At 40.9% G+C, this 72,089-nt stretch overlaps 1 protein-coding gene across 8 annotated transcripts; it reads left to right on the top strand.

Annotated features, from left to right (window-relative positions):
- Positions 1–22,304: 22,304 nt before the first annotated feature.
- LOC127688743 (zinc finger protein 717-like) lies at positions 22,305–64,418 on the top strand. 8 transcript variants are annotated; one of them, XR_007978744.1, is made up of 10 exons: positions 22,305–22,546; positions 27,377–27,543; positions 41,102–41,228; positions 41,420–41,512; positions 43,950–45,176; positions 59,524–59,609; positions 59,691–59,929; positions 60,517–60,612; positions 61,368–61,601; positions 63,493–64,418. XR_007978744.1 is itself a non-coding variant. In XM_052187681.1 (6 exons), exons 2-6 carry the CDS (start codon positions 27,529–27,531, stop codon positions 46,110–46,112), a joined length of 1,497 nt encoding a protein of 498 aa, XP_052043641.1. In that variant the 5' UTR covers positions 22,305–22,546; positions 27,377–27,528; the 3' UTR covers positions 46,113–48,022. The 8 variants fall into 8 exon arrangements, 5 of the variants coding, with proteins under 5 accessions (XP_052043641.1, XP_052043639.1, XP_052043638.1 ...); XR_007978743.1 differs by having other exon boundaries at positions 59,524–59,929; positions 63,539–64,418; XR_007978742.1 differs by having other exon boundaries at positions 59,524–59,929.
- The last annotated feature ends 7,671 nt before the right edge of the window (positions 64,419–72,089 follow it).

The raw sequence follows: 72,089 nt of genomic DNA, 5'->3' as shown, positions 1-72,089 counted from the left end.
TGAGACGGGAGGATCTCAGCCTGGTCTACATATGGTGTTCCAGGAGAGCCAGGACTACATAGAGACCCTGTCCCAAAACAAACCAAATGAAAGAGGATTACAAATTCAAGGTTAGCTAGCTACACATGATGAAGGTCTGTCAGGGTTTGAATATGGAACCTCTCTACACAGGCTCATGTGTTGAGGTACTGGCTTGCTATTGGTGCTACTGAGGTGAAAATCCTAACCTCAGTGATGAGTTATCCCATTTAAAGCTGAATGGACTTTCAGGAAGTGGAATCTAAGTAGGAAGGAAGTCACCAGCAGTGAACCTTTGCAGGCTAGATCCCGTGCCCGAAGTTTCTGTTTCTCTCTGTTTCCTAGCTGCCTTGAGGTGAGCAGTCTCTTTTACCACATGTTACACTATTTGGGTACTGTTCAGTTTAGGCCCAAGGCAATTAAGCCAGAGACCATGGATCAGAAACTCTGGACTCAGAAACTATGAGCCCAAATAAATCTTTCCTTCTCTTTAAGTTGACTTTCTCAGTTATAAAGCCACCAAAACTTTTACTCAAAGGAATTTGAATTAATAGCAAGAGAATCCTACATCACAATGTCTGTACATAATACATTAGTACATAAATGATCTGAGATTGCTACCAGATATACCATCTTTTGGTATACCAGATATACCAAAGAAAATCTGCCCACTATTGGGTGTTTTTGAAAACTAGAGCACCAAACCATTGTGACCTTAAAGATCTATATGACCTTAAATCCAATGCTGTCACTTAGCATATGGGACTCACTTATTGTATTAATAAAACAATCTTAGCAAATCTTCACTACTACATACAATTCTGCTTCCAAGATAAAGTCTGACTAGGGCCTAAGAAGTTAATCAATTTCATTAACAAATAGTTATCTTGATGAAGGGGGCTAACAACCTACCAGGGGCACTTCTTTCTTTATTTTGACTTCATGGAACTCACAATTCAAAGATATTTTAGCTGATGTTTTGGCTTGGTTTCTAGACACATCTTCAGACCTCAAGTGTAATGGAGTTTAAGGCTCTATCTTCCCTAAGTGAGCTGGCTAGTTTTATGGCAACTTGATAGAAGCTATCTGGGATGAGGGAACCTTGATTTAGAAGCATTATTCTCGAGACTAGGCTGTAGGCCAGATTGTTGGGGATTTTCTTAATTGATGATTGATGAGAGATGTCCCAGCCCATTGTGGGTGTAGCCACACCTGTGCTAATTATTCTGGGTTCTATAAGAAAGCAAGGTAAGCATTTTTCAGTAAGGAAGTAAGCAAGCAGCAATCTTCCGTGGCCTCTGGATCACCTTCTGCTTCAGGATCCTGCCGAGTTCCTTCCTTGACATTCATCAATGATAACAGTGATGTGGAAGCACAAGGCAGATAAACCCTTCCCTCTCCACATTGCGTTTGCTATCGTGTTCCATCACAGCAGCACCAGCCGTAACTGAAACACTAAGGATGGCCAACTTCTGATTGAAACCAGTCTTGTGCATTCTGCCCTATGGGCCAAAAGTTCTATAACAACGGTATGTGTATGGGCTAGTTTCAATAGCAACTGTCTGGTAAATATTTGTAGACACGGGTCTCACATATGAGCTAATCATGCAGCTGATGATTAAGACTAATAGACTATGAAACAAAACCTGTAGCAACAGCTTGGAAACTGAAAATGTTTCCATTTGTCCTTCACGTTGCAGCCCCAGGACAAAGGACCATACAAAAGGAAGCATAAAATAAACTTATACACTGAGCTAGCAAGGGCTCAGGATTGCTCAGTTCTATGTAATGTATGATGTAAAAATATACTCCATGTACAAAAACTGGACAAAATCATGAGGGCATAGAAAAATCCATACTAAGATGGGCGGCGGCGGCGGCGGTGGCGGTGGCGGTGGCGGTGGCGGTGGGGACCCACGCCTTTAATCCCAGCACTTGGGAGGCAGAGCAGGAGGATTTCTAAGTTGGAGGCCAGCCTGGTCTACAGAGTAAGTTCCAGGATAGCCAGGGTTACAGAGAGAAACCCTGTCTCGAAAAATACAAAAAACAAAACAAAACAAAACAATACAAAACAAAAAACAAAAACAAAAAAACAAAAAAGAAAGAAAGAAAAATCCTTACTGGGGGGTGGTGGTGGTGGTGGAGGGGGCTGGAAAGATGGCTCAGCAGTTAAGAGCACTGGCTGTTTTTCCAGAGGTCCTGAGTTCAATTCCCAGCAACCACACGGTGGCTCACAACCATCTGTGTAATAGGATCTGATGCGTTCCTCTGGTGTGTCCCAGGAGAATTACAATGTACTCACATACATAAAATAACTCTTGAGAAAACCGGGCGGTGGTGGCACACGCCTGTAATCCCAGCACTCTGGGAGGCAGAGGCAGGCGGATTTCTGAGTTCGAGGCCAGCCTGGTCTACAGAGTGAGTTCCAGGACAGCCAGGGCTACACAGAGAAACCTTGTCTCAAAAAAAAAAAAAAAAAAAAAAAAACAAAAAACAAAACAAAACAAAACAAAACAAAACTCTTGAGAGAGAGAGGCCAATCTGAGGGAAGCATTTTCTCAGTTGAGGTTTCTATTCCCAGATGATTTTAGCTTCTGTCAAGATGACTAAAAAACTAGGGTTAGTTAGACATCCTCTGAGAACCTGCCAAGCCCCAGGATCTGTGTGGAAGGCCTGGCTGGAAGAATGTTTGGTTGTTGGTTATCCCTGGAGTCGGGAGAGTAAACATCCTTAGGGGTCACTGACTGGTGTCCAGAAGGGAGTGGGTGAGACTTGACAGCATCCCTTGGCTACCCAAGATACATCTCTGTCGTCCTCTGTTAAGCAGCCACACCTTACTTTACAACCAGGTGTGGCTGATGAAACTGTACTTACTCTTCCTCAGTAGCCTAATGGTTCCTGACTGGGTCTTAAAGTCTGCAGTGGTCAGAGAGATCGTTGATGTTCTGGTGATGCCTCTAGTTCTGTTAAAATGCTTCACCCATGGTGGATTAAAGCCTGGTGGGTAGACCAGGCACCTACAAGGCTGCCATATAGAGTCTCACTCAGGTAGGACACTCTGGCTTTGGCCCCAGCTCCTGGGGCATGGGTGCTGAAGACAGAGGGTTCACATCCCATCAAATGCCAGAGCCTCTAGGTTTTCATGCTGTCAGAGGTCTGTGAGTGACAGTGGGGGTGTTTTGTTTACCAGGCCTGGTCTCCATGGCTCCTTCCTGCATAGAACTTTGCAGTCATGGTGTTATTTAATCCTTTCCACGGCCCTCTGACGTTGCTTGAGTAAACAATTTGTTGGTCACACATGTGAGATTTTGAAAAGTGAAATTACACACATAACTGACTCCTCCTCTCTGTGTCATGCCTCTTTCCCACAGGTCTGGACTTCTGACAGGGTCCCCAGGTGTATCCAGGATATAATCTGCATCCTGGGCCATGAGACTCCATCATCCTGCAGTGACCTTCCTTGTCAGGTCACAGGGCCCTAGCAACCTGAGCTGGCCATGGGCATCCATCTGATTGTTGAGATTTGGTCTATTGCTATGTATTATAATGCAAATTCTATACTTGAAGGTTTAGGCCTAGGAGTGACATCTTATGTTTATAGCTTTCCTTGTGCAAACTTTGTTTCTTGATTTAAAGCTATTCGTTAAATAAAATTGGCTGCAGCCAATTACTGGAGGGATTAGAGGTAGGTGAGTTTGGAGTGACTTGGTTGGAGCAGGGAGAGATGAGGGAAAAAGAGGAGGAACAAGGGAGGAGGAGGAAGCCCCCATGAGGGGAGAGGAACCATGAGCACATGGACAGGAGAAACAGCAAATAGTTGGGGTACACTTCTGGGGAGGCTAGCAGTTAGAAGAGTAGATTGACAGTGACCCCCTGCCCCCCAGTAATTGTCAAAGCCAAATAACCATAGTCTGAGTCTCATTTATTTGTAAGCTAGTCAGGGTTAAGCTTAAGTTGCTCATACTCCACCTATAAACAGCAACTCCAGCAGTGACTCTTTATTTTTCTCAGCTCTTTCAGAGTCTAGTAGATGTCCTGGACTACACTACTTTGCTAATGCTAAGTACTGAAAATAAGCTTTCTCCACCGTAATTTGTAGTGCTGAGGAACATCTTTAGTTAAAACAAAGTCAGAGCCTATTATCTTATTTGTAAGGAGTGGCAAAGCTTTCATTCAGAAATCCTAAAAGTCAATAACTACTTATGTGTGACCCTGCTTTCCTTCTACATGAAGCCAAGTGTCCATTATCTTCCCCTTGAAAACGAGTTGCTGCCGGATGGTGCACGTCTTTAAACCCAGGACTCAGATGGCAGAGGCAGGCTGACCTCTGTAAGTTCAAGTATCTGGGTCTACAGAGTGAGTTCTAGGACAGCCGTATCTTAAAGAAAAAAAACAACCAATGTGTGTGTGTGTGTTGGAAATCAAACCCAGGCCTTCATAACACACACCTTAGGATAAACAGCCTTCTTGAAGCAGCTCCCACTCCCCATATTCATGGGCTTCAGTTTTTTCTTCATTCTAGGTTGGTTTCTACTTTGTATTTTCATGGAAATTGTGTTTATCCAATTAACTTCTTGGTTGGATTCCTATTCCCTCTTACCTAACTCGACTTTCCTAGAACAGTTCTTAAGTCTGCTAAACTTTATAGAAAAATTGCCTAAGCATCTACAAAATTTCAGAAATGTTCTTTTCTTCTCAGAAGGGAGGTATCAATTACATAGAGTAATTCCATCCTGGATACGGCTTAGAAATATCGTATTTTGCAAAGGCAGCTGATTTCAAAAAGCAAGGAAAAATATGGGCCAAGACAAAAGAAATAATGAAAGACAAAACAGACATCTGGAAAGCAAGAGAGTGGCCTGGTGGGATGGAGTCTAGGAAGAAGAATGGACAAAGAGTGGGGGGACCACACTGAACTATGACTAAACACTTGCTGCCCCAGAGGAAGGGTAGAGACTTGGGTGTTTGTGAAAGTGGATGAAAGCAAACCTAAGTCGGAATAATGACCTTTTGACCTTCCTGTGTATTATTAGGGACTTATAACTGAAAGATTATTTCAAGTTTTATGTTTTTCAAACTGCTCTTTTTATTTTTTACTACCTTTTAAATTAAAATGTAATTAAATCACTTTCCCCTTCCCTTTCCTCCTTTAGCCCCACCCAGGTTCCCTCCTTATAACCTCTCACATGTTTGCCACCTCAATCTCAGATTGAGTGACTTTTTTCTTTATTATTGTTACACACACACACACACACACACACACACATAAATGTTCAACATGTAGATGGCAATCTGTTGTTTTTTGTTGTGTATATGTGGCTACAGGACTGACCACATTGTACTGGATAACCAATCAGGGCCTCAGTCCTGGGATGGACTAATCCTCTTTCTTGGCAGTCATTAGTTGTCTGTGACATATTTCCCTGCTTTGGTATGAGCATCTGTAGTGAAGAGTGGTAGCTGAAAGCTTTAAGTCCTGATCCACAGGCAGCAGGCTGAGAGGAAGCAGAGGGGAGGGGAAAGGAGAGGAAGGGAGGAGAGGGAGAATAGGGGAGAATAGGGGAGAAGAAGAGGGAGCAAGACTGGGCCGGGGCCTGGCTAGGCCTTTTGAGAGGTCAAAGCCCACCCCTAGTGACATGCCTCCTATAACAAGGCCATACCTCCTAATCCTTCCCTTATAGCTCATTAATTTGGGCACCAAACATGATCTTATAGGGGTCAGTCTCCTTTAAACCATCATAATGTCTACTGGTATTGCCATTGTACCAGTCTTGTTTACGCAGTCATTTCTAGGAGAGGCAGTCTTACAGCAGAATTCCTGGTATTTTGATTCCTAGAACCTGAAAGATGTTTGAGTGTCGAACATCAGCAATCTCAGCTCTAGGAAAGCTGAGGCAGGAGGGTTGAATTTAAGGCCACCTCAGCTGCACAGTGAAGCTCTACTTAAACCAATCAATAAATTACCTTAATCTCATTTCATTTTATCCATATTCATCTGAGGAAGAAGTTATAAACAGATTTGTACTTTTCCAACCTAGAAAAATTCTGAGGAATAACATTGCGATCTTGCTTGCACAATTCTGCAACCTACCAGGATCTGGATTCTGAAATCAAACTGTGGCCTAAAATCAAACTGTAGCAATGAATGATTTATAGTCCTGAAGCTACTTGTGAAGCTGAACCAAATGTGGCAAAGACTGAAGCTCTCTCTTTCAACAGAAAATGGTGAAATTTCCACTATTTCAAAATTTTGTTTTAGTTATAGCCCTAGTGTAACTAATTTTATCCCCTCCCCCCATTGTTCTGTGTTTTCTTGTTTGTACTTACCAGCTCAGCATTTCCCCATCTTTCTTCTCTCCTTTCTTTGAGCAGAGCAAATATAGATTTATTAAGTAAAAGCGAGGAATAGGAAGGTCTCCAATGGAAACCCACCTCATATTTATATCATAAGAGACATTTTTACAATGGTTGTTCCTGACAAACTTCCATCGTAGGCAGTCTTCAGAAAGTCAGCACAGACAGCAATGTGTGCTGGCTCCCACTTGTAATCTCAGTCCTGGGGTGAGGGTGGGGAGTGGAACAGGGCATTCAGAGAGCTCGTTCAAGGGCAGCTACGTGGTGAATTCCAGATTCCAGATCAACCCCAAATGCTTAGCAAGATCACATCTCAAAAAAAAAAAAAGTTCAAAGTATTAATCAAAACAACAAAACCTGTGTAGTGATTTACTTCATGTGTAATCTTTAGTGTGTTCTTGGCCTCATTTAAGAAGAGAAGTGTTGGCAAGCTCAATAATAATGAATCATGAAGTGGTCTCACTTAGGAGCAGAGTGACAACACTTATGTGACCAGAGCTTTCCGTCTCTGTACTAGACAGCCTGGGGCACTGAACATAAAACAAACTTCTTTCATCTAATCTTAATTAGTTTGGGTAGTAGAGATAATTTTCAGGTTTAATTTTGGTTTTGGATACTCTTTTGCTATTATTTTAAATTGTGCTTTCTGTTGTCATACAAAGAAATGTCTTTCACTGTGATTTTGTTTTTTTGTTTTTGTTTTGTTTTGCATCCCCCATGCCCCCACTGTCCTTCCTCATGATGCCTTTCTTCTCTCATTGAACTTTCTTTCTCCCAAATAGTCTACCATTCTGGGGCTAGGGAAATGTCTTAGTAGGTCAAAGTGCTTGTCAGGTGGAGGTTTTGGATCTGTCTCTGAACTCTTGCAAAAAATTCATATATTAGTACCGTGCACCTATAATCCCCTGCACTCCTGCTGGGATCTGGGAAGTGGAGACAGGAGAGAGGCTAGCTAGCCTGGAGCTAGCCCGCATTAGAAACAAGACACCCTACCTTAACAAGGTGGAAGGCAAAAACAAAATCTGAAAATTGCCCTCTGGTCTCCATAGATGTGCCATGGGACATGTATATCTGTACATGCATGAGTGTGCACCCACCCGCCGCTCCCCCAAAAAAGACCCCCATTCAGCTTTCATGTCATATGTTCTCCATTCTCTTTAGATTCACTCCCTTCCCTTTGTTAAAACTTTTTCCCCTATCACAGTTGACTTTGTACTTTCATATTTTACAAATATATGAAAAATTGTAAAGTTATTTTTAAAGATTATTTCATTTTTATTTATATAAACAAGTGTTTTTCCTGTTTTTATGTCTATACAGCACACATATGCCAGTGTCTGTGGAGGTCAGAAGAGGGTGTTGGATCCCCCTTGAACTGGGATTACAAACTGTTATAAACCACCACATAGGTGATGGGAATTGAGGGTTCCTTTGGAAGAGGATTCAGCGTTCATAACTGCACCCATCTCTCTAACCCCAGAGACTTTTCCATGTGTCTTCAGGCAGCAGCATTGTGCATTCATGCAGGGCACCTCCATTCAAGAGATGCTTGATTTAAACGTGATGGGTTTGGGTGTGGGGCAGACAAGGGGTAGGCCTGTGATGGTTAATCTGTACTGTTATTTCAAATGGATTTTGAGTCTTCTGGTAGATACACTTCAGGACATGTCTGAAAGGGTTTTCACACTGAGGTGTGAAACTCTTTACAGTCGGAGGGTCCACACTGAGTAAGATGGCATAAAGAGAAAGCCAGAAAAGCATTGGCTTTTCTTTTTCTATACTTCCTGATCTGCGCAGATGTTAGCAAGAAGCCTTATACGCTGACTAGAATACTCAAAATTGCTCATTTCTATGTTTTCCACATTACAAATGGGCTGTGTTTTCAAATTATCAAAGCAAGCCTCCTTTCTCTTAAAAAATGGGGGCGGAGGGGAACCAGACACAGGTGACAAAAAGAAAAGGTGAATAGAAAAACACAAACAAACAAACAACATAATGAAAGCTTTAAAAAGCCAATAAAGTAAAAATATCACCAAAACTATAGTTTAAAAAAATGAGCAAAGGGAATGGACAAGAAGGGGGAGAAGCGACGGGCGGTGGTGGCACACGCCTTTAATCCCAGCACTTGGGAGATAGAGGCAGGCGGATTTCTGAGTTGGAAGCCAGCCTGGTCTACAGGTCCAGGACAGCCAGGGCTACACGGAGAAACCCTGTCTGTCTTGAAAAACCAAAGCAAAAAAAAAAAAAAAAAAAAAAAAAAAGGGGGGGGAGAAGAAAAGCAGAAAAATATTAAATGTGGAAGTGTTTTCTTTCTGGGAGCTGAATCTGTTGACTTTGGTCTTTCTGGGTCTAAAACTATACAGGGCACGGATATATGATGTCTAACAAAATGGCCTTCATTTCATAATTTCCTGTGTTTGAATACCAGGGTTCTCTGCTAACCACTCTTAGTTTTACAGTCTGTGAGTTGAACAGGTTCTCCTACCCTTTTGAGTGGGAGGGCAGCCACAGTTCCTGCCCTCAGGATGGCTAATGTCCTCCCTGGCAGGTATCTACTAAATGCCTTAGGAGAGAGGAAAGCAACTGCAGCACTGGGATCTGACCAAGTGTACTTGTCTTGGTACTTTCAGAAGTCGCTAATCTTTAATCGCCCTGTTGAAGCAGCGAATAGCTTTGGCTGTTAAGTATTCTGGAGCTTCAGAATTTCTGGACTCCATAAGCATGAATCTCAGACAGAATGCTGGCTCCAGTATTTGATCCATCCACTGACCTCATTGTTTGGAGTTATTCTGTTGATGAGGTCAGTTCCTGGCCACTGAGTGAGCGTAGGCCTGTCTTTCTTGCTATACTTCACTGACAGAGCTCAGCCTCCCGCTGTATGCAATTTGGCTTTGCCAATGTCTAGCTTCCCTGTTCTTTATAGTTGTTCCTCAGGCTGTCTCTTACCCAGGGGTCTGAGTAAATTACCCAGTTTAATTTAGGTGTCCTGCCTTGTGATTCTTCTGTTTTCAGGAGTTCAAGTAAGTTAGTTTTAAAGAATAAATTCCTTGTGAGGATGGCACCTGGTTAATGCCCTCTCAGTTACATTGAGTGAGTGAATGAGAATCCTCTTCTCTGGTAACTCATCCTGCTATGGGAATCACCAAAACTTCCAACTGGCTTTAAACTTGGGAGTGGGAGCATTTCTTGAAAGTAGTACTTGTGGTCTTTCACTTGGAGCATCTGGTCGACCTTCTGATGAGGTTTTGCTTCTTGCCATCCTGGGAGCTCATGGCTCAAACTGGGGGCTTGGTGCCTTGATCCTATGTCTCCAAACTTGTTAGCTGTTCAGTCACTACTTTTATGAATTTCTGAAACACTTCCTCCCTTTCTCTTTTGGGAGTAGAGTTATTTTTTTTAAGGCTAACACTTTTCACCAGGCCACAGAGAGGCAGCTTCTATTGCACCATCTGACCAGAAACCTTTTCTCTCTTTCAGAGATAAGATTTCACAGTGAACTCAGGCTGACCTTGAATTCCTGACTCTCCTATGCCTCAACCTGGGGTTAGCGGAGTGTTTCATCACATCAGCTGTTTTCTTTATTACCTTTGTTTTGTCTTATTTTTATAATTTGGCTCAAAGCTCCTCCTAAACCTATGCCATGGTAAGTAATAAGTAAATACCTAATGTTGATGATATGTGATGCTTTCTATAAAGGGGTCAAAACCTTAAAACACAATTATTGAATATTAATGCTGTGTAGTCAGTAAGGCTTATGATATTTTTGTTTTTAAAACATACATCCTTTCTGCTTGTTACACTTCTTACATTCTGTAGGTTGTATCCTAGATATTCTGAACTTTTTGGCTAATATCCACTTATCAATGAGTACATGCATGTGTGTCTTTTTGGGACTGGGTTATACCACTCAGGATGGTATTTTCTAATTCCATTTGCCTGCAAAACTCATGATGTCTTTATTTTTAATAGCTAGATAGTACTCCATTGTGCAAATGAACCACATTTTCTGTATCCATTCTTTAGTTGAGACACTCTGGGTTGTTTCCAGTTTCTGGCTATTACAAATAAGGCTGTTATGAATTTAGTGTAGCATGTGTCCTTGTGGTATGATGGAGCATCTTTTGGGCATATGCTTAGGAGCATGCTGGCCAGTGATGGCGCATGCCTTTAATCCCAGCACTTGGGAGGCAGTGCATTTCTAAGTTCGAGGCCAGTCTGGTCTACAGAGTGAGTTCCAGGACAGCCAGTACTATACAGAGAAACCCTGTCTTGAAAAAACAGCAAAACCCCCCTAAAAAACCCTCAACCTCCTCCCCCAAAGAGCAGTATAGCTGGGTCTTCAGGTAGAGCTAGTTACAATTTATTGAGGAACTGCCCGATTAATTTCCAGAGTGGTTGTACCCGTTTGCAATTCCACCATCAGTGGAGGAGTGTTCATCTTTCTCCACATCTTCACCCAACATATGCTGTCACCTGTTATGTAGGTATTGTCTTCAGCAATGGGGCAGTACCATCAGAATGGCCCGGGTTGTTCAGTGGTTTCCATGGGACCTCTTTAGGCAACAACTTGATTGGATGTAACCCATTCCCACTACTAGAAGCTTAATTTGGTGATAAGAGATATCTAGCTATTTGATAATTTCATTTAGATAGCCTTCATATGTGTATATATGTTATGAAGCTTCTACTGTATTAGGTTCCCATATGACAACTCAAATGGCCCTTCGTTTTAGCAGTCCTTCCCCATATTCTCTCCCTCACCCTTCCCATCTGATGTTCCCATTCCAGGACCTTTTTTTCCCCCAAGTCAGGATTTCTCTGTGTAGCCCTGGCTGTCCTGGAACTCACTCTGTAGACCAGCCTAGCCTTGAACTCAGAAATCCACCTGCCTTTGCCTCCCAAGTGCTGGGATTAAAGGTGTGCGCCACCACTGCCTGGCTCCCATTCCAGGACCTTTACTCCATCTATTTATAACTATTTTTTCTATTTACCCTTCCTATGGAGATCCCTCCCAACCTTCTAGTCCCTTACTCTCTATATAACCTCTCTGGTTATATGGATTGTAGCTTGTTTATCAAAGACTTAATGGCTGACATCTAAATTTTTTTTAAAAGATTTATTTATTATTATATGTAAGTGCACTGTAGCTGTCTTCAGACACATCAGAAGAGGGCATTGGATCTCATTACGGATGGTTGTGAGCCACCATGTGGTTTCTGGGACCTGAACTCAGGACCTTCGGAAGAGCAGTCAGTGCTCTTGACCGCTGAGCCATCTCACCAGACCAGGCTGACATCTACATATAAGTGAAAACGTACAATATTTGTCTTCTTGAGTCTGTGTTACCTCACTCAGGATTAACTTTTTCTAGCTCCATTTATTTATGCATTTCATAAGTATGACAGTAAATACATAATATGTATTGTAAATTTTATGATTTCATTTTAAGTGGCTAAATAATAGTCCATTGTATAAATGTACCACACTTTTCTTTACCCATTTCTATATTCAATGGTGAACACCGAGGCTATTTTTAATTTATAGATATTCTGAATAGAGTGGTTGAGCAAGTCTTCTTGTGGAAGGATGAAGCATCCTTTGGGTAAATGCCCGTGTGGTACAGCTGAATATCGAGGTAGGTCAAGTCCTAGCTTCCTGAGGAACCCCCACACTGATTTCCATAGTGGCTGTAGAAGTTTGTACTTCCACCATCAATGGAAGAGTGTTCCCTTTACTCAAAATCCTTGCATGCATGAGCTGCCACTTGTTTTATTGATCTTGGCTATTCTGATCTAAGATGAAATCTCAAAGTAATTTTGATTTTTGTTTCCTTGATGACAAAGGCTGTTGAGCCTATCTTTTAAGTGTTTTTCAGCCATTTGTGTTTCCTCTATTGAGAATCCCGTTTAGATCTTTACCTGATGTTTATAATTGGGTCATTTGTTTCTTGATTTTCAGTTTTTTGAATTCTTTGTATATTTTAGATATTAGTCCTCTGTTGGATGATAATTGGTAAAAAAAAAAAGTCTTTTTCCATTCTGTAACCTGCTGTTTTGTATGAATGGTGGTATCCTTTGCAATGTAGAAGCTTCTCAGTTTTATGAGGTTCCATTTATTAATTGTTGTTCTTATTGCTTATGCTATTGGTAATCTGTGCAGAAAATCTTTTTCTGGGCCAATGTGTTCAAGACTATTCTCCACTTTCTCTAAAGACTCATACAAATGTCCAAGCACTTATAGGCAGTTGATTTTTGATAAAGAAACCAGAAGTACACACTGGCAAAAAGACAGCATCTTCCAAAAATAGTGCTGGTTAAACTGGATGCAGAAGAATGCAAATAGACTTACACTTATCACCTGGCACAAAATCCAACTCCAAATGGATCAGAGACATCAGCATAAGACCAGATATGCTGAACCTGATAGAAGAGCCTTGGGCTTCATAAGAATGCCATGGGATACCACAGAATGCACATGGGAAGGGAATCAGAAGAATGCGTTTCGAATACAGTCCTGTCTGTTTTCCAATGTCACTTTCCTTATCTGTCGCCACCTACAGGATAGGTACTTATTCATGACATTACTAACAGACTTCGTCTGACAGACACAGTTCACTCCTTGAAGGTGTGTGATGCTCTTTGGATCTATTTCTGGCCACAGCAGGGACACAGCTGCAGTGATATTTAGGGTCAACAGGTTCAAAACCCCTAAGTCCAGATCCCCTTCATCCTGCTATTGGCATCTATGGGGGTGAAGCATAGTAACTGACAAGAGGAAAAGAGCCTTTACCAGAACTGAGCACTGCACATTAGCTCTACCTTAGCACGAAAGTTGTGTTCTATATAACCCAAGGCACGCTGCACACCGGTGCTCACATTGTAGCTTGATTGGGTCTTTTGCAACATTTTCATTTTAATTAAAACTTTGAAAGATTTATTTTATGAGTGTGAGTGTTTTTTCTGCATGCATCCATGTGGATCACGTGCATGCCTAGTGTTGAGGAGGTTAGAAGAAGGCACTGGATTCCCTAGAACTGGAGTTACACATGGTTGTGACCCACGATATGGATACTTGAAACTGAACCTGGGTCCTTGGAATGACAAGTGCTATTAACCACAGAGTCTGCTCTTTAGCCCTCCTTTTCAAACTTTATCCATTCATTGATCATTATGCTCTTATGTACACATGAGATAATAAATGTTAGGGCTGAGTGTTGTGGTGCATGGTAGATCTCTTAGTTTCAGGCTAGCTTGGTCTACAGAGAGAGAGATCCAGGACATCTAGGGCTACACAGAGAAACCCAGTTTCAAAAACAAAACAAAACTAAACAAAACAAGGAGACAGTGCCTGCCAAAGAGACATGAGACTTCTGAGTTCCATGGTGTGAGGATGTGACTTCTGGAGCCCTAGCTGGTTCAAAAGATCTTCACCACATCCAGGAGCAAAGGAAGGATGCTGCTGGAGAGACTGAGTAGGAGAAAGGACTGGAGTCGTTGGGTTTTTCTTTATCAACCATGCTGTACTTGTGTTAGGCTGATGGTTTCTCTTTATACTGTTTTTTTTTTTCAGCCTTCGCATCTGTAGAAAGATTTTTTTTTTCAAAAAAAAAAAAAAACAAAAAAACACCGATTCTCTGGTCAGATTCAGCATGAGAAAGTTGTATTTCATGTGTGTGTGTGTGTGTGTGTGTGTGTGTGTGTGGTGGGTGGGGTCTAGCAGTTTCTCCATAGGTTTAAACATTCTATCTCCAAGGGAAGCTCTTTAAGACAAATGTGTAAATAACTCAAAATAGTTTCAGGAAGTCCCTGAAACTGATCACATTCACGAGACCCCTTCCTCCCAAAGTAAACAATAAAAACTACTGAGAGTAAATCTCAGACAGGCCAAGCTGAAAGAAGATAGAAAGCAGACCAGCTGTCTGGAAGAAGCAGAAAATCTCAGAGCTGCCTGGAAGAGGTGTAGACCACATGAGTCATCTGGAAGGTGTTGAGCTGCCTGCAGGCTGCAGTCTACTCCGGGTTCCTAGTTCTTGGAAACTGTCATCCAGATGGGGTGGTTTTTGAGTCATTTCTTTTCCTGTAAGTAACCTCCCACTCATATTCCTGTATGCAACCCTCAATAAAACTCATTGATTCACCAAGTTGCACTTAGATGTTACCTGTACTTTAGTATGTCATGGGCTCCCTCTATGGGATAAATAGACATGTATTGTGTATCCTCAGGAAAAGTCTTGTCACATAACAGTAGACAGCCCACATTTGCCATTTTCTGATGACACCAAAGGTAGGATGTATGCTTTTTTGCTCAGAGGATGGAGTTAATAGTTGAAATAAATCAACCAGTTCAGACTGGCTAATGTTAGTCATAAGCAGGGAATGAATGTTCAGAGATTGGATATTCTGCTGTCGATAGCATGGATCATAATGCCTAGCCTGAGCTATTTGTTACCTGTGTAAACTGGACCTAAGTTTCTTCTTGGACCAATAATTTCTTCTCTCCTCTTTGACAGCTTCAGGCTCTAAAAAGTACCTAAGCAGTGTGAATGCGAGTCGAGTGACTCTGAGGAGTCACGTCTAGCCTGAGTCTGTTTGCAGCAGTCTGTAAAGGTGTCCATGATTCTCATCCTGAGGCTACACATTGTATCCAGGTTGCTCACAGGTCCTCTGGCTGTCTCACCAGGCCCAGGAGTGTAAGTACCAGAGAGATAACAGGGTGGGAAGGGCTGATTCTCTCAAAGGGAGGAGTATTACATTTCTCACTTAGGCTTGTTCTAGTTTGGCTTTTGTTGCTGGGATAAACATTATGCCTAAAAACAAGTCCGAAGAGGAAAAGTATTAATTTTCTTACAAGTTCCAGTCCAAGTAAAGGCAATGAGGGCAGGAACTTAAGGCAGACAGAAACCAGGAAGCTGGAACTGAAGCAGAGACTTCAGAGGAATGCTGCTTGCGGGCTTGTTTCCAGGTTACATTCATGTATTTTCCTCATATTGCCCAGGCCCACCTGACCAGGAATAGAGCTCCTCACAGCGGACTAAACCCTCTTACATCAATTAGCTCGGAGAAAATGCCCCACAGGCATGCACACAGGGCAGTCTGATTGAGGCCCTTCCTCAGTTCAGTAGCTCCCTTCCCAGGTGCATCAAAATGATAATCAATGTTAATTAAGCATGACACCTCTGTTTAGACTTTATGCCACAGGCTGCTTGATATATATGCTCCAAATTTGCCCATAAGTTAGTTGTTTTCATTCTGCTAGTGAGGCTGTTTTATTTATTTTTTTCATTTTCCCTTTTTATTGGAAACATCCTTTTCTCATACACCATATCCTGATTATATTTTCATCCCTCTACTCCTCCCTCCAGTTTCTGTCCACCTCTCCCCGCCCCTCCCCTCTACTCCCCTCCCGTTCTGTTCTGTATCTCATTAGAAAAAAACAGGTTTCTAAGAGATAACAGCCAAATATGACAAAATAAGATATAATAAGATAAAGCAAAAACTATCATATTGACTTTAGACACAGCAACCCAACAAGAGGAAGTCTCAAGAGCAGGTCCAAGAGTCAGAGACCCACTTGTTCCCACACTCAGGAGTTTCATAGAAATACTAGGCTGAAAGCTGTAATGTATGTGCAGAAGACCTGGTGCACACCTCTGTCGACCTTGTGCTTGCTGCTGCAATCTCGGTGAGCTCCTTGCTTAGTTTCAGAGAGCCTTGTTCTCCTGGTGACCTCCATTCTTTCTGACCCTAACACTTCTGCTTCCTCTTCTGTGGGTTCCCTGAGCTCTGGGGGGTGGGGGGAATTGATAGAGACCTCCCTTTTGGCCTCTCTCTCCTGGTAATGACTGGCTGTGGATCTCTGCATCTGTTCCCATCTGCTGCCAGAGGAAACTTCTCGGGTGATAACTGAATAAGGTACCTTTCTATGGGCATAGCAGAATATCATTGAGAGTCATTTTACTGATTTCTTTTTAGAGTAGTAGTGTTTGGTTTTACCCTATGTATCTGGCTATCTAGCTTCTAGTTCTTGGTTACCTAAGCAGTATCAGGTATGGGTTCCTTTGCTTGGAGTAGGCTTTAAGCCAAATCAGACATTGGCTGGCTACTCCCACCAGTTCTGTGCCACCATTGTCCCAGCATATTTTGCAGGCAGGACAGATTGTAGGTCATAGGTTTTGTTGCTGGGTTGATGTTTACATTCTCTTTTGGTAGCCTACAGAGTACCTACCATACCAAAGAAGCTAGAACAGAGGGTTGAAGGCTCCATGTAGGTCCCAGTTTGACTTCTCCATGTTCAGTGGTTGGGTGGGTGTTGTCTTAGCATCAACCTGGATTGTTTGGCGATTTCTATAGGACTCCCTTGGCCAACAACTCAAACGAATGCAACCTAGTCCCAGTACTGAGAGCCTTGTTAGATGATTAGAGATGGCTGCTAGGACACCATCTCCCTTATTATTAGGAGACCTCATTAGGATTACCTCCATATATTTTAGGAAGTTTTCGCTGTACCAGGTTTCCATGTCATTCCTAAAATACCCCTCCATTCTGTCTCTCCCAAATCCTTTCCCTCTACCCCTTCTCTGTTACCCCTCCCCACTGACCATCCTGTTCCTAGTTCATCCATAATATCTATTCTATTTCCCCCTCCCAGGGAGATCCACGTGTTCCCCCTTCCTCTAAGTGAAGCTAGTTTATGACTAGAATGTGTGACTGCCGTGTGTATTCCTGGTGTGGATTGCTGTTTCTTTCCCCATCCTCCTAGCTTATTTCACCTCCTTTATGTTCTGATCTAACCATTACCTCCTCAGTGTGCTGTTCTTTGACCACCTTACTTAAAACCGCAGTTCTAATCCAGTAGTCCCCACTCTCCTCTCTTATCATCTAAATGTTGAGTTTTTTTGTTTCCCCTAGTAGAATATAGGCCTTTTGAGGCCAGGAACTTATACTTGTTTTCTTCAAGGTTTGACTAGAGGGAGGAGATGCCTAATAATTTGATCAAATGATATCTGAATACATATATTTTGGTTAGTAATTTATAGTGTCTCATGGTGTCCAAAGGATATCTATCTATCTATCTATCTATCTATCTCACATTTTATATATATATATATATATATATATATATATATATATATATATGCATTATATACATACATATAATATATCTCACATTTATATACATATGTCACTTACATTATATATATGCGTGTGTATACACACACACACACACACACACACACACACACGCACACACACACACACACGCACACAGACACACACACACATATATCCATATCACTTACATTCCTTTGGGCTCATTATAGTCACAATTGGCTAGAAATAGTTAAAAAAAAACTGTTAAAAAACAGAGGTAGAAGCCTCCTTACTATGTTGACATGAAGATCAGTACTCAGTCTTACAGTGAAAGAGATTTAGATTTATCTAAAATGGTCATGGAGTGCCCTCTTTTGGTGAGGCTTCCAGGGAATAGACTGTAGGAATGTTTTATTGAGATCAGCAATACTGCAGCAGTGTGGCTGGGGGATGTGGCTCTATGGTAGAGTGCTTGACTAACAGGTATGAAATCCATTTCTCAGCAGTAGCAAAAAGAGAATAATATACTTTTAAGTGTCAAAGGTTCATACAGGACCCATGGCATGGTGGATAAGGGAACGAAAGCCTGGCGAACTTGAGACTGTACTAGTTGTAGTATAAACTTTGGGTGTGTGCCTTCCTCATAATAAATTTCAAATATTTCAAATATTTCCACATGTCAGTGCCAGATGCTACAGTATGACATTTAGTGAAAGTCAAACTTTAGGGTCACATGGACCCAAATGGGTTTTCGAATCTGGACATAGTCACATTCCATGCATATTTTAATCTAGATATATAAAATTAGGAATAGCTAAGCAAAACTACCTTTCAGTGTCAGTGAATCAAAAGTTGGTTAGAGAAGAAAATTAAGAGATAATATGTGTTTAAAGTGTAACCTATACATAAATTGATATTTTGTGGATCTTTTCACGTTGGTGAATGCTTTTATTAACATTCTAAGTCTGCCGATGATGTTGGCCTTTGAATTTAGAGTTCTTTTAGGGTTTTCTTCTCCTTTCTTCCCTCTCTACTTTCCTCCCTCCTTCCCTTCCCTTTCTTCTTTCTCTTGTTTTAGAGACCAGGCTGACTTCATGGCTACAGTCTCCCTTAACCTCTCAAGTACTGACACTGCAGGTATAGGTTCCTGCCCCTGGGACAGGGCCCCTGTGTGAGCCTTCATGAGTGTTGATAGCTGCTGTGAGCAGAAGGCTTGTTTGTGTCATAATGAACATATTTCACGTTCCTCCGAGGAATGTCCTCTCTGTAAATGTTAATGACTTCATGATAATCAGATACCACAAGTCCAGGACGTGAAGGTGTGGCTAATGTCTCAGCAAATTAGTAAACACTGGGACATTCAGGAAACGTCCTTAAGGCTGTGAAAAATAACTCTCTCTCTCTCTCTCTCTCTCTCTCTATATATATATATATATATATATATATATATATATATATATATATATATATATATGAATTAGAAGGGGCTTCACTAATCTAAAGGAACAAAGGCATCTGCATTCATGAGCCAGCTTGTCAGAAAGATACAAAGGCAGGCAGATACAAATGCAGCCAGATTCTGGAGTTCAAGGTCAGCCTAGGACAGAGCAAGGTTTGGCCCAGGTGTGATAGAAATAGTAATTTCCCAACTAGCCTATCACCAGTGCTTAACATAGGCAGACAGATCTCTGAATTCTTTTGCAATGTTAAGAAAAAAACGTAAGCTTGCTGTCTCCTAAGAATCAAAGGGCTGGGGTCAAGGGATGCTGATTTATAAAATAATCAAAGGGAACATGAAATAAATAACCAATTTGATATGTAAATAAAAAACTGGGCCTGTGGTCTGCAAGAGATGAGATAGCAAAAAGAGATAGCAGTTCTTCAGTATTTTTCTCTAGCGAGATCAAAGCTGTCTGGAAATCTTTGGAGAGCAACACAGTTCTTCAAGAATTTTTTCTTAACTGAATTTATGACTTGGTCAGAAGATCCAATAACTTTTTTTTTTGTTTTGTTTTCGAGACAGGGTTTCTCTGTGTAGCTCTGGTTGCCCTGGAACTCACTCTGTAAACCAGGCTGGCCTCAAACTCAGAAATCCACCTGCCTTTGCCTCCCAAGTGCTGGGATTAAAGGTTAACACCACCATTGCCCAGCTCCAATAATTTTTATAGCCGTTTTTCTGACCAAAGCCAGAAAAGTCATGAATTATCTACATAGCTTTTAGAATTCTTAGTATCTCAATCAGAGAGTTTTTAGAATAGCAAAAAAGCTTTCTGAGCCAGAGGGGGGGGGAGAAGAGAGAGAGAGAGAGAGAGGAGGAGAGAGAGAGAGAGAGAGAGCGAGAGAGGAGAGGGAGAGAGAGAGAGAGGAAGAGAGGGGAGAGGGGGAGAGAGAGAGAGAGGGAGAGAGAGAGAGAGAGAGAGAGAGAGAGAGAGAGAGAGAGAGAGAGAAGAGAGAGGGAGAGGGAGAGGGAGAGGGAGAGGGAAAGGGAAAGGGAGGGGGGGGGTCCTGGAAAGCCATCTCAACAGAACCTAGGAAGTCAGCTTGGATCCACGATTTGACTTGGAGTTGTTCTTTTTGATGCTCCCAGACACACCCCTTCCCTGAGAACCCTTTCCCATGCAGAGGCTGGTCCCTGGCATGCCACAACTGGACATTTCTGTTTTTCATATATTCCTTGTCCATGTTCAGTTTCAAAAAAGTTTTTTCTTCCAGATATTTTTTCTGAAGTCATTTCAATATATCCAACCTATTCTTTTACCTAAATCTAATTTCTTTATCTTTTATTAATTAATTTTTTTTGAGACTGGGTTTGTCTTTGTAGCCCAGGTATCCTGGAACTTGTTCTATAGACCAGGTTGACATTAAATTCAGAGATCAGACTATCCCTGTTTTCCGAGTGCTGGGATTAAAGGCATGTATTACTACCTCATGGCTTTATTTTAAAACTTTAGACAACTTCATCTCATTAGTTTAATGTGCGTAATTGTTTTGCGTGTATGCATATTTGTGTACAATATGAGTGTTGTGTCTGCAGACGTCAGAAGATGACCTTGGGTCCCATGGGACTGGAGTTGAGGATGGTTGGTTGTGCCAAGTGGATTATGGCAACTGAGCCCCAGGTATTTGGTGAGGGAAGCCAGTGTTCTTAACCACTAAGCCCGCTCTCTTGCCTCAGTTACTAATTGTTTAACATATGTGTAATTGACATAATACTTCAGAGTGTAACCCACTGACCTTTGAAATGCAAACACCTCCTCCAGTGAGACCTTCAGGGTAGAAACACAGAGAAGCACACACGGCTCAGGGGACTTCCTTGGTGGAAGGTTTCCTCTTGTCCTGGGAATCATCTGTATTCAGAGTAGGAAAGGAGCATCTTTACTACCCATTTAAGTGGTGATCAAGCTGTATTCACTCAGATGTTGTTAGAGCTATCAGCATAATTAAGGAGGAACCTATTAGTGCGAATTATTCATGCCATCCGTTAATGCTAGCAAACCCTCTGGGACTTTGACCCTTTCTTTACTTAAAAAGTTCTGATACAGATTGATTTACTAATGCAGGACATTTCATGTTTGTGAAGTGATTTGACATCAGATAGTTTCACATGCTACTGAAAACTATGTACAGACAAATGTGTACAATGAGTTTGTCACAAGAGGGCACCCCTGCCTCATTCTCTAAAGTGAATGGCACTCTGGGACTCTGGGTATTAATTCCAGAGGAATGATCATAGAAATGCAGTTTGAACCCACAGAATGAACTTGGAGGGTTTTTTTTTGTTTTTGTTTTTGTTTTTGTTTTTGGATTTGTTTTTTTTTCGAGACAGGGTTTCTCTGTATAGCCCTGGCTGTCCTGGAAATCACTCTGTAGACCAGGCTGGCCTCCAACTCAGAAATTCGCCTGCCTCTGTCTCCCAAGTGCCAGGATTAAAGGCGTGCGCCACCACTGCCCGGCTGAACTTGGAGTTAAATAGACAATTATTATCTGACAGCAGGGGAGTTCTGTTCATGAAAATTTATTAGTATCATAAGAGGATATTCATTTATTAGTTTTTTGGAAGTAGGATTTCTCTGTGCAGCTCTGAGTAGTCCTAGAACTCATTGTGTATACACTAGTGATGTAAATGGTTCACAGGCTTTGGGAAACAGGGAGCATTCAGCTTCCAGCGGTGCTCTGTACAGCCAGAAGAGAGTCCCAGACCTTGGTGTGCTCTGAGACCTTAGCATAATGGACAGAAATACTATTCAGGCTGTAAAACTCAGCGTGTAGACAGCACCATCTCTCAAGCCTATAACAAAAACCTAATCCATCAAAGTCTATAGTTACAGGAAAGTATCTAAATGTACTAACCTTGCCTTTTGGTTTTTGTAGTTCTGCCTTCTGGCTCATTGTTCTTATTTGAAGTTTATCAGTCCAGGACCTGGTTTTTGTGGGGCTTCTCTGGGATCCTGAACACCAAGGGTAGTTGCAGTCTGGATAATAAGGCTTTTTATTATCTTAAACTCATGTCTGAGTAGTCTTCTCTGGTGACTACCCTGCAACAGATATCACACCGATTTTCTATGGCTCCATGTCTCCCACAGAGATAGATATTTGGTCTGATTCTAGGATGAACACACTGGAGCTCCTTCTCAGGTTCTATACTACTTTGGAACACTTGGGGGTTCACATGAGAGAAAGGTGAAGGAATTTCACATCGCGGTTATTAGATAGGCTTCTGTTCTGAACCATGAAGTCCATTATTCCTGATAATTCTTGATAATGGACCTGGGGGGAAATGTCCTTTTCTTCTTACCATAGTTTCCCAGAGGCTCATGGGTAATGTAGTCCCTAACGTACAAGGTCCTCCCCCACAGGTTCAGGTAAACAGCTCTGACGTTTGGCTGATGGGCATCTCTGTTCTGAGCTCTCTTGGCAACTTCTGCATAGAAAGTCGCATCCTGGCTCTGTGCTGACGCCTTTGTCCAGGCTACGAGTTTCGTGCAAGGTTTCTGAAGGCGGGTTGGAAAAACGAAAAGAGGAGAGTGGTCGCAGAATCTTTGGAAGCGGGACCATGCCCTCTACCTCAGTGGAATCAGAAACAGGTGGGTCTTTGAGGAGGGACTGAGTCGCAGTTCAGACTGTGGGCGGGCTGCAGCGGCTCAAGGGAAGGAAGGTGACTTTGAGATCCATCGTTCCCAGTTGGAACAGTCGGCCTGGACAGGGCTTTGATGGTCGCTTTATCCGAAGACTGCACTAGGAGTGTTTGGATCTGTGATTCCAACTGTCCAAAGGGCCGTTACAGTAACAAGCTCTGCCAAGGAGGTGAGAGTCCAAGATGGCGACTTGGCGGTGAGGGCGGTTCGTGTCTGTGGATTGTCAGGACGGGGAAGCCTCCAATGTAAGCTCACACTCCAGCTCTTACTACTGAAGAATTTTGTTACCTGCTTAGCATCCGTTTTGGGGGGGAGTTGGGGTGGAGAAAGTCCATAAATCTGAGACCGGACTACAAAACTGGGAATTTTCACTAGCATGACCCAGAAATCCCAAACAGCGAGCCTGGGAATATTGTTAAGTTGATACCACACTGCTGGAGCCTGTGGGGGAGGGCTGTGACCCACACATCTGTAAGAAAGAGGGTGTTTGTTATCCTAATGAATTGACCTGAAATTCCTAGAGAAATTCTCACGTAGTGACTGTACCCTTATGTGTATTGGCAATTGTATTTGTCAATTTTTCTGTCTCTTTATTAAATGATGTTTTTGGCACTTAAGATTTGAACTCTTAGATCAGAGGTTCACATCCTGTGGGTTCTCAACCTGAAAGGGTTGGGGGGGGGGGGTCGGTACTGTCAAATGACCCTTTCACAGGGTTCGAATATCAGATAGATATCCTGCATATCAGAAGTTACATTAGGATTCATAATTTAGCAACATAACTAATGAAACAGCAATGAAAATAGTTTTATGGTTGAGGGTCACTACAGCATGAGGAACTGTATTAAAGAATTAGGAAGGTTGAGAACCACTGTCTTAGGTTTTGTTTAGTTTTCGAAACTGTCTGGTTACCAGAGATAAGAGGTTATCGCTGAAGATTCTTGTATTGTTCTAGGAACATTTTCCCAGAATAAAGTAGGGAGGTTTCATGTTCTGAAGGAGGGCGTGCAACAGTAGGAATTCCATGCCACTCGTGTGGAGGAAGACCATTAATTAGAGACCAGGAGACATTGGATCCTGCTAGGGAATTGACACCTGGTTCAAGCCTTAGACTAATTCACTGAACTCCATAGAACCGCAGGGCCCGGTGATACAGGCCCCTTTGATTAAACCTGTACTGTGATTAACTGGGTCTGCTGACATTTTCATGACAGAGATTGCATTATTGCACACTACCTACCGATGCATTATCATATGCTAAAACAGTACAGGGGCCAATCTGGATGATTGGGTTTCTTTCCCATTACTTTAGTGCTGACTCTGTGTTGGTGGCCAGCACAGGGAAGGTCTGCTGGGCTCTGAATGAATGCATTTGCCCTTTAGAATGCTTTATTGAGTGTACTGCAATAGAACAACAAGCGGGGAAGCACTAGTGGGCCCCATACCTCAATAGGCTAATGCGTTGTGGGTGAGGTCAGAGGCAGGATGTACTTGTTCTGTTACAGGGAGATTTTCCTTATGTTTTCATTTATTCTCATATATTACATCCCAATGGTAGATTCCCCCCCCCCCCTCTCCCAGTCCTACCCACCCCCCTTCCCTTCCTCCTCCATTTCCCTTTAGAGGAGGGCTGGCCTCCTCAAGATACCAACGCAGCATGGCATATCAAGTTACAATAAGACTAGGCCCCTCTCCTCATATAAAGGCTGGGCAAGGCAACCCAGGAAGAGGAAAAGGGTCTCCACAGCAGGCAAAACTGTCAGAGCCAGCCCCCCACTTGCACTGTTAGGAGCCCCACAAGAAGACCAAACTACATACTCATAAAATAAATGCTGAGTGCCTAGGTCAGACCCATGCAGGCTCCCTGATTGTAGGATTAGTCTCTGTGAGCCCCTGTGAAGCCAGGTTGATTGACTCTGTAGGTTTTCTTGTGGTGTCCTTGACCCCTCTGGCTCCTACAATCCTTCCTCCCCATCTTCAGCAGGATTCACTGAACTTCACCTAGTGTTTGGCCGTAGGTCTCTGTATCTGTTTCCATGGAAACCTCATCTGTTATGAGCAGAATATCATTAGGAATCATTTCATTTACTTTTTTTTTTTTTTTTTTTTTTTTTTTTGGCCAGGCTATTTGGGTCTATCCTACGCTTCTGGTTCCTGGCTGTCCAGGCAGTGTCAGATATGGACTTAGAGAGAGTTTCTTTGTGTGTTTTTCTCTGGCATGTAATGCATGTTGTGTGAGTCAACGTGCAGCTTAGGGACTTAAGCAAGGCCTACTATGAATGTAACTTCTAAGTCGGGCGGTGGTGGTGCGCACCTGTAATCCCAGCACTCTGGGAGGCAGAGTCAGGCGGATTCCTGAGTTCAAGGCCAGCCTGGTCTACAGAGTGAGTTCCAGGACTGCCAGGGCTATACAGAGAAACCATGTCTCGACAAAACCAAATCCAAAAAAAAAAAAAAAAAAAAAAAAAAAAGAGAACCAACCAACCAACCAACAAACAAACAAAAAAAGAATGTAACTTCTAGCTGTATAATGGCTACGCAAACGATCACAGTCCTGAGAAGATTTCCTAATGTGGTTCTGCTCCACTGCAGGCAAGGTCTGTTATTAATTGCCTTTCCTCCACAACTAGTGCATTTGAGCAGAGGCAGAGCAAAAGTGAAATTCTTAGCTTTGCATGGCCTAAGCAATTACTGATCCCATTGCTTAGAAGAAAATTCGGGCAAAGCTACCACCTTCTTGAGAAGCTGTCGACACATGGGTGGTAGTTAGGGACTTGATCTTTAGGAGGTTGTGGCTAGCTCTCTTCTACCAGCTACATTGAAAAAGATAGGCCAGGTCCTGGGAAGTATTTATTGGATCTGGATGGAAGCTGTGATCTAGCTCACACCTGACTGAATCAGTGTTCTGTAAACTTACTTTTCCCTTCCTCTTCCCTCACTGTTTCCAGCATGGGTGTTCCTCTTAAAATTTATTAATTGGTTAAAATTAATTAATTTATTTTGTGAGCTGGGAAGTGGTGGCGCATGCCTTTAATTCCTGTACTTGGGAGGCAGAGGCAGGGGGATATCTGAGTTCAAGGACATCCTGGTCTACAGAGTGAGTTCTAGCACTGCCAGGGCTACATAGAGAAACCCTGTCTCAAAACAACAAACAAACAAAATATTTTTTGTGTGAGCATATTGTTTACCATGTGCATGCCTGGTGCCCGAAGAGGTCAGAATTGGACATTAGAACTCCTGAATTTGGGCCATAGGCTGTTGTGAACTGTGATGTGGGTTCTGGCAATTGAACCCTGGTCCTCTGGAAGAACAGCTGTTGCTGCTATCTGCTGAGTATCTCTGTAGCCTCATGTGAGCTTTTTTAGAACAACGTTATTAACAGAATTTTCCTGTGGGAACAGGTGATATTCCTCTGTCTTGGCAGTGGATTTGGTGGTTTACACATGTACCTCAGCTTCATTAGAAAGATGAAAAAATTGCTCCCAAGGAATTAAGAGGCTTGCTGAGGCTAGCATGATATGTGGGTGCCAGGGACATACTGCTTTTACTTACTTTGCACAGTTAAGGAAAAATCAACGTTTGTTTATTTTCTAATACTGACTTTTTGTTACCATGTAATGTCTTCAGGTTTGTGTGGTTTTACGTCTTGTGTTGATACCCAGCATCCGAGTGTGATCTGCAAATGCTTTCCTAAACATCAAGGTGCCCAAATTTCAAACACTTTCCAAAGACCTTGTCCTGAGCATCCTATGCTTGCTATCAATTCAGTCTGTACATTGTATGACCTTGAAGGTGTAAAACAGAAGTGTCTTGCTTAATGCTAGCATTCTTTTAACCAAAATTCGTCTATCCCTGTAGTAAAATGAGGAAATCAGATTGCACTGATTATTGCGGCTGATAACTTCCGGTGTTCAGCCCCACATCCAGTGGTTTCTGCTGATTCTTTTCACGGCTCTATTTCCATCAAGCTGGCACTAAGGTTCTTCATAACAGAGGTGCGTCCAGTAGGTAAATGCCATTTAAATTCTTTTCAATTTTAGGTTATCTTCATATTTGCTGAGTTCCTCTTGGTCAAATTAATCTAATGGTAAAACCCATCTTATTTATGGGAACTAAACAAAGGTTTGGATACATGGAGATGCCCCATTTGGAAACATTACTGTAATGAAGTCCTATATGAAATGTGCATTACTTAATTTTTTTCCTGTATAATCATGGGCAAAAAAGATCTTTTAATCTTCATACTTCCCATGAAAATGAACTGTATAAAAGAAGTAGTAGTGCAGAGGAAGTACTTATATGAAGACCTTAGGGTGGATTAATAGAATATTTCATGTATCAGGTGATTTTAGTGTTTATGGTGGGAAAATATAATAACTCTGGTTTAACTAGTATCTTTAAGAGTGAATGTTAATTGTTAATTAATTGCTTATTAATTATAGATGTATGTATTCATTAACTGAGCCATGAGTAATGACTGTGAATGTATTATGGATTCATTGTCAATGTGTCCTTGTTGCACTCTTTTGTAGATGGGTCTATTTTGTTTCTTTTTTTAAAATTTATTTTATTTTATGTGCATTGGTGTTTTGCCTGCATGTATGTCTATGAAAGCGTGCCAGATCCCCAGGAACCAGAGTTACAGATAGCTGTGAGCTACCTATGGGTGCTTGGAATTGAACCCGGGTCCTTTGGAAGAGCAGCCAGTGCTCTTTATTATTGAGCTATCTCTCCAGCACCCAGGGACTGTTTTCTTATGTTTTTCTTCTTCTTCTTCAGCTAATTACACAGTGTTTTGAATGAGAATCTAGGACCAAGCCATGGATATCCCCTCACTCCCATGACTCTATACGATTCTCCTCTCAAGTGTATCCCTGTATCCTCTTCGTGTTTCCAAAGGCAAAACCAAAACCAAGCAACTTACAAACATCATGAATCACTATGTGGTGAGTGATTTATTCCCTACTTTATTATATGTTATTTTATTTGTATTCATAGTCTGACCATCAGTAAGATCTGCCTAAATTTACAGAGAGAATTAGACTTTAATTCCTATTAGCAGTAATATAGCAACATTTAATAAATCATAGTTTTCCGTATTGCCAACATTATTAATTTCTCCCATATTTAAAATATCTTGGTGACCATCCATCAATGCTTTGCCCCTTAAGGAACTGGATAAAATCATGATTAAGTTGGTTCTTAGTGCATGTAAATCCTGCCCTTCATACACATCCAGTGCATAGTGAAGAGGCTGGCAAGTGCATACATGGTGGGCTCTTATAGAAGGCAAGGTGCTGGGGTGGGGGGGGCCCTGTGCATACTGACTTGGGTATTTATTCCCATTAGGCAGCTATGCCATTTCTTTGTTAAAAGCCTAGTCCAGGTCCATGCTCCACGTATCTTCGTTCTGCTTTCTGGCTCTTGCAAGTCTCTTAGTTGATATTCTCTTTCTCTAGCAAATGCCTAAGTTTGCAATTGGCCATCTTCTTTCATTTATGTCAATATTTCTTCCCTTATGCCAAATACTCAGAGGCCTCTGTTCCATTTACTCTGTGTGTTTGTGCATGTTGTGACTCCAGACAAGGGTCTCATGAGCATTAAGCGTTTCCCTATTACTGAACCATGCACTGCACTGTCTTCTGAGCATTAAGCATCCCCTATTACTGACTACACCCTGCACTGTTCCCATTTCTGCCCTCCTCCTCCTTCCTGTCCTTTCTTTTTTCTGATTGTGGCCTTTAGTACAGGAAACGATGCCGAAGTAAATTCTTTAAAAAGTACATACTTTTTATGCTCACCAAAATCCATTACCCAGCATCTCCCACATCAGCTCCCTTGTTTTCTGGAGTCTAACTTCGTCGATCCCACTTTCCTCAGTAAGGAGGACGTCTTTTGGAACTTGTGTCCTTTTACTAAACACTCTGTCGAATCCTTGCAGGGAAGCCATTATATTTCCAGCTCAGCAAATCCTACCTGTTTGTTTATTTTCCCTAATTGATACTTGACATTTTAGCATCCTTATGAATTTTAACTTCTGATTGTAGAAAGCAAGCAGAGAGAAAGATTCAGAAAGGGCTAGAGAATATAATGCACAAGGATATGGCCCAGTGATCTATTTCCTCTAACTGGTTGCAAATTCCTGAAGTTTTCCTCACTTCTAAAAATAGTGCCACCAGCTTAGAACCAAGCATCTCATTCTTGACTCTGTGGAGGTTCATTCATATTTAAACTGTAGAGCAGAGTCATCCTGAAAATGTGACAGACAACTTAACATAGTTTATGACCTCTGGTTCCGTTTTAGGGATTCTTTGCTGGCTGGCTTCTCTACAGTGATCTAGCAGTTGGAGTAGGTCATTGAGAGCAGAGCAGGGTGATATCCAAGAGCACTCAAGGTTGGCTGGCAGTGGGCTGTGGCAGAAGGTTCCACAGGCCTAGGAAAAAGGGTTCTTTCTTAGGGATTTTCCATGTGCTTTATCAGAGTTATCTCAGGATTGTTGGATTTCCTATCCAGTGCTTGGCTTCCTTTATTTATTTATTTATTTATTTTAAAAATTATTTATTTCTTTATTTAGAGACAGGGTTTCTCTGTGCAGCTTCTGGAACTGTGGCCCTGGAACTCACTCTGTAGACCAGGCTGGCCTCCAACTCAGAAATCCACCTGCTTCTGCCTCCGAAGACACTGTAGCTATCTTTAGACAGGGTGTCAGATCTCATTATAGATGGTTGTGAGCTATCATGTGTGGTTGCTGGGATTTGAACTCAGGATCTTCGGAAGAGCAGTCAGTGCTCTTAACTGCTGAGCCAGTGCCTGGCTTCCTGATGATGCTGTGTGACTTCTGGAAGCCTTGTCTATGAGTTTCTCAGATGGTGACTTTGCCATGTTTGCTCATTGACCAAATTATTTGCTAAGGGCAAGGCTTTTTTTGTTTTTGTTTTTGTTTTTTTTGTTTGTTTTGTTTTGTTTTTTCGAGACAGGGTTTCTCTGGGTAGCACTGGCTGTCCTGGAACTCACTCTGTAGACCAGGCTGGCCTTGAACTCAGAAATCCTCCTGCCTCTGCCTTCCAAGTGCTGGGATCACAGGTGTGTGCCACCACCGCCCGGCAGGGCAAGGCTTAAGCCCAGTGTCCACCAACGAAGAAGGAATTGCCCAGGCGTTCTGGCCACTCCCAGAAGTCACTGTTCAGTGTTTGTCTCAAGCTCTTTTCAGTGTTCTTCATGAATACTGTCTTAGCTCATAGCTTCTTTCTTTCTTTTTTTTTTTTAAATATTTATTTATTTATTATATGTAAGTACACTGTAGCTATCTTCAGATACTCCAGAAGAGGGAGTCAGATCTCATTACAGATGATTGTGAGTCACCATGTGGTTGCTGGGATCTGAACTCAGGACCTTCCGAAGAACAGTCAGTGCTCCCAACTGCTGAGCCATCTCTCCAGCCCTCAAAGCTTATTTCAAAGGATAGTATTTAATTTTTGAATATCGAGTCAATCCTTAACTCTTGTTTTGATATTGGTTTCTTATTTAAAGACTTTAGAGAATATATGAGGTTTTATTTTGGGGATTTGTGTGGATAGTCAGCATAATGGTTTGCTTTGATGGTTATTCTGTTTCATAATAAGAATATTCTTTAATAATAAGAACAAGATATTTTTGTTAAGATCTGTCTTATTCCTTTCTTTGTAGCCTGTGTCCCAATTCCTTTGATTTCTGCCTGAGAACAGAACTCAGGAACAGAATAGTTGTGACCCTTAACTGCTGAGCAGAGTATGTGGGTTGTGAGAGTGTGTGTGAGTCTGTGAGTGTCTGTGTGTGTGTGTGTGTCTATGTGTGTGTGTTTATACTCTGTATTACTAACTTTTAAATTTGAATTTCATTAATTTATTCTTTGAATTTTATCTTTTTCTTATTCTATTGTTGTATTCAGTTTGTTTTTGTTTTTCTTCTCTGCAAAGGTCCAAGCAAAATCAGCTTATTTTTCCTAGAACTTGATTCCATGGCGTCAGCTTCCCTGTAGTAGCAGTTTATGCTGTGTTCTACAATTTTTTATCTTATTAATTTTTAAAAATTTAGTTCAAAATATTCCTTTTTAAATGTGCATGTATGTGTGTTCAAGCACACATTCCTATGTTAGTACAAATCAGCAGAGCATGTGGGTCCCAAGGATAGAACTTAGTGTATCAAACTTGGTAGTAAGCATCTTCAGCTGTTGAGCCATTATGCCAGATATCCAGTTCAAAATATTCTAAAACTTCCTTTAATCCCAGCACTAGGTAGGCGGATTTTTGAGTTCGAGGCCAGCCTGGCCTACAGAGTGAGTTCCAGAACAGCCAGGGTTATACAGAGAAACCGTGTCTCAAAAAAACAAAATAATAATAAAAAAATTCTAAAATTTTTACTTTAGAGTTTTTTTTTTTTAATCCATGCCTTATCCAGTAGTAAGTTGTTTAACCTTATTCCAAATTGGAGAGCATCTACCTGTGGAATATGGATTTCACAAGCATTTTCCAGGTTTTGTTTGTTGTGTGTTTATCCTTTCTGTTATATATGGAAACACCCCTGTGTCTTATTCTCTTTTATGTCTTCTGAGTACCCTATAAGCCTTATTAGTTTTCTAGGGGAGTCAGTTCACATACCTATTGTGATTTGAGTTCATTGCATTGTACTATGATTTTGGAATCAATATGTCTTACAAATAAACAAAAAGCAGTTGTTTGTATGCAGCAAAGACATAATGGAATGTCAGAGCACATGCTTTTAATTTGTAAGGAATACCAACAGACATATAAAATTTCCTGTTGAAATTAGTTTAGATATGTAAATACAGAATCATTCACTACACAGTAAGTTCCTGCAATTTAAAAAATATTTAATGATTAAAATATAGGAGTGCTCTGTCTGCATGCCAGAAGACAGCATAGTTCCTTTGATAGATGGTTGTGAGCTGCTGTGTGGATTCTGGGAATTGAACCCAGGACCTCGGGAAGAGCAGACAGGGGTCTTGAGTGCTGAGCCATCTCTCTAGGCCAAGTTCTTTCAATTTTATGATACAATGATAACAACACAGGTTCATTCACTTGTTTTTTTTTTAATGCTCAGTTTCTTTTCTCTTTTATAGTTTGTAAACTTAATACTTTACACTTCAGAGGTTTGGGGCTTTTCAGTTCCACTGCAGCTCTGGGAAAATGTTGCTTTTCTTTGTGTCTGCAGGCTCCTCAGGCCAGCACATGTCTACGGCAGCTAGCTCCGTTCCACTGGCTTGGTCTAGTAGGCTGGCTTTGCAAGTTCAGGACTGAGCCACTGTGTGTCCTTTTGTGAGAGCTGAGCCTCATAATTGCAGGTCCCAGCTCGGATCCAAGCCAATTGGCCCTAGCTCTGGAGGCCTATGGGGCGTGCCTGAGGTTCAGGCTCCCCCTCGATGTCCACTGCTCACAGGCCTCTGCCTGCTCTCTCTTAAAGGCATTTACCCTCCTCCCTGGCTAGGAAACTGCATCCAGCCCTGAGAGTGCTTGCTTCCTGCCTTTCCACTCGGGCCTTTTTCTAATGCTTGACTCTTTTGTCTAAACCTGGATTCTGTGCCTGACATTGGATGCCATTTGTAACCATGGGCTTTTCCGTTCTTGTCCAGTTCTGGAAATAATGACTCTGAGACTTAATTATATTTGAATAAACAAGGCCTAGGCCATAAGCTTGGGCATATTTCCCAGTTAGCTCGTAACTTAATGTCTTAATCAGGGTTTCTATTCCTGCACAAAATCATCACCAAGAAGCAAGTTGGGGAGGAAAGGGTTTATTCAGCTTACACTTCCACACAGCTGTTCATCACTAAAGGAAGTCAGGACTGGAACTCGAGCAGGTCAGGAAGCAGGAGCTGATGCAGAGGCCATGGAGGGATGTTCCTTACTGCCCCACAGCTGGATCTCATGGAGGCACTTCCCCAACTGAAGCTCCTTTCTCTGTGGTAACTCCAGCCTATGTCAAGTTGACACACAAAACCAGCCAGTACAATTGACCCCTTGTCAACTAGACACACAAACACATCATTATTAAGCCTCAACTCTTACTTTCTTATTCATTCCCAAGATCTAAATAACTTTAAAAGTCCCAGTCTTTACATTTTAAAAGTTCAATCCCTTTAAAATGTCCAATATCTTTTAAAATCCCAAAGTTATTTAAAAATTCAAAGTCTCTTAACTGTGGGCTCCACAGTTAGAAGTTAAGAAAATAAGAAGGTAAGTTAAGAAGAAAATACTTTCTTCCTTCAAGAGGGAAAATATTAGGGCACAGTCACAATCAAAAGCAAAACTCAAATTCCAATGGTTCAATGTCTGGGATCCAACTTACAATCTTCTGGGCTCCTCCAAGGGCATGGGTCACTTGCACAGCTCTGCCCTTTGTAGCACACGGCTTGTCTTCTAGGCTCCAGCTATCTGTACTCCACTACTGCTGCTGTTCTTGGTGGTCATCACATGGCACTGGCAGCTTCAAAACACTTCTGTCTTCTGCTGTAACTAGGCTTCACCAATAGCCTCTCCTAGGCTCTCTTCATGGTGCCAAGCCTCAACTCCTATGCATGACCCCTTCAGTTCTAGGCCATCAATTGCAACTGAGGTTGTACCTTCACCAATGGCCTTCCGCAGCCTCTCACAGTGCCAAGCCTCAGCTGCTCTTCATGACCACTTCATGCCTTCAAAACCAGTACCACCTGGGTGACTCTTACACAGTACCAATTCCAGCCACGGCACAAAATACATCCATGGCTATATCTGGAACAGAGCCTCTGTGCTCTCAGAAAAGATTTCACTTCAGTGATGCTGGTCTCTTCTTAATCACTGCTAATTTCTTAGCTCCAGCTAACCAGCATCAATAGTCCCAGTAACACAAAGCTTTGCTTTAGTGGTTCTGGCATCTTGTTAATCAGAGCTGATTCTTTAGCCCCAGCTAACTAAAATCACAGAATCTCCACAATCAAGCATGGCCCTGATAAGAGTCTTTAATCTTTCTCTGAAATGTCACAAGCCAGGCCTCCATCTTCTTTGCTGTTCTCAGCATTATCTTCCAAGCTCCTACACAACATTGCACAGAGCTCCTAACACTGAATGGATAGTCTCAAAGTTCCAAAGTCCTTCCATGGTCCTCCCCAAAACATGGTCAGGCTGTCTCAGGAATAACTCACTCCTGGTACCAATTTGTCTTAGAGTTTTATTCCTGCACAAACATCATGACCAAGAAACAAGTTGGGGAGGAAAGGGTTTATTTAGCTTACACTTCCACACAGCTGTTCATCATCAAAGGAAGTCAGCAAGCAGGAGCTGATGCAGAGGCCATGGAGGGATGTTCCTTACTGGCTTGCTTCTCCTGGCTTGCTCAGTCTGCTCTCTTATAGAACCCAAGACTACCAGCCCAGAGATGGCACCACACCCACAAGGGGCCCTCCTGCCTTGATCACTAATTGAGAAAATGCCCCACAGCTGGATCTCATGGAGGCACTTCCCCGACTGAAGCTCCTTTCTCTGTGGTAACTCCAGCCTGTGTCAAGTTGACACACAAAACCAGCTGGTATACTTAATTAACCACATGGTTGGTTACCTCTTCTCAGTGTTGTGTGTCTGTCTCCTCAGAGTCTGGGTCATATCTCTTCCCTGCCAGATTCTATCTCAGAGTTCTGTCTCCCTACTGGAACTCCCACCTATTTTCTGCCTCAGCTCATTGGCCAGACAGTTTTTTTTTATTGACAGGTGATGCGTCCATACAGTACACAGAGCTTCTCTCTGCAATGTATAGGACTATCACTCTGGTGTGTGGTTGTTTGTGTGGCTGAGGCAGGGTTTTGAAAGAGAGTTGCACTATGCCAGATTAAGCAAAGGTTATTCTTTCAAAGGCTTCTGAGGGATGGGGAATTCTTGTAGGAAGCAGGTTTGGTTAATATGCGACCTATTTTGCATAACTGAGGAGTGGGACATATATGACTTAATGACAAGGGTCACTCTTTCTTTCTTTTTATCTTTTTTTAATTGAATATCATCTTTATTTACATTACCAATGGTAAAACCTTTACTGATATCCCCCCTCTCCTAAGAACCCCAAACCGTCTCCCTCCTCCTTCCCCCTGCCTCCAGTATATGCCTCTCCACCCAACACACTCTCTCTCCCCCCCCCCCCCCCACCTCGGTTTCCCTTTGTTCGGGCCTCTGTTAAGGGTCACTCTTTTTTTGGGAAAGAGTGTAGATGTCTTATCTGGGATCTTCCCAGCCCCTATGCTCCCAGAAATAAGACTCAGACTCAAAATACCTTGGCCATATAGCTAGGGTCAACTCTGACTAGATCATAATTTAGATAACCCAATTTTTTAACGTACATTCTGCCACATGGCTGGTTACCTGTGCTCAGGTACCATGCATCCATCTCCTCGCATCTTCCCAGGCCAATCTTATCATCTGTCTCTATCCCAGCATTCCTTCTGCCTCCTCGGTGTCCAGCTTCCTATTTTATGCCTAAGCCATAGACCATAAGCTTTTTAATTGACAGGTGATACATCCATACAATACACAAGATATTCTCTCTACAATTCCCCCTTTTAGTCCAAATAAGAGGATCTTTTCCTTTAAAATATAAACTGAATGTAATTATAACAATTATGAGCCATTTATGGAAACTGTTTGGTAGGATTTACATTCATAATTTTCAATCCATAGTATTTGGCAATTAAGGAAAATTTTTCTATTATATGTCCTATCTCGGTGTATTCAAAATTTTGTGCCTAACTCAAATTTTATCCTAATTTGCATTACCAACCTAAAACATCCTTGTAGACCTACAACATCTTCTTAAATCCTAAATATCTCAAGCTTAAATGTGAGACTCTGTAGTTTTCACCCCATCAGAGACCTGAGAAGGAATAAAAATTTACCTGAGTGTAAGGACAGGGACATAGCTTCCCCAAAATTATAGAAATGACAGAGACAGCTGGATTCCTGGACACTCCCCAGTAATGTCTCTATAACTTTGGAACATCTATCTTCAGCCTTTGGCCCAGTGAATCTGACACACTTATGTGAAGCAGGAATTATGAGGGACTTGGCTTACTCGGTCTTGGCAGAGCTTGACAGTTGGCTTTTCTGTGTCCCTTTGTCCTTTCTGGACAGCATTTGCCTGTAGTTGAAGTGTGGGCATTTTCTTTGCCCAGTGGGTAGCTTGACACAATTGAGTCACCTCCACATGGAGCTTATGGACACTCATCATCATACGTGACGTCAAATGGGGGACTTTCAGGAGCTGACTTGTCTTATAGTCAAGAGATATTTTAATAATGCAATAATTTTATATGGCATATGCTGTGGATCTCTGAGGTTTTTGAAGACCAGCTATCCACTTACAGTATATCTGAATTGTCTAACATTGTTTATTCTTAGCTATTTACTATCTGAAATACCTTGAAAACACCTTATTGTAATTAAGACTAGTATTTAATATGACCATGAGTCTGACTATCGTAACCATCCCTAAAAGTTTGTAACTTGCAGTTTTTAATCATCCCTAACAGTTTGTAATAGCAGTCCTTTCAAAAGGACTAGAACTTTTGCACTGCATCTTTAAGAATTATATAAGTACAATACCTCGAATAAACATTAAGAACATATATATTGTGGGCATCAAAGTAACCTTAAATTTATATCAGTATAAAATAACCCATGCCAATGTATCAAAAATAAACTTATTTTTGTATCAATATACACAATCCTGTACCAATGTCAGATTATGACTATAAATGCTTTTTGGCTTAAGAGTAGAGTCAATAATCTACCCTTATATATCTAACAACAACAACAACAACAACAACAACAACAACAAATACTACTACTACTCGTTCTTCTCCTTCTGCTTCTCCTTCTTCTTCTTCCTTCTTCCTTCATCTTTCTTCTTCTTCTCCTTCTCCTCCTTCTTCTCCTTCTTCCTTCTTCCTCCTCCTCCTCCTCCTCCTTCTCCTTCTCCTCCTCGTCCTCCTCCTCCTCGTCCTCCTTGTCCTCCTCCTCCTTCTCCTTCTCTTTCTTCTTCTTTTGTCTTTTTGAGACAGGTTTTTTTTTTCTGTATAGCCCTGGCTGTCCTGGAACTCACTTTGTAGACCAGGCTGACCTAGAACTCAGAAATCCACCTGGCTCTGTCTCCCAAGTGCTGGGATTAAAGGCGTATGCCACCACTGCCCGGCTATATCTAACTTCTTATAATACTTCTCTATCCCCCCTTTTTTCAACCCCCTTTCCCTTACCCAAGAAAGAAAGAAAGTGAAAAGGAAAGGAAAAAGAAATCCCTGAATCTAACTTTCCTATTTTGTTTCCTCCCTGTCCAAGACCATAATTATTTGTAACCGTCCCCCTTTAAAAGACAACAAACATCTGACAGCTATTGAATGATGAAAATTCCTTTATTCCACTTTTGGGAATGGGGTAAAGTTTGCTTATAATTGTTTCCAGTTCATTTTAGATATAGAATTTGTTTTGGGGGGCCCGAGACAATTTAAAAAAGTGGTTAGTCTTAAAGAAGCTAGCTGTAGCAGTTGTTGTCCAGTCTCTGTGTGCTGAGAAAGTGCAGGCTTAAATGAATTCCCAATTGGAATCGTCTGAAAAGCTGGACCAAGTGAGATAGCTGTTCTGAAGTTGGCCCAGAAGCAAGTCTTTAGAGGAAACCAGCTTCGATGTAGTTGAGGTAGGATCAGGCAGGGTGGTGGAATAGCAAGTCTCAGCATCTCAGCATCCTTGAGGGTGAATCTTGTCAGGACTGTGTTCTGGGTTGTTTTTTTTCTGTGAACATAAAACTTTTAGAGGTAATATATATTTCTATATTAATATAATATATGGAATATCCAACATGCACAAATCAGTTAAAGATGATTTTCTATTTCTTGTTTGAGCAGGTTTATGAGCTAGTTTGATCATATATCCAAACTGCAATATAAATCTTCATTCATGCTATATGAAAGGATAGAATGATAGATCTTGAAGACTCTGTAGTCAATAAGATCCATTGGCTATAACTAGGTGAAGTTCTTGTTAGAGACATTTTTTTTGTCTTGCCAGTGTCAAGGCTGATCCATGTAGAGGGATCAGGAAATCATGTTATAGATTCTGTTTGGTCTTTTTGATTTCCTTTTTCCTATCTGTAGTCAAGATCTTCATGGTGTCTTCCTCTATCAAATCTGATTATTTTATCAGTTTGTATGAAATCCATTAATTTTTTTCTTTTCCTGTATGAACATATGCAAAGTTCCTTCCCCAGAGTAACACATTTCATGTTCTCTGTTTTGAAGTTAATATATCTTTGAAATAAACAGGCTGATACAATTCAGTTTTTTTTTATATAATCCAGTGTCTTCAGTGGCCATTGTTTTTTGTTTATTAGCATTTAAGAAATTTTAAGTTAATAAAGCATTTTGTAATCTATCTTTGGGTTCTTTGATAGTCCTGTTTATTAAGCATTTCTTTTAAAGTACAGTTGGACCTTTCAATGACTATTTGTTCTGTAGGATTGTTGGTATACCTGTAATATGCTTTATTTATTAATATGTAAAGTTTTAAAATTTTTACTAGTGACATACACTGGAGCATTGTCAGTTTTAATTTGTATAGGTATACCCATAATTGCCATAACTTCTAATAAACACATAATGGCAGAATCAGCCCACTTGTTGAATAAACAGAGAAGTCAATTTGGAATCATCCTGAATAAGCTCAGTAGTTTCTATATGGGAAAAAACACTTTATGCATATTTAAAGTTAGTTACTATACTAAGAGATCCTTGAAAATCTAATTATGCCATAAGTATTTCAGAGGATTCTGATTTTATCCTGATTCATAAGGATTTTTAACCACCTTATTTATATATTCTGACTTATATCCTGCCTTTCCTGATTTATTTGCATCAGTGAAAAATGTAAGTGCTCCAGAAATTGGAATTCTTTTTTTTAATTTCTTTTTTTTTATTGATATATTTATTTACAGTTCAAATAATTTCCCCTTTTCTGGACCCCCACTCCCCGAAAGTCCCATCAGTCCCCTTCCCTCCCCCTGTTTTCCTACCCAACCCTTCCCACTTCCCTGTTCTGATTTTGCTCTATACTGCTTCACTGAGTCTTTCCAGAACAAGGGGCCACTCCTCCGTTATTCATGTACCTCATTTGATGTGTGGATTATGTTTTGGGTATTCCAGTTTTCTAGGTTAATATCCACTTATTAGTGAGTGCATACCATGATTGATCTTTTGAGTCTGGGTTACCTCACTTAGTATGATGTTCTCCAGCTCCATCCATTTGCCTAAGAATTTCATGAATTCATTGTTTCTAATGGCTGAATTGTACTCCATTGTGTATATATATCACATTTTTGCATCCACTCTTCTGTGGGGGATACCTGGGTTCTTTCAAACTTCTGGCAATTATAAATAGGGCTGCTATGGACATAGTGGAACATGTATCCTTATTACATGCTGGGGAATCCTCTGGGTATATGCCCAGGAGTGGTATAGCAGGATCTTCTGGAAGTGAGGTGCCCAGTTTTCAGAGGAACCGCCAGACTGCTTTCCAGAGTGGTTGTACCAATTTGCAACCCCACCAGCAGTGGAGGAGTGTTCCTCTTTCTCCACATCCTCTCCAACACCTGCTGTCTCCTGAATTTTTAATCTTAGCCATTCTGACTGGTGTAAGGTGAAATCTCAGGGTTGTTTTGATTTGCATTTCCCTAATGACTAATGAAGTTGAGCATTTTTTTAAGATGTTTCTCCGCCATCCGAAGTTCTTCAGGTGAGAATTCTTTGTTTAACTCTGTACCCCATTTTTTAATAGGGTTGTTTGGTTTTCTGGAGTCTAACTTCTTGAGTTCTTTATATATATTGGATATTAGCCCTCTATCTGATGTAGGATTGGTGAAGATCTTTTCCCAATTTGTTAGTTGCCGATTTGTGGAATTCTTTTTATTATACAAGGGAAAATCCAATTAATTCTTTTTACAAATTGAAGCCACTTGCTTTTTGAGTATTTGTTGTTAATTTCTTCTAAAAATTACTTCAGGCTCTTTGTCAAAGTTCATCTTGTGCCCATAGTGAGGCAATCTCAGCATTGGTAAAAGGTGCCACGATCTCAGGTGGATCCATTCCAGAGAGTTGACAAAGTCAGAATTTTCCGTTTAGAATCAATTCGGAAACCTTTTCTGAATAGGTTTTGAATTTTTTACTCTGTTTGTGTACTAAAATATCTATTCTAAGGTTAAAAATCTTCCCTTTGCGTAAAAATTCCTGTGGGAGAATGAGTAGAAGGGACGATAGCCGGGATGCAGGTGATCTTTGGGTAATGATCTAGCTGTGTATTCTATAGTTTCTTCTCTGTCAAAGCCAACTCTTTTTCATCCTCAGCTGATAATTTTCTTGGGCTATTTAAGTCTTTATCACTGTGTAAGGTATGAAATAACATACTTTATGAGTTTCCAAATGCAAATAGACCAGACTTTTTCAATGTAACTCTTACCTAATATTTTTATAATTGTTTCATAATTGTTCCTGCTGTGTGTTGTTTATTATTATAAGGAAAGAGCCTTTTATTAGACAAAAGGGGGAAATGTAGACATAATGTTTCTGTACAATGTGCAAAGTTTACCCTTGTGTAATTCAAATGCAAATTTCTTTGCCCTTGTTTCAATCATGACACAGCACAAAAATGCTTATACTAAGAATGTTCTGTGTCAAGTTTCTGTAAACAATTCTTACCATTTATTCTCTGCCTGATAATAAATGATGATCACCCAATGGCTGGACAGAATAGAGAATAGTGAGACATCAGCTATTAAGATGCAGACTTAAAGAAATACTGATTTTTCTGAGTGATTATTGAAAAATAGTATAAAGTAAAGAAATACAGACACTGGATTAATTCACAGATGAAACTTATATTAAAGATAATTCATTTACACAAGACAATGGAAATTATTATTGCACAACCCATACAACATGACATTAGCCAGGCTGCCTCCAACTCCTAGGAGGTAGAACGAGGCGTGGGTATGTTTATGTTCACCTGCAGTCATATCTGATTAAGGCCTGGTTAACTGAGTAGTCTGGGTTCTCTTACACCAACAGTAAAAGTTTTAATTTTAATATTATCAGGTAAAGCCGGGCAGTGGTGGCGCACGCCAGTAATCCCAGCACTCTGGGAGGCAGAGGCAGGCGGATTTCTGAGTTCGAGGCCAGCCTGGTCTACAGAGTGAGTTCCAGGACAGCCAGGGCTACACAGAGAAACCCTGTCTCGGAAAAAAAAATATTATCAGGTAGTACATTAATCAATAACATCAGGGTTTTTTTTTTTTTTTTTTTTTTTTTTTACTTTTTTATACTATATAAACAAGGTATATTATAATGTAAAATACACATGAGAGCCTTCTACCCCTTAAGAGAAGCTGATCTTCAGGTTCCTTTTTACAAGGTTGTAGTAAATTGATTGAGGAGAAATGTGCTGTTACAGGAGTTGGTGTCATTTGAGGATGTCACTGTCACGTTCACGTGGGAGGAGTGGCAAAATCTCAACAATGCTCAGAAGATGCTGTACAGGAGTGTGATGCTGGAGACGTATAGTAGCTGGCTCTCACTGGGTAAGTCTCAGAGCAAGCACCTTCCCTGCACTTGTAAGGTTGAGGGCTAAGGTTCTAGGCCTTGTATGATTATTCACTGCTCTCTAGTGAAAGGTCCACATTTGCACTTTTGTTGCCTAGATCTTAAAACCTGGTTTTCTCTTTCTTATTAGCAGAATTTTTCCAAGTCCTATATTATTTCCTATTAACAGGGCAATGCATCCCTAAACCTGAGTTGATCTTCAAATTGGAACAGGGAGAGGAGCCATGGACAGCAGAAGAACCTGCAAACAAGACTCTGCCAGGTTGGTTGTTGGTCCATGTGGATGGGAAACTGTGTATAACAAAGGTTGGCAAAATCATCAGTTTATCCCCCAGTTCTGTATCTGAGGGCTCAAATGTGTTCGTTATGTAGTCTGCAAGGAGAATTAGTTCTCTTGCATTTGTTCCTGCATTTCAATTTGATGAAATATTTTAGACCCTCTCCCAGCCTCCCCCCCCCCCCCCCCATCTAACTTGACTTCTGTAATTTGATGTTTTTATCTGGTACTTTTTCTTTTTCATAGCTTCACTTGCCTCTTGCACTCCAGACTCATGGGGATTTTGTTTTCAGACATATTTCATGTGCTTGTTTTTGTTTTAGCACAGTTTAATGAGGCAGATTTCAAGTTCTAGTTCTTATATATATTTTATATAAAATAAAAATGTAAAAGTAGCTAGGCGGTGGTGGCATACACCTTTAATTCCAGTACTCAGGAGGCAGAGGCAGGTGGATTTCTGGAGTCCAGTGTGGTGTACAGAGTGAGTTCCAGGACAGCCAGGACTCCACAGAGAAACCCTGTCTCAAAAACCAAAACAAAACAAAACAAAAATCTAAAAGTAATGTCCTTACTTTATGGAATTAATTTCAACAAAGACAAATAAGTTTATTTGTACCGAGGAATCACAAACAAGTATATGTAATGTTGAACCAGAGTATAGTGAGTAACAGATGGTGTTTAAAGTTATAGAGTATTTCACTTACGAAGTTGATGAGATAATACAGAAACAGATTTAGAAGTTAGGCTGTGAGCTATGATGTAAGAAATGATAAGGGGAATGCATAGGAAGGGGGCGTTTCCATTTCAGAAAGAATCAAGAGCTTTTTCGTTGCAAAGAGAAGTGAGACAAGTTTTTTCTTTTTCTTTCTTTCTTTTTTCTCTTTTTCTTTCTTTCTTCTTTCTTTCTTTCTTTCTTTCTTTCTTTCTTTCTTTCTTTCTTTCTTTCTTTCTTTCTTTCTTTCTTTCTTTCTTTCTTTCTTTCTTTCTTTTTTATTTTTCTTTTTGGTTTTTTGAGGCAGGGTTTCTTTGTGTAGCCTTGGCTGTCCTAGAATTCACTCTGTAGACCAGGCTGGCCTTGAACTCAGAAATTCACCTGCCTCTGCCTCCCCAGTGCTGGGATTAAAGGCATGGGCCACCACTGCCCAGGTTTTTTTTTTTTTTTCTTTTAAAAATTTATTTATTTATTATATGTAAGTACACTGTAGCTGTCTTCAGACAGCCTAGAAGAGGGCATCGGATCTTATTACAGGTGGTTGTGAGCTATCATGTGGTTTCTGGGATTTGCACTCAGGACCTTCAGAAAAGCAGCAGTTCTTGTAACTACTGAGCTGTCTCTCCAGCCCCAAGAGATAAGTTTTCAAGTTGAAGGACTTAAGCTGCTGCTGCTGCTGCTGCTGCTGCTTCTTCTTCTTCTTCTTCTTCTTCTTCTTCTTCTTCTTCTTCTTCTTCTTCTTCTTCTTCTTCTTCTTCTTCTTCTTTTTTTTTTTTTTGATGAGGGTTGTAATTTAAATGTAGCACTTGTTTAATTTTTCTTCTCTCATTCTAAAGCAACAAAGATAATGAGGAATTGTAGAAGCTACTTTTTATGAAACTTAGAGAAGTCAAGTCTCTGAAACGTGCCAACATCCTTGAGAATTGATGAATTACTAGATGCTGGTGCATGCATCACCACTTTGGAGGCAAATGTTAGGGCTCATCATTATCACAAGTAGCCACATATTTTAGAGAAGATGTACAGCATGCATGTTTTTCCCAGAATGGTAAACAGGAGTTTCCTTGTATTTATTTTGGTTCAGAAAAGAACAGGACATGTTGTTCAATTGAGCCCTTAAACTGGAATGTTTTCGGTGGAAGTAGAAAGGAAGAAATTTCAGGTTTGAAATACTCACAGTCTGTTGTCATTTGTAATAACTCTAAGCATACAAGATGCAAATTCGTGGCCATAATGGAAACCTAGGAAGTAGCCTATCAGAGTTTGCTCAGAATCTGCAAAGAGGATGTCCTAGAAATTATTGCCTCTTTTAGACCAGAATAAAGAGAATGACAGAAAGAAAAGGTCATTACCATCATATATTAAAGTATATATGTGACTAGAACCTTGTAAAAAATGTAACCATTCTCTGAGTGGAAAACTATACCTAGTAATTGGTGGATATTTTAACAAAATACTTCTTCACAAAAATAAAATGAAAAATACTTTACTAATACGTTAATACTAGGAAACTTACCAGTGTATTTCAGTATGTTAAATTAAAGGAGTAAGCTAAAGTTTATAAGCTAGTACTTACTCTGATCTTAATAACAGTATGTGCTAGTAGGCTAGAAATTGTTTTTTTCATAAACGTGAGAATCCCATTAGAAACTCTTAAAATAATTTATAGAAAGTTCTTTTGTTTGTTTGTTTGTTTGTTTGTATTTTTAGTCTTCTGCAGTGTGGATGGCATAATTGAGACTAACCAGAAGAGTCGAGAGAGACATTTGTGGCAAGTTACTTCCAACAGCCCAAATAAAGCAACTGAGGAAGCAGAGGGATTAGAAAACACTTTTTATTTATACTCCATGAATATTTCAAGTTTTGTTGTAAGTAATAGAAACTGTTCAGGAGTGAAGCCTGAGGAGTTGAATGGATATCTGAATACACATCTCTCTTTGGAGCCTCATGGATTGTGTGCTGGAGAGCAATATAATGGCTGTTGTGTAGCAGGGAAATACATCAGATGTCCTGTGCAGTTGGGTCAGCATTCCAAGATTCTAACTGGACAGCAGGAATTTGAATATATTGGCGAAGGGAAAGATACAAAGGAGGGAAAACTATTGAAAAAAGTTACTCCATCTAAGAGACTTCAAATGGGACTGACTTCTTGTAAGCATAATGAGTGTGAGCAAGTTTCTGTTCAGTCAGATGTCATGGCTAAGATAGGGAAGGCAACTTTCAGTAAGAAGTGTAACCTCACTAAACACCAAGCAACAGACTCAGTGAGAAAATCTTGTAAATACCTTGAAAGTAGGAAAACCTTTACCAGTGAATTAGACCTTATAGTATATCAGAGGACACATAACCAGAAAAAAGACCATGTATGTATCCAGTGTGAGAAACCTTTTAGCACTAAATCTTCCCTTACTGTTCATCAGAGAATTCACACAGGAGAAAAGCCCTATGGATGTAGTGAATGTTATAAAACCTTCAGACAAAAGTCAGCTCTCATTGTACATGAGAGAACTCACACCGGAGAGAAACCCTTTGAATGCTATGAGTGTGGTAAAGCCTTCCAACATAAGTGGTACCTCAAAACACACCAGAGAACTCATACTGGGGAGAAACCATATGAGTGTAAAGAATGTGGAAGAGCCTTTATAAAGAAGTCATACCTCAGAATGCATCAGGGAACTCACAAGAGTGATAAACCGTATGAGTGTGAGAAATGTGGGAAAACCTTCCATAACAGGTCATACTTCAACGTGCATCATAGAACTCACAGTGGCGAGAAGCCCTATGTGTGCAGTGAGTGTGGAAAAGCCTTTTACCAGAAGTCAGACCTCAGGAGGCATCAGAGGATCCACAACAGTGAGAAATTACATAAATGTAAAGAATGTGGAAAAGCCTTTCAAAATAAGTCATACCTCAAAACTCACCAGAAGGTTCACACAGGTGAGAAACCATATGATTGTAAAGAGTGTGGGAAAGCATTTCAAAACAAGTCATATCTCAACAAGCACCAGATAATTCACACAGGTGAAAAACCCTATGAATGTAATAAATGTGGGAAAACGTTTCAGTGGAAGTTAGTCCTCAGTAAGCATCACAGAATCCACACAGGTGAAAAGCCCTATGAATGCATTCAGTGTGGAAAAATGTTTGGCTACAAATCATCCCTCATTGTACATGAGTTGATTCATTCTGGGGAGAAACCTTATGAATGTAATGTGTGTAGAAAAACCTTTTCACAGAAATCAAACCTAAGCAGGCATCAGAGAACTCACCGACATGGGGAGCTATGTTAGGAATGGACGTGGATGTGGTCCATGTTCTGCCTCTCGTGTGGAGGTGTGCAGCAGCCCATACACTGGCTTGCAGAAGACAAGGTGAAGTCAAGGACAGGGGTTTGCAGTCTGTGTTCCTCTTGGGGTGTCAGACATTGCTGCATGTCAGGCTTGAAGGGTCAAAATAGTGCAGGAGAGGAAGGAACTTAGTCTGGTTTGGAGCTAGTGACAGAGGGGCAGAGGAGAGAGGTCTTCTTCAGGAGTTTTAGTTATGGCTCCTGTTAGGTGAAGACCTTCCCTGAGGTGATCATTAATGAAGAAGCTCTCTGAGATGATCTTAGCTTGTTTGTATTGCTTTACTGGGGGTGGATGTGAGCACATAGGCTTTATTCTGGGTAAATGAGGGATTATGTAATATTGGGGGATAATGTGAGAATATCCAGGAAGGGAAGGTCATTGGCTGAAGGCTAAGGTTATTGAGATGCCTCATTAGTATGGCTAGGCGGTCCAGGTGCTGTGCTATGTGGCAAGTACCAATCCCTAACAAGATGATACTCTTATGTTTGCAGACAGGAGCAAATTGTCCTCTGAGAGGTTCCACTGAGCAACTGACTCAGAGACAGACACCCATAGTCAAACAGTGGATGGAGCTTGGGGACTCTTATAGAAGAGGAGAAATGATTATGGGGACAAAAGGGGATAGGAACTCCACAGGAAGACTAACAGAGTCAACTAATCTGGACCCTTGGGGTCCTCAGAGTCTGAACCATCAACCAAAGAACATACACAGGCTGGACCTAGGCCTCCCCGCCATATGTAGCAGATGAGCAGCTTGGTCTTCATGTGGGTCCTGGATACCTGGAGCAGGGGCTATCCCAAAACCTGTTGCCTGTACTCGGGATATGTTCTCCTAACTGGACTGCCTTGTCTGGCCTCAGTGGGAGAGGAAGTGCCTAGTTGTGCGGAGACTTGAAGTGCCAGGGTTTGGGGAGGTATACCCAGGGGTCTCCCACCCACTCAGAGGAGAACAGGATGAGGTGATGGAGGAAGGATTGTGGGAGGAGGTGACCTGGAGGGGGATGGTGAGTGGGATGTAAAGTGTATAAGTTAAAAAAATTAAAAACCAACACCAACAAAAGAAACCAATCTTTGACATACATCACAAAATGTATACAAAGAAATAATACTGGGTAGTAGAGTAATTATGTGTACTCCAGAGACTATTTTCTTATCTCTGGAAATAGGTTGCAACTTTCAGCTTTTGCTTGTGACCATCACAAATTAAATGCGCTCTGCTGGGAGAGTCTGAACACAAGTGGTGAGTAGTACTAGACTCCGCAGCCTGAAAAATAGCAGGTAGTGGTTTTCAGTTTCTTTGTCATGTCAGAGTGAGGTGCTCATGACCCTAAGGACATCTTCATAAAAGATGGTAGGAGAAAGTTCCTGCAAGTTAAGAATTGTTTGGGGTTTTTTGTTTTTTGTTTTTTTGATTTTTTTTTTTTTTGGATTTGTTTTTTTCTGAGACAAGGTTTCTCTGTATAGCCCTGGCTGTCCTGGAGCTCACTCTGTAGATCAGGCTGGGCTTGAACTCAGAAAACTCCCAGCCTCCCAGAGTGCTGGGATTACAGTCGTGCACTACCACTGCCCGGCTAAGAATTGTTTGATGAAAACAGGTCTTTAACCTTTATCTTTGTGCCATGTATCTGGTGCATTAGTGAGAAATAAATGTGTAATGTTTAGTCTTCCCAACTGTGATTTGTTTTCATTATATTACCAAGAGCTCATTATTGGTAATTCATTTTATGAATACAGAGAATCTTTCAGATTTGAGTGATTAGCCCTTTATCAGCACATTCATACAGAAGAGAAGACTCCCTTGATTCCCAGGTTAATTGTAGAAAAATCAAATGTGGGAAAAACCACAAGGAATCATTTTGGGGAATGCCTTTTATCATGTGAATGTATCTCATTGAAAAAAAGGTAGATGCCAAATGTTTTTTATAGTATTTCCAGTTTTATACAAAATTATAATACATAGAGACATACCAACTCATGCATTATACATATGAATACAGGCAATGTTAAATAGCACTTTAACAACAAATATTTGAGTATTTATTAGACATAAACCCATGGGCTGATAGTAGTCTGTGGGGATCTGTGATGGCATTTTCTTTTTTAGGTTGAAAAATCCAAGATCAGGTAGTTTCATCATTTTAGCTTCTTCTGTGGGTCTTCTTGGCTGTTTTACAACACATTAGAGGGTCAGAAGTGGACCAAGCTAAGTGCAGAAAGACAAAAACATGCTCTGTGCTGCATTAAAAATAATACAAAGACTGGAGAGATGGCTTAGTGGTTAAGAGCACTGACTGCTCTTCCAGAGATCCTGAGTTCCACAGCAACTACATGGTAGCTCACAATCATCTGTAATGAGATTGGATGCCCTCTTCTGGTGTGTCTGAAGACAGTTATCGTGTACTTATATAAAATAAATAAATTTAAAACAAATACAAAACTTTGGGAGTAACCCCAAGATTAGCAGTACTCTCTTTTGTGGAATTTTCTTTTGCTCTGGTTACAACTTTGGTTTCCCCACCATGATATAGTAATTCATTCACTTTCAACTTTTACCACACAATTGGTGAAGTTTTACTTAGCCTATGAACCTTTTGAAAGGAATTTTCACAATAAACATATGATATACTCCATAGACACAAAAAAGCAAAACAAGAAGGAAGGCCCAAGCAAGGATGCTTAAATTTCATTTAGAAGGGGAAGATAAAATAGTCATAGGAGGCAGAGGGACAGGAGAACTGGCTGAGAGAGGGGACAGTGAAGGAAATGGTTCAGGATCAGGTATGGGAGAGACAAGAGAGAGAGATCCAGGAGCATGAATAGAAATCTGCAGCTGGCTAGGATGGGGGTGGGAGGCATCTCTAGGGCATGCCAGAGACCTGGGATGGGGGAGGCTCCCAGGAATCACTGTGCGTAACCTTAGCTGAGATTCATAGCATTGGGAATATATAGGAGAGAGCCTGAAGAGGCTGCCTCCTGTAGCTAAATAGGACCTCCAGTAGAGGGATAAGGATACCAATTCACCTACATACTTTTGACCCAAAATTTGGCTGGCCTAAAATAAGAGGGTCAAAGATGGAGCAGAAATTGAAGACATGGTCTACCAGTAACCACCCCAACTTGAGACCCATCCTATGGGCAAACACTACCAATTACACTCTATTATGCCTGCAGACAGGAGCCTAGCATAACTGCCCTCTGAGAGGCTCCACACAGTAGCTGATTGAAAGAGATGCAGGGACACAGAGCCAAACATTGGACAGAGCTTGGGGACTCTTATTGAAGAGTTGCGGGAGGGGAAGGATGGAAGGCCCTGACTGGGATAGGAACTCCACAGGAAAACCAAGAGTCATCTAACCTGGACCACTGAGGTGCTCTCAGAAACTGAGCCACCAGGCAAAGGTCTTACACAGGCTGGACAGAGAGGCCCCCAGCATATATGCAGCTCAGTCTCCATTTGGGGCCTCCAACAACTGGAGCTGGGGCTGTTCCTAAATCTCTAGCCTGTCTGTGGAATCCATTTCTCTGGATTCTCTCTGGGCTGCTTTGCCTAGCCTGAGAGAGAGAGAGAGGGGGGGGGGGGAGACAGAGATAGAGAATGTCTAACCATGTAGAAATTTGTTGGGCCATGTAGGGGAATACCCAGGAGGGCCCCACTTTCTCAAAGAAGGGGACAGGCATGGGTAGAGGGACTCTCTGAGAGGAGGATCAGGAATGGGGACAGTGATAGGGAAGTAAAAGTGAATACATTAATGGAAAAAGTACTTGCAGGCAAATACAATGAACTATAAAGTAAATTGAGGTAATCCATACACAGAAAGGCACACATAGCAATTTTTCCATTTGGATGTGGATTTTAACTGCTAATTCATAAGTGGTTATAAGCCCTTTGTAAACATGAGGTATAATCTGTTTGACCTCAGCAGCTACATATAGAGGAAGGGGACAAATACTTAGTTGCTTCAAGGAAAAGGAATTTGTAATAGGTAGGTATAGATGAATGCATGACAGGGCTTGAATGAGAAGATCAAGTAGGGAAGGGACAGGAGGACAGGGAAAACTGAGAATATGGGGAGAGACAGCTAAAATTAAGGGCTATTTGAGTGATAGCATGGGAACCTAATGCAGCAAAAGCTTCCTTCTGTATATACATATATGAAGTGATCTAAATGAATGGACTCCTAAATAATGGGGAGGCAGCCTCAACTGGACATCTCTTGTCACCAGCTGAAGCTTCCAGCACTGAGAATGGCTTTCTTCTAATTCAGTTGTTGTCCAAGGGGGTTCTATAGGAACCCCTAAACAACTCAGGATATTGTCAAAACTGTACATTTTCTTCTCCCTCTTGCTCTTATCAAAACTAAATCCAGTGCCCAGAGGTCAATTCTTTATAATATAAAGACAAAGGGGTATTACAAGATCAGTCAGCTCAGCAGGCTGAATTATTGATGCTCACTCAGTTGTGGGTGTCATCTGTGGACCCATTACACCTAGGTAAAGAAAGCAACTCATCTAGAACAATGAAGACCTGATCTTCAAAAATTCATCTAGACCATCTTCTCTGAGAAGCCGTCTAGAAATGACAGTGACCAGCTAGCTGTTCGAATTAATTCACAATTAAATCTCTTCCAAGTAATGAACTAGAGTTGTACATTTCCATGAAAGCTCTTTCTTTTCCTTCCTTCCTGTATCTTTCTTTGTGTCTTTGTTTCTTTGATTCTTTGTTTCCTTCTTTCTTCCTTTCTCTCTTTCTCTCCTTTCTTTTTCTGCCTTTCTAACCTCTCTCCCCCCCCCCCTTTTTTTTGGAGATAGGGTTTCTCTGTGTAGCCCTGGCTGATCTTTAATTCACTTTGTCAACCAGGCTGTACTAGAACTGAGAGCTCTACTTGCCTCTGCCTCCCAAGTTCTCTAAAGCTGCTTTATTTTCATTACATGGTTGTCACTATGTGCATTTAAAACCTTAGGAGGGCTGTTTTACTTAAGATTTTGGTAATAAAAACAAATATTGGTTGAGCATTGTAGTACACACATTTAATCCCAGGATTTTGGATCCAGAGGCAAGTGGATGTGTTAATTTAAGCCCAGTTTATTTAACTATTTCCAGGACAGCAGGAGCTACATAAAAGAGAGCCTGTTTTCAAAAACAAACAAATAATCCCTAAAAAAAACAAAAACAAAAACAAAACCCAAAACAACAACCAGCCAATCAAACACCATATGAAACCACTTGAAGATAAATGAAGCCAAAAATTTACATGCACTTTTATAAAAGTAGTATAATTCTCTCTAGGTTTTGTGTTTCATATTTAAATAATATTGCCATCCAGTGGCATTTAATATGAAAATTCCTTTCAGAGGCCTGTGTACTAAGTGACACTTGGCCCATTGTGTGCTAGTGTTATTTAAACATTTTTTTCCCAAACACAAACAAATACACATTCTCTGTACCTCACAGAACCTGCTCTAAAATTGACCACATTCTTGGACACAAAGTCAGTCTCAACAGATACAGAAAAATTGAAATAACTCAGTGTATCCTATGAGGCCATCACAGAATAAAGCTTGATATCAACAACAAAAGAAACAACAGAAAGCTCACAAACACATGGAAACTGTACAATTTACTACTGCATGAAGACAGAAGTAAAGAAATTAAAGACTCCATAGAATTGACTAGAAATGAATATACTTCATACCCAAAATTATGGGACTTGATAAAGGGGGAAGTTCTAAAGGGCAAGGTCACAGCACCAAGTGTCCACAAAAAACAACTAGAGAGAAGCCTGGTGGTGTAGTCTCACACCTGTAATTCCATCACTTGGGAAGCAGGTGGGTCTCTGAGCACAAGGGCAAGCCTGGTCTGCAGATCCAATTCCAGGACAGTCAAGGCTACACAGAGAAACCCTGTCTCAAAAACACAAAAGCAGAGCTAGAGAAACATCTTATACTAGCAACTTAATAGCACACTTAAAAGCTCTAGAACGAAAAGAAGAAATCACACTAAAAAGTAATACATGGTATGAAATAAAGTGAAGACTGAAATCAATAAAATAGAAACAAAGGGAACAGTTCTTTAGTTCTTTGAGAAAATCAGTGAGATTGCAAACCCTTATTCAGATGAACTGACAAACACAGAGAGAATACCCAGATTAACAAAATCAAAATGAAAGAGGGTAGTGAGGTGGTGGGGAAATCTCTAGGAAGTGATAGAGATTTGGGATGGGGAAGTCTCCCAGGAGTCAATGCAGATGACCTTGGCCTAGATGTCTATCAGTGGGGTCATTAAACCAGAAGAGGCCACCTCGAGTAGCCATGCAGTATCCTCAGTAGAGGGATTAGGACAGCAGCACACACACACACACACACACACACACACACACACACACACACACACCACCCAACCCCACCACATACACAAAACTTTTGACCTAACAGTTTGTCCTGTCTAAAAGAAATGCAGGGACAAAGGTGGAACAGAGACTGAAGGAATGGCCAACCAACAACCTGCTCAACTTGAAACCCATCCCATAGACAAGCAACATTTACTGACACTATTGATGATACACTATTATGCTTGCAGATAGAAGCCTAGCATAACTGTCCTCTGAGATGCTATACCCAGCAGTTGACTGAAACATATAGATAAAGAGAGGAGAAAAAAAATGGAAGGAGGTTGGGAATCTTATGGAATAGCTAGCTGAAGGACTGAAGGCCCTAAATAGGATAGGAACTTCACAGAGACCAACAGAGACAACAAACCTGGACCCCTGGAAGCTCTCATAAACTGAGCCATCAACCAAAGAGCATACACAGACTCGTGGGAGGCCCTGGCACATGGGTAACAGATGTGTAGCACAGTCTCCATGTGGGTCCCCTAACAACTGGAGAGGGGGGCTGTTCCTGAAGACTGTCAGTAGAATCTGGTCCCCAATAGGACTGCCTTTTCTGGCTGCAGTAGGAGAGGATTCATCTAACCCTGTAGAGATTTGATATTCCAGGATTGGGGGATACCCAGGGATGGTCTCATTGTCTCAGAGGAGAAGGGGAAGGAGGATGGGATAGGGTGGGACTTTGTGTAGGAGACTGGGAGGAGGGGCACTGTTTGGAATGTAGATAAAAAAATGTATGATTTTAGGAGAATGCAATTTTAAGAATTGTCTCAAGAGGAACAAACAAACAAACAAACAAACTATATTTTGTTAGAACCTTTGAAAGCACTAGAGCCAGAAACACTTGCCAGGAAGGAAACAGCAAGCACTTCATGTTACAGTTCTGGGATGTGTAAGCTTGACAATTCAACTGAGGTTCTCAAATCATGAAGAAGTCTTCAGAATGGTACATATATGTACTCTCGATAGGCATGTACCTAGCTTTGTTTATGGAAAACTTGTTTTCTTTCTTTTCTTTTTAAAATAGTTTCTTCACTTTACATCCAAATCAATTCCCCTTCCTTCCAGTCTCCCTCACACATTCCCTCCTTTCATCTCCCTTCAACTTATCCTCTGAGAGGTGGAGGCCTTCCCTTGGCTATCTCCTGCCCTGGCACATCAAGTCACTACAGGGATAGGCACAGACAAGGCAGCCCAGTTAGAGGAACAGAATCCTCAGTTAGGTAACAGATTCAGGGACAGGCCCTGCTATAGGTGTTTGGGGACCCACATTAAGACCAAGCTGAACATCTACAATATATGTGGGCAGGGGATGGGGTGGGGGCTTGGTAGAGCCCATGTATGTTCTTTGGTTGGTGGTTCAGTCTCTGGGAACCCCTAAGGGTCCAGGTTAATTGACATTGTTGGTCTTGTGGAATCTCTATCTCTTCCAGTTTTCTCTTTCCTTCTCCCAACTTTTCCTTGCTCATTTCTTAGAATGCCCACCCCAACATCTCATCCCCTCCAGCCTCCCTCCCAAATTCTTGTCTTCCTTCCTAAATTATTTATGTATTCAAATCCAGTGAGCCCAATCTGTGTAGTGCCCATATATGGATGTGGGGTGAACTACTGAGACAAAAAGAGGATCCTGCTTTAAGGCCAATCTTAAATAGGGCTTTCTGGGCTTCAGTCACTTATTAATCTTTTGTTCCTGACAACCACAGGACTGGACTTTCTTCTAAGCCTGACAATAATTCCTGTGGTGTACTGGACCTAGCTTTAAGAGTGCTCACTATGGGACTCCAGTTCCACCCTCATGACATCACTTGGGGTATGTTTGGTGTTAGTAATAGAAAACGTAACTAATGATGGTTTTAACGTGGGGGACATTACTCATATACTTGATTAATAAGACCAGAATTGGGCGGGTGAGGTGGGTTAGTGCTTAAAAACACCAAGTGCTCTTCCAAAGGTCCTGAGTTCAAATCCCAGCAGCCACATGATTGCTCATAACCATTTGTAATGGGATCTGACCCCTTCTTCTGGAGTGTTTGAGGACAGCTACAGTATACTTACATATAATAAAATAAATAAATCTTTGCTGGGCAGTGGTGGCACATGCCTTTAATCCTAGCACTTGGGAGGCAGAGGCAGGCAGATTTCTGAGTTCAAGCCTGGTCTAGAGTGAGTTCCAGGACAGTCAGGGCTACACAGAGAAACCCTGTCTTGAAACACCAAAAAAAAAAAAAAAAAAAAAAAAAAAAAAAAAAAAGACCAGAATTGATGTAGTAGTTGTCACACATTGTGTCCTTTGAAAAGATATAATTAAGCTGGGTGTGAAGGCACAAAGCTATAATCCCAGCAACAAAGAGACAAAGGAGGGCTTATTTCTATGATTTTGAGGTCTACATTTATATACTAGGTGAGTTCCAGCCCAGCCAAGGCTACATTGTGAGACCCTATCTTTAAAAAAATACAAAACAAAAAGCAAAACAAACCAAAACAAAAAGCCATATGCTTAGTGTCTTGGTTAGGGTTTCCATTGCTGTGAAGAGACACCATGACTTAAGACAACTCTTATAGGTACAACATTTAATTGGGGCCGGCTTACAGGTTAAAGGTTCAGTCCATTATCAAGCAGAGTAGCATACAGGCAGGCATGTCCCTGGAGGAGCTGAGGGTTCTACACATCTTCATCCAAAGGAAGCCAAGAGCAGACTGGCTCCCACATGGCTAGGAGAAGGGTCTTAAAGTACACCCCCACAGGGACACACTTCGTCCCACAAGGCCACATCTATTCCAACAAGACAGCAGATCCCAATAGTGCTACCCCCTGGGTTAGGCATATTCAAACCATCACATAGGCTTGTTCAAATGCATGAGTCTATAGAGCCCATACCAAGCCATAGTATAATGCAAAATACATTTAATCCTACTTCAAAAGTCTCCAGTCTATAACAGTTGTGACAATGTTAAAAAGTTCAAAGTCTCTTCTGAGATTTGTGCAGTCAATACTGGGCCAAAGCAAGACAGAAAACCAGCTGACCACCCTCCATACTTCACATCTCCATGTCTAATGTCAAAGCACTCTTCACATCTCCAATTCTTTTCATCCTTGTTGGCTGCTCTTGGCAGATCTGGTATTCAGGGGCAACAAACTTCATTCTCTTGAGCTGGTTCTACTCTGTGTTAACAGCTTTCCTTGGCAGGTACCTCAAGATTCTGACATCTTGGATACATCTTAGTGTATCCAAGGTAACCTTCACAGCTTCTTGTTCCAATGTCTGAGATCTACACATGATCTTCGGGGCTCCTCTAAAGGGCTTGGGTCCCATCTCCAGCTCTGCCCTCTGTAGCACTCTAGGTTGACTCCACTCCACTCCATTGCTGCTGCTGTCCTTGGTGGGGTCATCCCATGGTACTGGTATCTCCAATAGGATGGGTCTTCCACCACAATTAGGCTTCACCAATAGCCTCTCATAGGCTCCCTTCATGGTGCCCAGCCTCAACTTCTTTGCATGATCCCTTCAATCCTGGGCCATCAATTGCTACTGAGCCTGTACCTTCAACAATGGCCTTTTCTGGCCTCTAACAGTACCAAGCCTCAGCTGCTCTCCACAACTCCTGCAGACCTTCAAATTCTGTAATACCTGGGTTATTACACACTACCAAGTCCAACTGCAGTACCAGGTACAGCCTTGGCTATCTCTGGAACACAACTTCTTTCTGCTCTTAGAAAACACTTCCCACCTCAGTGATGCTGGTCTTTTCTTTTCTTTTTTTTTTTTTTTTCTTCTTGTACCTCATTTTTTTAAAATTTTTTTTATTCGATATAATTTATTTACATTTCAAGTGATTTCCCATTTTCTAGCCCCCCCCCACTCTCCGAAAGTCCCATAAGCCCCCTTCTCTTCCCCTGTCCTCCCTCCCACCCCTTCCCAGTTCCCCGTTCTGGTTTTGCCGAATACTGTTTCACTGAGTCTTTCCAGAACCAGGGACCACTCATCCTTTCTTCTTGTATCTCATTTGATGTATGGATTATGTTTTGGGTATTCCAGTTTTCTAGGTTAATAACCACTTATTAGTGAGTGCATACCATGATTCACCTTTTGAGTCTGGGTTACCTCACTTAGTATGATGTTCTCTAGCTCCATCCATTTGCCTAAGAATTTCATGAATTCATTGTTTCTAATGGCTGAATAGTACTCCATTGTGTAGATATACCACATTTTTTGCATCCACTCTTCTGGTGAGGGATACCTGGGTTCTTTCCAGCATCTGGCAATTATAAATAGGGCTGCTATGAACATAGTAGAGCATGTATCCTTATTACATGGTGGGGAATCCTCTGGGTATATGCCCAGGAGTGGTATAGCAGGATCTTCTGGAAGTGAGGTGCCCAGTTTTCGGAGGAACCGCCAGACTGATTTCCAGAGTGGTTGTACCAATTTGCAACCCCACCAGCAGTGGAGGAGTGTTCCTCTTTCTCCACACCCTCTCCAACACTTGCTGTCTCCTGAATTTTTAATCTTAGCCATTCTGACTGGTGTAAGATGAAATCTTAGGGTTGTTTTGATTTGCATTTCCCTAATGACTAATGAAGTTGAGCATTTTTTAAGATGCTTCTCTGCCATCCGATGTTCTTCAGGTGAGAATTCTTTGTTTAACTCTGTACCCCATTTTTTAATAGGGTTGTTCGGTTTTCTGGAGTCTAACTTCTTGAGTTCTTTATATATATTGGATATTAGCCCTCTATCTGATGTAGGATTGGTGAAGATCTTTTCCCAATTTGTTGGTTGCCGATTTGTCCTCTTGATGGTGTCCTTTGCCTTACAGAAACTCTGTAACCTTATGAGGTCCCAATTGTCAATTCTTGCTCTTAGAGCATACGCTATTGGTGTTCTGTTCAGAAACTTTCTCCCTGTACCGATGTCCTCAAGGGTCTTCCCCAGTTTCTTTTCTATTAGCTTCAGAGTGTCTGGCTTTATGTGGAGGTCCTTGATCCATTTGGATTTGAGCTTAGTACAAGGAGACAAGGATGGATCAATTCGCATTCTTCTGCATGCTGCCCTCCAGTTGAACCAGATGCTGGTCTTTTCTTAATTCCCACTAATTTCTTAGCTCCAGCTAACCAACATCTATTATCCCAGTAGTCCCTTCTATTTCTGACTCTAAAGCTAGGTCTAAGGGGCAGAAACTGTCCAATTCTGCTGCTTGTAGGAAATGGGGCATGGCCCCCTTGTTCTATTTCATTATCACTAGTTTTCTGTTTTCTACCTCCTTCCCTGCCTAAACTTGCCTGTACTGGAACTTGCACTGTAGATTGATCTCTGAGATTTCCATGGCTCTGTCTCCTTAATGTGGGGATTAAAGACATGTATCACCATGCCTGGATCTAAACTTAGCCCAAGATCACCACTCCGTTAATTCAATGTAATATTCTTGAACTCACGATCAAGCTCCATTTCACCACGCCATCCCATTTTTTCTTTGAGACAGGGTTTCTCTATACAGCTCTGGTTATCCTGGAACTCACTCTGTAAACCAGGCTGGCCTCTAACTCAGAAATGCACCTACCTCTGCCTCCCAAGTGCTGAGATTAAAGATGTGCACCACCACTGGCTAGCTGGTGCCCCTTTAATACTTGAATAATGCACTTTATATTTTTCCTTTCTAAGCTTGCTGTGCTTGTTCAAAATGTTCTTCATGAGACTTAACCAGGGAACAAAGTCTGTGCTGGGTATTTTTGATACTTCCTTTGTCAATGCACTTAATCTGAATCTCTTCAACCTACCCTCAGGCAAATTCTTAAGACTAGGGCAAAAGGCAGCCACATTTATTCACTAAATATCACAAGAGCAGCTTCTAGGCCTCATACTGAGATCCTTCTCCCAGAGTTCAAATCACCCTCAGCAGCAATATCTTCATATTCCTACTAGAATGGTTGGTTCACTAAGCCCAACTTAAAGCACTTCACTGCTTTCCACATCCAAAGTCACCAAATCAACATTCCTCCAAATAAAAAATTGAAAAAGCTTATCACAGTAATACCCTACTCCCCAGTACCAACTTCTGTATTAGTCAAGGTTCTCTAGAGAAATTATGGATTGTGTCTATATATTAAAGTAATTTATTGTCTGCAGTGCATCTAACCCAACAATGCACAGCTGTTAATGTTAAACCCCACTTCATGAGAAAAATTTATTTTCAATGATAAAAAAAGAAGTGTCTAGGTAATCAACAGACTATTCACTTGGGTATATCTATAATGGCCTTTCAGAGAACAAGTGGGAAGAGCCATCCTGTGAGCATCCATCTAATAAGTTGGGCACATAGAAATAAAAGGCAGTGAGTGAATGAGTGCAGGCATTCTGCCTTTCTGATTTTTGGCTGCTGAGGTGAAGACCTTAGCTCTGACACCTAGACAAAGAATTAGCCTGTGTCAGGGATAAGCTTTCTAACTCATCACCAAATACAAAGTGCTCAGCCCTTGTGATGACTGTTCTTGGTTGTATATATATACATATATATATATATGTATGAAATATATATATGTATGAATTCCCCTTGTGTTCAACTTGAGGGGAGACAGGACTGATATAGAAATGACCTGATATATTTGTGAAAAGCTATTGGATTAGATTCATTCAGTTGGGAAGAGCCACACTAAATGTTGGTGAGATCATTCCTCCAGCCATGGGTTGAGGGCTCCAATGAGGAAAAAGGGGGAAGAGGAGCTGAGGAGCAAGCTTTCCTTTGCTGTTTGCTTCCTTATTTTGGAAGCCATGAGAGCAGCTGCCTTGAGTTTCTGCAACCATTTCTTCCTCACCGTGATATCCTTGAAGTAGAAGACAGCATACTTATTCTTTTAGGCATTTTGTAGCAGAAAAAGAGAAGTGAGTGATATTGCCTAGGAAGATTCAAGGGGTAGGGTAGTGAAATCTGAATAATAAGAAAGTAAAAGTCAGATACCAGACAAAAGTATTTAGTAGAGAAGGCATGAAGTAGGGTGTATTTTCTTGGATAGACAACAAATGAAGGAGCTGTTTTACTAACATGACTACAGTGGCTGTGGAGCAGATGGACTTGGATCATTCTTTGGTGTGTGTGTGTGTGTGTGTGTGTGTGTGTGTGTGTCCCTCTCTCTTTGGTTTTTCGAGACAGGGTTTCTCTGTGTAGCCCTGGCTGTCCTGGAACTCACTCTGCAGACCAGGCTGTCTTCTAATTCAGAAAACCACCTGCCTCTGCTTCCCAAGTTCTGGGATTAAAGGCGTGAGCCACCTCTGCCTGACTTTTTTTTCTTCTCTATAACATTGAAGAGCAATGTCTCTGGCCTTTAAAAACATACCAATGTGGGCTGAAGTTTCCAGGAGGAATGTAGACGGTAGATCTAGAACAGCATCACATCAGGCAATATGTTTGTCAGGAAAAGTTCTTGGGCATTAAAAAAAAAAAAAGAAGCCTGTGTTGCCATAATTAGAATTTAATCACAAGTTGAATCAAATTTTGTCTAGTCTCTTGCTCCTCTCTGGTCCAATAATAATTATAATTCTGCCCTTTTTTTCCCCTCAGAAAAATGGAGTCAGACATTTTGCAAACCCTCCAGGAAACACCTACTTCATTTGCCAGGGCTTCTTTATGGTTCCAGTCTCCTTAAGGTATGGCCATACCTTCTGCAAGACCTGTCTCATCCTTGCTTCAGAAGACGTTGGAATCCCTGACCTCTGCCCTATATGTAGGCAACCATCCCATTGGACATTCAGAAATAACATCACTATGAAGAATCTGGTATCCACTGTGAGAGAAAACAGGCTCATGAAGTATTTGATTTCTGAGGAGCACAAGTGCATGACTCACAAGGAGAGAAAGGACATTCTGTGGTGAGAGCAGGGCATTCCTCTGTCAATTGTGTTCTGACTCCCAGGATCACAGAGGTCACAGACACTGAATCATTGGAGTGCCTGTTTATATGCAAATGGTAAGTGATACTTCTGGAAAAAAAAAGGATGAGAGTTTAAGAGAGGGAGGCTTAGCAGAGCACAGGAAGAGGCTTGTCCTGATTCTGAGGAATGCACTGTACTCCAAATCTTGCCACTTTTTAAACAGGGAATGAGGAATGACTATAAAATGTAAATATTCCTTGAGAGGTGTATAAGTATAAATATCATTTCTAGTTTCATGAGTCATTAGATTCATGTCACTGAAATGTATAATCATTGTAAATTTACATCTTTAAAAAGTGCTTGTGACATGTGATTAAAAGCCCAAAAGTACATTGGAATGATCTGGTTAGAAGCATCTGGGGATCCCAATCGGATGCTAATTATCCAGATAATCGTCAATTACAGTCCATTACTTTGAGCACAGGTGGTTGTGTTTTGTAATTCTATGGTCTGAAATCTAAAGTTCCATAGTTACAAAAATAAAAAGAAACAACACTGTGATCCTTCTTCTACCCTCTCTAAAGTAATTGTGTTCAGTGCTAGAGTTTGTCCCTCAGGTAACTCATTATTTAGCTAAAGATGATATTTATTTAAGTATTTATTTATTTGTTTATCTATCAAGCTGAAACTTGAAAAGGAAATGGCATCTTTATAGAAGAAGTTCCAAGAACAGGAGGAAGATATACGGGCAGAGAGGAGAAGAATCTTTCAGTGGTTGGTGGGTATGAGCCTGATGTGTAAAGTCAGCCAGATGCAGATATCTTGCAAACTTGGTCATTCACAATTGGAGGATCATACATGGGATGTGAAGCTAGGAATCCCTTTTCTGTTAACTTTAAATACTTAAAGGAAAAATCCAATTTTGAACAGAAAGAGAAAGGCCTGGCCATGTGGCAGTAAAGTTTGATATTAATGGGCAAATTTCTGACTGTTCAGCAGAGTACATCAGACTCTATGATGCCACTTGGAATTTTTGTTGCTATGTATGTGCAAAGTTGCATTTTTTCTTTTCCTTTCTTTTTGTTTTCTTTTTTGTTTTTTTGAGACCGGGTTTCTCTGTGTAGCCCTGGCTGTCCTGGAACTCACTCTATAGACCAGGCTGGCCTCAAACTCAGAAATCTGCCTGCCTCTGCTTCCCAAGTGCTAGGATTAAAGGCGTGCACTACCATTGCCCAGCCCAAAGTTGCATTTTTGAGTGAACATATCAATCAAAACCTTTTTTTTCCAGATATCTCAGAATCTCATTTATTAGAAGAAAATGGTAAGGGAAAAGGATGGGTTTGTTTGCTGCCACTATTAATAACAAAGAAATGTATAAAATCAAATGATTTACATTTTCTGAAAAGTGGGGACAGTAAATCAGCGTGTGCAGCACCCTGACGGGATCCTGTAGGTGAATTTAAACATAGAAGAACTCAGTGGAGAGGATCAAATACTCTCCAGATGTGATCTAGGATGCCCCTTTTCCTTCAGGACTTTGTGACCCTATGGGAGGAAATGATCAGGACACAGTATAGCAAACTACATCCACCCCTCGATGAAGAAGAGAATCAGTATATGGCGTGTATGAAACATCAAAGCAACACTATTTTAGAGGAGTTCAAGAAAAGTGAAGCCATGATGGTCCACAAGAGGAGTCAACTAATATAAATGTACCAGGAGCTGAAGGTGATGTCTCAGAAGCCATATGAGGTGTTGCTGCTGCAGGTAAGCATGGAAGAGGGAGGGCTTGAAACAGCTTTATCATCTGAGGCCACACCTGTGACTGTTACATCTGAGATCCCTTTCTATATCCCCTGTATTTATTATCAGGTTTTAACAAAAATCTGGAGAGATAATTTCTGTAATAACTTAAAAAGAGCAAGCTTGTTGACATTGTGTCAGTAGATTCCCCATTGAATATCTCATTTTTTGTGTGTTTGTACCTTTCTTCTTTGAAACCCCAAAATAAGTGATTCTTGTTACCAAACACTCCATTTTACCTCTACTTGGATGTTAGTACAGTTTTATTTTTGTTTTATTTATTTATTTATTTATTTATTTATTTATTTATTTATTTATTTATTTTCGAGACAGGGTTTCTCTGTATAGCCCTGGCTGTCCTGGAACTCATTCTGTAGACCAGGCTGGCCTTGAACTCAGAAATCCACCTGTCTCTGCCTCCTAAGTGCTGGGATTAAAGGCATGAGTCACCACCACCTGGCATTAGTACAGTTTTAAAGTAGTCTACCATAAGTTTGTTCTGTTTGAAAGCTGTGTTTTTGAAATTTCCTTGGGAGGTGGGGGATTTGATGTATGTTCTTCTTTTGTGGTGCACAATGGCCTGGGATTCACAGGATTCATGAGACCTAAACCCAAAATTCTAGAGTTACATATAGAAGTACCATGTAGGGGTTAGGCCTCAGTTTTGAAGTCTTTTTTTTTTTTTTCAACATCAGACATTTTACTCAATTGTTCTCCATCTTAGTTTTTTTTTTTAATTTTTAAAATTTTCTATATTCTTTGTTTACATTCCAAATGCTTTTCCCTTTCCCAGTTCCCCCCTCCCCATATGTCCCATAAACCCTCTTCTCTCCACCCATTCCCCACACACCCTCCTCCCATTTCTCTGTCCTGGTACTCCCCTAGGATGCTGGATCAAGCCTTTATAGGACCAGGGCCCTCTGCTTCCTTCTTCTTGGGAATCATTTGATATGCTAATTGTGTCTTGAGTATTCAGAGCTTCTGGGCTAATTAATATCCAATTATCAGTGATTGCATCCCATGTGTATTCTTTTGTGATTGGGTTACCTCACTTAGGATGATATTTTCCATTTCCAACCATTTGCCTAAAAATTTCATGAAATCATTGTTTTTAATTGCTGAGTAGTATTCCATTGTATAAATATACCACATTTTCTGTATCCATTCCTCCATTGAGGGACATCTGGGTTCTTTCCAGCTTCTGGCTTTTATAAATAAGACTGTTATGAACATAGTAGAACATGTGTCCTTATTGCATGCCGGGGAATTCTCTGGGTATATGCCCAGGAGAGGTATAGCAGGGTCCTCTGGAAGTGTCATGCCTAGTTTTCTGAGGAACCGCCAGACTGATTTCCAGAGTGGTTGTACCATCTTACAATCCCACCAGCACTGCAGGAGTATTACTCTTTCTCTATATCATCATCAACTTCTAATGCATGCTTAGATTTATCTTTGATACAAATCTGCATAGTGGCATGAACTCAATACAATAAGATGAAAGCAATCATAACCTAGGACTTAGGAATAACTTTTCATGGAGACTCAGAGGTACAGCCTTCAGGGGGTCCTCATTACACTGCACACAGCTTGTTTGCCCACTGTAACTAAAGCCCCTGACAGAACTGTGCTGTTCTGTGCTGTGGCATCCACCTCTGCAGTTCTACAGATTTTCAAAAAAGTTTTTATTATGTGCTCATTCTGTTTCTTTGGGGAAACTCTTGACTTTGATTTATCTGGGCTATAGCTACCCTTCCAGTCTTAGACTTTCTATTTTTAAAACCCAGGAAATCTCTAGGAACCTCTCTCTCTCTCACTTGATAAATATTTGTTTTAACTAAAATGTCTCCTCCCACAGTGAAAATTTTCCTTCAAAATTTAATCATATTCAACTGCAACCCAAGCCTAGGTTTTGATGTCAGAAGATTCATCTCTAGACCTTACAATGAAAATCCATTTCTGACTGTGCCTGGATCCTATCGTGCTTCCTGGGGAGCAGAGAGCTTTACCACTGGAAAACATTACTGGGAGCTGGATTTGAAGGACCATGAGCAATGGGCTGTAGGGGTCTGTGACAATGTCTGGTTAAAGAAGAGAAACTTTGAGATTGGATCTGAAGGTGCATTTCTTCTTGTGTGTTTGAAGGACGGTGATCATTACAATCTCTTCACCACCTGCCCAACATTTCACCACTTTATAGAGAAACCAGCTGACCGGGTTGGTGTGTTCCTTGATTGTGAGGGTGGATGTTTGAGTTTCCTGGATGTAGCCAAGTGTTCCCTCACATACAGCTACTGCCCTGGAACTTTCTATTGCACTGTCAGGCCTTACTACTGTACTGTCTACACATGATCATAGGAAACTATATCCAGTATGTTAGTGCCTTTCTATGGTAATGTGTCCTCTCTTTATTGTGATTAAATATTATGATGGTTTGTATATGCTTGGCCTAGAGAGTGGCACTATTAGTAGGTGTGGCCATGTTGGAATATGTGTGTCACTGTGGTTATGGGCTTTAAGAACCTCATCCTAGCTGACTGGAAGCCAGTCTTCCACTAGCAGCCTTCAGATGAAGATGTAGAATCCTCAGCTCTGCCTGCACCATGCCTGCATAGGTGTTGCCATGCTCCCACTTTGATGATAATGGATTGAACCTCTGAGCCTAAGCCAGCTGCAATTCAAAGTTGTCCTTTATAAGACTTGCCTTGGTCATGGTATCTGTTGACAGCAATAAAACTCTAACTTAATACAAATATTACAATGATATTAAATGTAAAAAATGGGTGACTGCTTGCTTCTTATCTGTGGTTCACATGTTCCTCCAAGAATACTTACTTTCACAGTGGTTATTGCTTTTTGTTTGCTTGTTTTTACATATTTGTGAGAATAACTAATTAGATTATTGGATCTACTGTAGACCTAGAACTTTCAAGTGTGCTCAGGATACCTAGTAGGATTCCAACCATTAAAATATTATGTACCTGCGTGATTCTAACTTCATGGTGTCAACCAGAGGCACAGATCTAATGTAGACAGATTTGTTGATCATTAAAAGCTTGAATTCTTATTTGATCTAAACAAATATAATTATTTACCATCTGGGATAGAACAAAAAACCAGCCTCTCATTCTTCAGAGAGAAGGGATTTTTTCCTGGATTTTCTGGATTTTTTTTCACTTCCATTATTTTCAAGCTGTTTTATGTTGTGGACACACTTGAAAAAATGTTAACCTCTTAGTGCACGTGAGGTCCATGCTGACTAATTCCTTACTCAAGTGGACCATGCAACTTTTGGAGTCTAAATATACTCAGATTTGCTAAATGGGAGTTAGGCAGAATTAGTATTAGTGTTAGTGTTAGTGTTAATGTTAGCATTTATTAGTAATAGCAATAGTCTTAAAGTTGTACTGAGTGCTCATCTGTAGGAATTGCTCTGGCTCCTTTGTGTGTAAGTAACATATGTGATCCTTATGCCAACGCTAGTGGATAGGCTGCAATATGGCCCATTTTTACCAAGGAGGAAACAAAGTATAGAGAAGTTAGATACGTTGTTCCAGTCACATGGATGGAGCCCTGAGCCCTGAGATGAAGCAATTGGAGTTAGTGCTCTTCCTATCTCTGCTGTGCTTCTGTACCACATCTGCCTCTGAAATTCTCATAGCGTTTCTCAAGTGTAATGAGACCATAGGTTTCATGTTTTCAGTTTGGAGGTTTTCCTTTCAGAAAAGGAAAAAGGAAAAAAAAGTAAAATATCCATTTCCCCATCCTACTGGGCCACCTGACCTTTGACATAGACATGTTGCTGTGTGTTTTCTACAAAAGGAACCATTCAAAGTAAACTAAATCATCAGAGCAGATTTGTCAGTGTCATTGTGAAAAAAAGAAAAGGTGCCAAGGTACCAGTTTGCCATGCCTGTGTCTCCTGGCTCACTGTGCAGCACTGATTGCCATCAGCAGAAGTGATTTCTGTTAGCTGGAATACAGTATTGAGATTGCTTTAAAATGATCTCAAACACCTCTTCTCTTTTTCCTTTTTTATTTTTTACTTTTTTAAAATTAAAGATTTACATGGAAAATATTTCAGATAAACACATTAAAATTGACAATTTTCATGGAAAATTAAAGTGGTAGACATGTAAAGCATTGCTAAATTAATTGAAATATGGAATAGAAACATTTTATGATAGAATTGAAGATTTACATGGAAAATATTTCAGATGAAATTGTAGAAAAATGTAGAAAAGCATGTTAAAATTGAAGATTATCATGGGTAATTTTATATAGTGGTAGGAATAAAAGTATTCCTAATGTAAATCTTGGCCTTTATCACAAATGTTTTTAATTCCACCTTCAACTGATTTAGAAAGACTTTTTATATCTATCATTTTATATGTAAAATCTTCCATGAAATATTCAACATTAACGTGTTTGTCTATATATTTCTTAAATTTTACCAGAAATATTTTCCATGTAAATCTTCAATTTTATCTGAAAATGTTTATAATTCCACCTTCAATCAACTTAGAATTATCTTCATGCCTATCATTTTATCTGTATAATTTCCACGATAATCTTTAATTTAAACATGTTTTTCTATATATTTCTTCAATTTTATCAGAAATATTTTCCATATAAATCTTCAAGTTTATCAGAAAATGTTTACAATTCCACTTTCAAACACCTCTTCTATCATGTTGCCAACATAAACTCCCAGCTGTAAAAGAAGAGATCTGACAACCTGCATTGGAGATATGTGAATGGTGTGTGTGTGTGTGTGTGTGTGTGTGTGAGAGAGAGAGAGAGAGAGAGAGATATGTTCCTTCATACCTCTATTAGGTAGAGTTTTCCTACTATATATGCTAATATCTCTGTGACTCCCAGATGAATGTTAGTAAGGAGTTAGATTTTTGAGTACCAAATATTCCGTGTCTTTCTTATGCTGGGCTACACAATGGGAACATAGTGTAAACCTATAGATCTTGTGAGGTTCTTTGCCATAGGCTCATTTATGGCCTCTGGGCTAGAAGACACTTGTCTTCACTTAAGTTGTACACAGTGCAGCAGAAATTTTTCTGAGTCCCTCCCAGAGCCAACCAGAAGAAACATGGTATTTGACGTGTTGTAGCTAGACTCAAATCAGGCCAGGTTAGAAAGAAGTGTCATCGAAAAGGAGGACTGACTTACAGTAAGACAGCACTAAGCAAGCAGACTTATAACAAAACAGAAATGGAACATCCAGTGTTCAATACAGTTGATTGCACAGAACTTTTAAATTCTTGTAATTAATGAAGGCATAAACAATTTTAGAAGATAAGAAATAAACTAAAAATAATCTGTCACATGTTAAAATTTTCAAACTTCCTATAAGTTAATAAAGCCATTGAAAACTGGGCAAAAATATAAACAGGCAATTCTAAGAATTAATAAATATGAATATATGCTCAACATGAAGAGAAGCTGTACTAGTAACCAAGGGGAAATGAATTAACACAAACTAAGTGCACGTATTTAGTGTAAAAAAGTGGGGAAATGTGATAGATTACTAGGACTCATGTTCATCTCCTTGCACCAGGGGAATGCTGGGCACTCTTACCATGTTTATGGCAGGTTTATAGTTTAGTAGAACCACCATGGAAGAGAAAACTCCAGTAATTTCAAAATGGATATACACCATGAGCAAATAACTCTACAAATATCCACCCTAGAAAACATGCCTACACTCAGGGAAAGGTCTGGAAGTAACTCAAATAGATATACTCCAGCTGGAAGAGACAAGCTCTTCAATGGCATGTGTGTACAACAAAACACAGTTAGAACTCTTTTAATTTTTATTTATGATGCTGGAGTTTGAATTAGAGATTTTGCTCACACAATACAGGGACTCCACAATTGATGTACTTCCTCGGGCCATAAAATATTGTTTAAAATGTTATTTTAAGTGCCCTGAGTTGATAAAAGCAGTTACAGCATAAATCTATGTGTTATCTGAGTAGGGGAGATGAAAGAGTCCTTCATGTGCCCAGAGGTGACTTTCTGCTCGCTTACTATGTAGTTGAAGATGGCCTTGAAGTTTTGGTTCCCTTATCTTCCTTTTTATGTTCTAGAACAAGCACTTCCATGTATAGCCCAGATACCAATTTGTAAGGTATTTCCCAGAAAGACTAACCTAAGGGTACAATGCACTGATAGAACATATGCTCAGACCACATTAGGCTCTAGATTTGATCCCTAGTGACAAAGGGCTGTGAGGGAGTCTGGTTAGCCACACATGATAGCGTGCTAAGAAAATGGAAAAAGTTTGTGTTTAAGTAATGGATGTAAAAAGCCATACATATGGTTGACTATTATAACACAATAAAGTACATATGACAATATTTAATACCAGCTCTTTCTGTAGTAGTTCTCGATTGTCATAAAAAACCTTAGCAAAAGGCAGGCACTTGGGGATCTGCACTGCTGATATTGAAGATATGGTTAAAAAAATGATGGTGAGAACTCTGCCTCCCGCCAGTCAGTTACGAGGGCTCCATATTGGTTCTCCGTCGCCAGAGAAATCAGACTGAGGTACGCAAATATAACCTGAGACCAACATCGCCGGGGTCTAAGCCCGACGGGCGTTGGCCTGCACCCAGGCCCTGGGCTGATTGGGAGGGGGGCACCGGGGTGCAAACCCGGCCAGGAGGTTTTTTTCCTCCCGGGCCGGCGCGCGCACCACCGCCATTTTGCCTAAGGGAAGCCAGAGAGACCTAGCAGGCAAAACCAAACCAGCTAACAGGCATAGCCCGAGGCGGACATAGCAGGGGTCTCAGACGGTCAGGCCCTGGACTTCGCCCAGGTCCTGGGCTGCTCGGCGAGCCATCTGTGTGCCGACCCAGCCAGGAGCTTGTTTGCCTGGGACGGCGTGCACTGCCGCCATTTTGCCTACGGGAAGCCAGAGAGACTTAGCAGGCAAAACCAAACCAGCTAACAGGCATAGCCCGAGGCGGACATAGCAGGTGTCTCAGACGGTCAGGCCCTGGGCTGCTCGTTGGGCCATCTGTGTGCTGACCCAGCCAGGAGGTTGTTAGCCCAGCAGACTCTCCCAGCACTCTCAGGGAACTCGCGCACGCCACCATCCTAGCCACCTGACACACCCAATTAACACCCACAGCTGAGGGGAACTTTGTACCGACACTGGCCTGCCAGGCTTTTGCCTAGACTCAGGGCCTGAGCAGCTAGGCTAGCCTTGTGTGCACCAACCCCGTTGGGAGTTCTGCTGCCCAGATCAGCCTGGACGGCAGCACCACATCTCCAAGTCCTGTAAGTGGCTAGCTGGGTTTCCAGGCGGCCAGCTGGGAGAAGTCAGTGTGCTCCAGTGAATCCAGCAGACACCAGCGGGAGCCTTCGGGTGCCTGCTTTGGGATCTGAACAGCCTGGGCAGCAGCACCCTGTCTACAAGCAGTGCAGGAGGTAAGCTGTGCACCAGAGGCCAACTGGGAAGGGGCAGCTTGCACTGGTGAGTCCAGCACTGACAAAACAAACTAACACCAGTGAGAACTAGATGGCAAAAGGCAAATGCAGGAACGTCACTAACAGAAATCAAGGCAATATGGCAACATCTGAACCCAATTCTCCTCTACCAACATGTCCTGGATACCCCATCACACCAGTAAAACAAGATTTGGATTTAAAATCACTGGTCATGATGCTGGTACAGGAACACATGAAGGACACACTTAAAGAAATTCAGGAGAAAATGGATCAAAAGTTAGAAGCCCTTGCAAGGGAAACACAAAAATCATTGAAAGAAATCCAGGAGAATACAAAAGCCAACAAGGAGGAAATGCAAAAAACACTTAAAGAAATTCAGGAGAACTTTGGTCAACAGGCTGAGGTCATGAAAGACGAAACACAAAAATCTCTTAAAGAAATACAGGAGAACTTTGATCAACAGGCTGAGCTCATGAAAGAGGAAACACAAAAATCTCTTAAAGAATTACAGGAAAACACAAACATGCAAGTGAAGGAGCTAAGCAAAACCATCCAGGATCTAAAATCAGAAGTAGAAACAACTAAGAAAACTCAAAGGGAGACAACTTTGGAGATAGAAAGCCTTGGGAAGAAATCAGGGGACAGAGATGCAAATATCAACAAAAGAATACAAGAGATAGAAGAAAGAATCTCAGATGCTGAAGATTCCATAGAAACCATGGACTCAACAGTTAAAGAAAATGCAAAATGCAAAAAGCTTGTAACCCAAAATATCCAGGAAATCCAGGACACAATGAGAAGACCAAACCTAAGGATTATAGGCATAGATGAGAGTGAAGATTTACAACTTAAAGGGCCAGCAAATATCTTCAATAAAATTATGGAAGAAAACTTCCCTAACCTAAAGAGAGAGATGCCCATGAATATACAAGAAGCCTACAGAACTCCAAACAGACTGAACCAGAACAGAAATACTTCCCGTCACATAATAATCAAAACACCAAATGTTCTAAACAAAGAAAGAATACTAAAGGCAGTAAGAGAAAAAGGCCAAGTAACATATAAAGGAAGACCTATCAGAATCACAGCAGACTTTTCACCTGAGACTATGAAGGCTAGAAGGTCCTGGGCAGATCTCATGCAGACTCTAAGAGAACACAAATGCCAACCAAAACTACTATATCCAGCAAAACTCTCAATCACCATAGATGGAGAAACTAAGATATTTCATGACAAAACCAAGTTTACCCAATATCTATCCACAAACCCGGCCCTAAAAAGGATAATAGGAGGACAACACCAATACAAGGAGGGAAACTTCACCCTGGAAAAAGCAAGATAGTAACCTTTCAGAATCAAACCCAAAAGAAGTTAAGCATTCAAATTTTAAAAATAACGTCAAAAATGATAGGAAGTAACAATCACTATTCCTTAATATCTCTTAACATCAATGGACTTAATGCCCCAATAAAAAGACACAGACTAACTGAATGGATACGTAAACAGGACCCTACATTTTGATGCTTACAGGAAACACACCTCAGGGTCAAAGACAAACACTACCTTAGAGTAAAAGGCTGGAAGACAATTTTACAAGCAAATGGTCTCAGGAAACAAGCTGGAGTAGCCATTTTAATACCAGATAAAATTGACTTTCAACCCAAAGTCATCAAAAGAGACCCTGAGGGACACTTCTTGCTGGTCAAAGGAAAAATACAACAAGAAGAACTGTCAATCCTGAACATCTATGCCCCAAATGCAAGGGCACCCTCTTTCGTAAAAGAAACTTTATTAAAACTAAAAGCACACATTACACCTAACACAATAATTGTGGGTGACTTCAACACTGCACTTTCCTCAATGGACCGATCAGGAAAACAAAAACTAAACAGGGACACAATGAAACTAATTGAAGCTTTGGACCAATTAGATTTAACAGACATATATAGAACATTCTATCCTAAAACAAAAGGATATACCTTTTTCTCAGCACCTCATGGTACCTTCTCCAAAATCGACCATATAATTGGTCACAAGACAGACCTCAACAAATATAAGAAGATAGAACTAATCCCATGCCTCCTATCTGATCACTATGGACTAAAAGTGGTCTTCAATAGCAGCAGAAACAACAGAAAACCCACATACACGTGGAAACTGAACAATACTCTACTCAATGATACCTTGGTCAAGGAAGAAATAAAGAAAGAAATTAAAGACTTTTTAGAACACAATGAAAATGAAAACACAACATACCCAAATCTATGGGACACAATGAAAGCAGTGCTAAGAGGAAAACTCATAGCCCTGAGTGCCTCCAAAAAGAAAATGGAGAGAGCATACATTACCAACTTAATGACACACCTGAAAGTCCTAGAACAAAAAGAAGCTATTTCGCCCAGGAGGAGTAGAAGGCAGGAAATCATCAAACTCAGGGCCGAAATCAATCAAGTAGAAACAAAGAGAACCATACAAAAAATTAACAAAACCAGGAGCTGGTTCTTTGAGAAAATCAACAAGATAGATAAACCCTTAGCCAGACTGACCAAAGGGCACAGAGAAAGTATCCAAATTAACAAACTTAGAAATGAAAAGGGAGATATAACAACGGAAACTGAGGAAATCCAAAAAATCATCAGATCCTACTACAAGAGCCTGTACTCAACACAACTGGAGAATCTGGAGGAAATGGACAATTTCCTTGACAGATACCAAGTACCAAAATTAAATCAGGACCAACTAGACCATCTAAACAGTCCCATAATGCCTAAAGAAATAGAAGGAGTCATAGAAAGTCTTCCAACTAAAAAAAGCACAGGACCAGATGGCTTCAGTGCAGAATTCTACCAGACCTTCAAAGAAGAGTTAACACCAATACTCTTCAAACTATTCCACAAAATAGAAACAGAAGGAACACTACCCAATTCCTTCTACGAAGCCACAATTACGCTGATACCAAAGCCACAAAAAGATCCAACAAAGAAA

This window comes from Apodemus sylvaticus, chromosome 7 (assembly GCF_947179515.1).
Source record: "Apodemus sylvaticus chromosome 7, mApoSyl1.1, whole genome shotgun sequence".
NCBI lineage: Eukaryota > Metazoa > Chordata > Mammalia > Rodentia > Muridae > Apodemus > Apodemus sylvaticus.
Note: the sequence above shows the minus strand (reverse complement) of the source record. Positions and strands in the feature narration are given on the sequence as shown.

Coding starts and splice junctions, on each gene's coding strand:
- LOC127688743 (XM_052187676.1), top strand. Junction 41,229..41,419: donor TAGTAGCTGGCTCTCACTGG/GTAAGTCTCAGA, acceptor TCCTATTAACAG/GGCAATGCATCCCTAAACCT. Junction 41,513..43,949: donor TGCAAACAAGACTCTGCCAG/GTTGGTTGTTGG, acceptor TTGTATTTTTAG/TCTTCTGCAGTGTGGATGGC.